This window comes from Callospermophilus lateralis, chromosome 2, assembly GCF_048772815.1.
Source record: "Callospermophilus lateralis isolate mCalLat2 chromosome 2, mCalLat2.hap1, whole genome shotgun sequence".
Taxonomy (NCBI): domain Eukaryota; kingdom Metazoa; phylum Chordata; class Mammalia; order Rodentia; family Sciuridae; genus Callospermophilus; species Callospermophilus lateralis.
Window position 1 is genome coordinate 155,905,324 of NC_135306.1, and position 72,089 is coordinate 155,977,412.

The window sequence follows — 72,089 nt, forward strand, 5'->3', positions numbered from 1 at the left end:
TGGCTACTGATGATACCTTCAGTGGAGACCTATGCCGAATGGACTGACATCATCATGGATCTGTGGTGGTAAGAAACCTTTTTTGATCTAGTTCCTGAAGTTATAACTGTCCTCTCTCCCCTCCTGTGGGGGTTCCTTACTTCCCTCCTCTCTGATTCTCCCACATCGCCCCATCTCAGTAGGAAACAGCTAGAATGAGTAGATGGCCACTCTCATTTAATAACAAAGAAGGGGGAATGTTGGGAGTCGCCCCAGCTCCAAAGACTAACTTCCCCATCCCCCGAGAAGAGCCATCCAATGGTGAGCCCTGCTGGCTCACATGATCCTGACCCACCAATCAGAAAGCACCCCATTCCAACTGTCAAACCATTCAACCATTAAACTGTCATAACCGTCAAACCACCCCTGGCTCTATAAATAAGCAGAGCTGTTCCTCAATAAATGGGCATTTTCTCTGACAACGAGCCTTGTTCGTTCTTTCAGGTGGTAATGGCATAAGTTGGTTCACAACCTAATTTTTTAACAACTGATAATCAGTTATTAAAACAGTTGATTTAGTCACAAAATTACACTTCTTGAAGTCTTTATTTTCAAATGTGATTTCCCAAGGAGTCCATGTTGAATATGATTGTCAATGAACCTCTGATGAGACTATTTCACCTATTAGCATGTTTCTAGTAAAATTTTATTCAAAAACAAAAGAATGAGGAATTTGCAGTAGGCATCATAACATAATAACTGAGTGTAATTACTCCATGGGTGGCGTTGTATTCCATGCCTTCATTTATTAATGAGAATTATTTTATAGCCATTTATTTGTTAATGAGAATCCCATCATTGCAGTATTAGGGTACTTGATGACACAAAGGCTAGATTACAGTTCCAAGGTCCTACAGGCACTGCTACTACAGTGATAATACTATTGGTAGTCATCACAATACTATGATTGATATAATATAATATAATGTGTTAGAATACAATTTAATACTCTTAATTTTTTACATTTCATACTCATATAATTCATATACAACAATACCAAAGTAAAAGGTTGACTAGTTGTTTAGAATTTACTGAAGAGTTGGAATGGAGACAATAATCATTCTGAGGTAAAGAGAAAATGACAATTGTACATTTTACATTCCTTTTTCCAGTGGCCAAAAGAGAAATCACCTAAAAAGGGAAGAGGGAGGTCAATTTACAGACATATCCATTCCCTGGAGGTTATTAGATTCATGTTGTCTGCCTCAAAGAAAAAGAGATCTTCAAAACCTCTCACAGCAATTTTTCATCTTTTTTTAAGTAATTCATAATTTTATTTTATTTGGTCATCTTTTATACTTATTTATAGATAATAATTATACATAATCATGGGGTAAAAAGTGATGCTTTTATGCACACATGCATTGAGTAATGGGAAAATTAGGCAAATTAACATATCCATAACTTTATATACTTATCTATTTTTTCTGGTGGTAGCACCTAAAATTCAACTTGTAATTTGGATTGTACAATACATTGTGTTTTATTGTTTTATTTCTAATTTATTTTAAAATTATTTTTCAAGAAAGTAAAATACAGATAGAGAAAATAGCAACACAGACACTTATGTGATTACTACTTGGATTAAAAGAGAGAGCTTGGACTTGCTTCTTTATCTACTTACAAGTCAGCACAGTGTAGACACAACCACAATTCAATATGTTAGCAATACTAATAATGTCAATATCTAGCCTAGATACTTATCACCTGGCTGTGCAGTAGATCTCCAGAACTTATTCCTCTTGTTTACCTGAAACTTTACCTTTTAACAAATCTTTCTCCTTTCCCTCACCTTCCCCTCAGTCTATGGTATCTCCATGCTACTCTGTGAGTATCTCCATGCTATCTGTGAGTTCTAATTTTTAGAGTCCAATTTAAGTGAGTAACTCACACCTTGATTATGTAATTTGATATTCCCCTAAGATCATTGCCATTCTAGCCCCATGGCCTTGTGATTCCTTTCCCACTCTACTTGGCATTTCTGTCTTAACTGACTGGAACATCCCTAAATCTTCTAACATGTTGATCCCCAATTCTTGTTTCTCTGCTCCCCAACTCAGTTACTGAGGCTCATTGTGCTGCCCATGAGAGTCCTACCCTTACTAACTTCGTAGCTCTTAACAGCTCTAATTTTGTGACCTCTAGTCAGATCCAGTGTTCTCCATCTTGATAATCTCATTCCCACTCACTCCTTTTCTCTGTTCTGTTCAAGTCTCTCACCAGTGACATGCAAACCATTAATATTGTCATCTCTTCCAATTCTGGCCCCAACTTCATTGATTTTCCTAATTCTATCACAGAAAACACCATCTGAACATAGTCATCTTCTTTCTATCCTAATTTACCTCTTCCCAATATTTTTTGTCTTCTTTCTAGGTTGGCCTCTGGATCTCATTTAAGAATCACACTTCTTAAATACCTCAGGAGTTTATTAAAAACCTTTTCAGTTATACCACATATTTTTGGCTTGTAAATCAAAAGTAATATATGATACTTCTTACATAAATGCTTTATGAATTTGTTGAATATAAGAAACATTCAGCAAATATTATTTGAGCACTGCTCAATTTATTTGAAAATTAATTTGAAAGCTTGCAGTGATGAGAGTGACAGGCACTGTGCTGTGCAGGGCTTCTGTTCCCTTTGCTACTTCAGTTGATTTCACTAAGAGACCCTCCCAATTCCCACCATGAGTATTTTTTCAGAGAAAAAAGAGAAAATCATCCTGTTCAAGTACACCTATATCCTTTATAATTTTTCTTTTTCAAGACTTCTGAAAGCTAGCATGGTAACAAATAATCTTTATTACCAGCTACTTGGGACACTGAGGCCGGAGTATCACAAATTTCATCTTAATGAAACCCCACCTCAGAAAAAAAAATAAAAAGGTATAGTTCATAAATAGTGTGCTTCTTGACATGCAAAGCCAGGGTTTAATCCACAGGCTTACAACAAACCAACAGAAAGCTTGTGGAGATCATAGTCTGTTGATCTGAAAATGATAATATATGTGTAGCTCTATGGCAGACAGAGGAGACTAAGTCAGCATGCCTATCTCTCATCTCTGAAGATCCAAGTTGTTTAGTTGCTGTCCCTTGGGCTGTTTTAACTTCCCTTGAAAAGGTAGAGACTGTACCTGCAAACGGAAACCAAACATTTCTTTTATGTATAAAATGAGGAAATTTTCTTCTTTGCATCAGAATTCCTTTAGGTCATCAGCTTTGAGAACTGAGCCATAAGGTATAAGGGCAATTCCCTTAGTAATGCCATAGTATAAAGAGCCACAAATCTGTCTGAATTGAAGATAAGCACTCCTTTATATTTTTGAATATGAAAAAATGAATTTTTATTGAAATATTAAAACTCAATTAAGGTTAATTATTATTAGATTTTTAAAAAGTACATATTTTTAAATTTTTTTTCTTTAAAAGATAGTATTTGTAATCATTAATGGCTTAATTAAATTTGACCTTGTCCACAGACTGGTCACATTTACATGGTTATAATACATTTTGTTTCAGTTTTAATCTCTCTCAAAATCATACAGGCTTTGAAGACCTAAACTTTGTGAATACCTCAAAGTTTTGTAACATGAACAGAGAAGTTCCAAGAAACCAGGAAGAAGAAAGTGTTTGTGTATGTTCTGGTTACTGGTGTGATCAAAATTGGTCACTCAGCTACCTCAGTTGTGGCGGGTAGAGACGCGGAGTGAACACATAGACACCGGGAGTTGGTGAGAGCTGGCAGGTTTAATGCAGAAGTGATTACAATTGATATAGAATGCATCTTCCAATCATACATAAGCAAGCAGGTTATACAACATCTAGAAACCAATCATCTTATGATTAATGTAGCCACACTATGAGGAAGATCTAAATATTGCTATGCGCTGGAAGGCAGACTGGAAGGATCATTGTCCCTAGGGGAGGGGGCCTTATGAGTCTGGGATTTCATGCCCTGAAGCACCTAACTCTCAGTTTTCTGGCCTTGTAGCTTGGCAATGCTGACCTCAAGCACTGAGAATGTGGTTTCACTGATGGCTCGCCAGAGCAGAGCACCCTGTCCTACAGGTGTTATTGTCAGGTCTGTACAAACAAGGGTTTTCCCAGCACTCTGAGCTGCTCATAGCTGCAAGGTGTAAACTGAAAGTTATTCCAACATTTCCTCCCTTTTTATTCAATTTTTTGCCAAAGAAGAACCATGCTGAGAGAAGAAAGGAAAAGAGAAAAGCACAGAAAAAGGGAAATAACTAAGGAAGAGAAAGGAGAAACACCTAGATATAGCCTTTTCTTGTAGCTGCAGTTGTTTCCTGCTGTGGTGAGTGGGCAGCCACTGTTGAGTAGGTCTCTGTCTCTTGGGTCCTGATCGGAGCTGGGCATCGGGAGCAAAGCAGCCATAGGGGCAGGAGACCCCTCTCAGATGGGGTAAAGACTTAGGTCTTTGCACAGTTGGTAAGGGGTGAGGTTCTGTGATTCACCTCTGTTGGTCCCCAAGTTTTCTCCTGATGGCCCCTCTGTGGCTGTGCCTGTCTTAGGTTTTTCCTCCCTTGAGGAATCTTACCCGTCATTGACTAACCAGCCATCTTCCAGGGCCAAATAGGGTGATGTGAAGTGTGCAAGGCGTTGCCCCAGAGAGGGTTCTCTGTCTCCTGGATAGAAAATGCCCCCGTGGCCTCCATGCTAGCATTTACCTTAGGATCAGGAAACTCAGATTTCTTCTCCATGGAGGGCCCAGCTCATAGCACTGGGCTGGTGAGGCTGCATTCAGGAAGAAAGGAGAAAGGTCATAGACAAACAGTAATATTGTGACCGAACTGAGAGAAGTAGATAGATGAAAAGGAGAGCAGTGCTAAGACTCAGGGCATGATCCCTCATAGAAATCTGAACCCTAGTTGGAACTACTTAGATCCGATCCATAGCTGCCATTCATATGGATGCCAGGGAATCATCATTTTCTTTTTGACTTTCCTTACATGCATGAACCTTGTTTTATCTCTACTTTGTTGAGCCTTTTTTGGAACCATCTTAAAAGAGCATATAGTAAAACAAGAAAAACTATGCCAATACCAGCAAGGATCCAATTAGCAGGGTCAATTAAAGCTGACAATTTATCCCATAACCATTGTAAGATTGAGGGGTTCAGAATTAGCTTTGCTCTGGTTTCATTTAGGCTGAGAATGTGAGCATGCAGCGTCATAGTGAAATTTCTAAAAGTCATATCCCAAGGTCCCTTAAGTCTATTTGCTAGTTCAAGCAGAGCTTCTGTGACATTTTTTATTGAGACAGGGGTTTAAAAAATATACAGAAATTGAGGACTGCAGGGTACTCTAACATTCAATTGAAGCATATAAATTTTCTCATCAATAAGGTCAATCTGTTGTTGTAACATTAAGAGACATGGAGTCAACACACAGACACCTGGAGCTCATAAGAACTGGCAGGTAACAAACTTAGTTGACCTCCAGGCAAGCTCGTTTAATACAGAAGTGATTACAATTAATATAGAATGCATCTTCCAATCATACGTAAGCAAGCAGGTTATTCAATTGCAGGTTTAGTCACTCCTGGGTGGTCAGGGATTTGATGGAGCACTACCTGATTAATGGTTGCAGCATTTGCTGTGGACTGGGTCAAGGCTACATCAGCAGCAGTAGCTGCTACAACTGCAGAGAGGGAGGCAGCTATAATGGCAGCAGTAATCCCCAAATCTCGCTTACCTCTGGGAAGGGAAATATCTTTTGTAAAATGAACCTTTTGAATGGAGGAGTCATCCTCTGTTGGAAACCATAACATGGGGGGTGTTCTCATTACCACTACTGTCTTAACTGAGGAATTCCAGCAATCAGTTAACTCACATTGGGAATCATTACAATAAAGATGATCCTTTTGTGGTTCTGAGTGGAGGCTACAAAGAAGAAGGGTGGCTTAACACATACGTGGCCTTTAGTAGCATGTTTAGCTGAGGGTTTTTCCAAAAGAGACGTTAAACCTAATGGCATTAATGGTGGCAATAAGACTGATATCTATACATTTGTAAGCACCACATAACAATTGTTTGCCTAATTGCAAAAAGTCTCCTGTCTGTCTTTCTTTTGTATTTTGAGCATTGGTTATCCAATCTGTATGATATTTAAATATTAATGTATTTGTTTCTATTGAAAATTCCATTCTCCGTCCACCTTTTGTATAAGGTCTGGACCAACTAATAAGCTCATCAGAAATGAGATAGGGTCTAGAAAGGGAGAGACAGTCTCTCCAAGATATAGCTCTTAGAGGTATACTTCACTGATATCTTTAAATGTTCTCCATGGACATTGCTGCAGAAAGGGTTGGGGCCAATAATGTGAGTCTTTAGCATGAGGGGGCATGCCAGTAGACAGATCACTAAGAGAGACTACTTTTGCTTCTCCTTCTAAGGAGAGTAGCCGAAAACCTATAATGCTTCCTATTCCTGGTTCCCAAAGAATATCATTATAAAGGCAAATTGTAGACTGACATAACCTCTGTGCCCTAGACACATTTTTTAATATAGTAAAGGCCCATGACTGATCAAGTGAGAGTGACATATTCCAAGGGTGCCTTGCATTGGGTCAGATGTAACAGGGCATCACAAGGAAATATCAGTAGCAAACAAGAAAGGCAATACAGCATCATCCAAACCAACAGGTAAAAGAATCCCGGGAGATGGAGCCCCTACCCACCAAGCATGTATTTGCAGGCTGAATGACAGAATGATGAACAATAGCATAAAGGGGGTCCTTTTCTGCATTGATGCAAAAGAAGGGGAAAGTCCAATTAAACTCCCAGCAACAGCATAAGTTATTTCCAATCAGTTGGGTATGGTCCTTTTGGTGGGGTACAGGAGAGCAGTAAGAGTGGAAGTTGCAATTGTGGCTGTGAGGACTGCAAGCCTTATGATGATGTTGATCCAGAGGGCTCCCATTGTCCTCCTGAGTTTTGTCCTTGGGATGCATTCTGCAAGATTTGAGAGAGAAGTATGTAAAACATCCTGATCATAATTTATTGAGTATGGATTGCTCTCATGGTTTTTTAATTGCAGTGGTAAGAGTATTTTACTCACTGAAGGGTTTTTGCCACTAGATAATACTAGAGGCTCTCCACTAGAGGATAACTGTCCCACAGACTCTCCACTAGAGAACTGTCCCACAGACAGCCATTCATGTGTTATAGCTGACTGCAAAGTAATTCTTCCCACACGGGCCATGCTTTGAAGTGTGTTCATTTTGCTCTGACAGGCCAGCATGGGGCCTTGAGTTATTAGGCTGTTAGGCAGAGGCCTTTCTTCTTTCATACTTACCTGTTGTGCACTTACCTGTAAGTTGCAAGTTATAATTGCACACATAAGCAAGAAGTGTTCTGGTCTCCGGGAGGTGACATGGCCTGAGCTTGATCTGATAGGACTTTGATATAAACTCAGGTTATCTTGTATGCCATCAGGTGGGGAGTCATGTTGATCTCTTCTTCTTTTTTTGGCTCAGTTTCCGAGGCCTGGCTGTCGGTGACTGATGTGGTCAATTGGTCACTCGGCTACCTCAGTCGCAGGGTTAGAGACACGGAGTCAACACACAGACACCAGGAGCTGGTGAGAGCTGGCAGGTGACAACCGCAGTGAACTCCAGGCAAGCACGTTTAATGCAGAAGTAATTACAATTGATATAGAATGCATCATCCAATCACACATAAGCAAGCAGGTTATACAACATCTAGAAACCCATCATCTTATGATTAATGTAGTCACACTATGAGGAAGCTCTAAATATTGCTATGCAGTGGAAGGCAGACTGGAAGGATCATTGTCCCTAGGGGAGGGGGCCTTATGAGTCTGGGATTTCATGCCCTGAAGCACCTAACTCTCAGTTTTCTGGCCTTGTAGCTTGGCAACGCTGACCTCAAGCACTGAGAATGTGGTTTCACGGATGGCTCGCCAGAGCAGAGCACCCTGTCCTACAGGTGTTATTGTCAGGTCTGTACAAACAAGGGTTTTCCTAGCTCTCTGAGCTGCTCATAGCAGCTTCCAACAAACTGAAATTTATTCCAACAAGTGTTGATTAAATGAAGCAAACAATTATTTGATTTCTATTTCCAATATTTACTTGATAAGGTTTCCTGAGTTGATGAAGACTCTATCCTGGTCAATTCTCTGGTTTGTTCTTTGCTAGAATAAAATATGCTTAAATGACATTTTATGTGGGAATCACAAAATTTTCATAGATGCTTTTGTATTTAAGGGTGGGTAAATTTTCTTCATGAGTTGAAAGGTTGAAAACATTCATGAAAGGAGAGAAAGTTTCAAGATCTGTATATTTGTTCAACTGCATGATGCAGTCACTCTACAGGACTTTGAGCATCATGCAATGGCTCTAAATTTCTTGTATGAAGATGACTTTTTGGAGGTATTATTTATCTTTAAAGAGTACTCAGAAAAATACTTCAAATTAGGAAGTAGATTTTCTATATAGTGTATTTGATTTTGTCATATGGTCATATTTTAGTAATTTCTTTCTAATCCAGACAGAATTGAGGAAGAAAGATATTAAATACTTTTTCAGGAACTCTTAAATGGTTGAAGTGATAAAGGATCTCTTTTTACACATTTCACTCACAAAGTGGAATATTTAAAGTTCTAGTTGTAAGGAGGATGTGTTTTAAGGTTGATATATACTGTGACATTGTTCAGATGCTAAGGATCTTATGTGGTCATTGAGGATTATTGTTTATTCAAATCATTGAGCACATCCTGCTTTGTGATTTTTGCCCATTCATCAGGGATTTTACCAATGTTAGTAAATTTTTTCTCGTAATTTTCTTCTAGTTTTGATCTGAAGTGAGAGACAAACCATTTCCAGTATGGTTGTGTGGATGAATCTGGGGTGATGCTCCATGTGGCAAAATCCCCTCCTGCCTGCCGATATTTCTTATATAAAAATATCTGATCATCTCTCAAAATAAATGAAGAATCACTTGCTACTAAACTAGTACAACAATCAATGACAAAGTGCTCTGATTTATATTGATGCCATCCATTGATAGCCTGAGGACGATGAAATGAAACTCTGTGGTCTCCATCATGTTCAGGAATTGTGTTTGTACAAATTGTTTTACAGAAGGGACACTGTTTCCAGCAACCACAGAGATGTTCAGAGAGGGTTTTCTCAATTTCAGGAACCATTTCATCTATATTCCTACTTGAAAAAATTTCTTCTACTTTTATCATTGCAGGACCCAAAGCTGCACTCATGGCTTCTTTGAGAAATTCCATATCTTTTATTTCCTGGTGTTCAATGCTTATCAAGTCTCTTCGTGGGAAGATCAGCTTGTTAACCAGGTAGTCACAGAACAAATCCAGCCACCCAGACACAATGCTGCTTTTATCTTTAGCTACTGCTGTGGATTCATGAATGGCAGACAGGATGGCAGATTTGATGTCCTCCAAACTTGTTTTAAAAAATGTCTTTATATTTTTACCTCCGTTGACTGAACAGTACTTTGTGGTATTGTTTCTAATGTAAGTCCTAAAAAATGATTCTGGATTATGAATGTATTGCCAATAATTATCAAAATTTTCTTCTTCTGCTAGAGAGATGAGAATGTGTTTCTCCAGGTTAGCCCTGTTTCCATTGAATGCAGGGCAGGTAGCTTGTATGTCCCTAGCTATTTTCAGGGTCATATTCTTCCATATGGTGGCAGATATAGCAGGAGTGAGCTTCTGCCATAGAAAATCAACAAAAGACGTGATGGAGGTTGCACCTTGGCAGAAGATCTTGAAACTCATGAAAAAATCATCTTTCTTGTTTTCTAGATACTTTACAGGATCATTTGCTATTTTGAATGCTCTGTGCATTTCCTTAAAATATTTTGATGCTCTACAAAATAAACACCAACATAATTCAATTTTGTATTCACTGGTAAGTATATATCTGTCCTTAGTGAGTGCAGAATTCACTTCATTTTCTACTACTCTCAGGATTTCATGGAAATCATTTTGATGATAATCACGTTGGTGACTCCAAATGCTGTTAATATATTCATCAAATCTTGAAAAAATGCGTTCAGTAGTCATATTAATGGGCACTTTATCACAGGCCTCTAAGTTCTTTGAGAAAGTACAATATTCTGGACAAATCTTGACATGTTTTACAAAATCTATTTGAAAATCCTCTCTAGTATTTCTCTTTATTTTTTCTACTATGTTTTTCTCCTTTTTGAAATAATCTAAAAGGATGTTTTCAGCATCCACATCAATGTTAGGCTCTATGGCTTGAGGGACATTTGAGGACACTTCACAGACCCATTTTCCCCAAATTTGGTTGAATTTCTCACGTAAATCTACATCACTCAATTTTTCACCTTTTAAACTTAAAGCCAATTTTTGGCTCCTCTCCAGTAATTCATTTTGATACACATTCTTTTTCTGTTCCAGTCGTTCTTGACTTTCTTTGAGACTAATAAGTTCATTGGCTTTTCTTCTGGTGTCTGAAATAAGGGACTCTTTAAGGACTAGCAGCCTATTTTCAAAATGGGCTTTCCATTGGATGAGTATATAGTTCTCTGTGTCTTCAGTAAAATATTTTTCAAATTCTTGCTTGATAGTTTCATATTTCTTTGTAACTGGATCCTCAATCATGCTTGCTGTAAGTGTCAGAATTTTTCTATTGTGAATCTGATTGTGAAGCTGGTTCTGCAAGTCCAACATATTACTCCTGAGCTCCCAGGTCCAGTGGTTATACATGGTTTCCAGTTTGCTCATGGCCATGACCTCTCGAGTATTTCTGAAACTGAAAATGAAGTTCTCACTTATCAGGGCTCTCCACAAATCTTGAACTCTGAATTTTACGTCTGATATCTTCATGATGCTTCCCCTGGATTCCTGTTTGGCAGTTAAAAGGATTGTACATTTTAGTTCCTGGACATTGTGGCTATAACGAGGATTGGGAGGGGCCATGGGAGGATTGCCATCCCAAAGGTGAGCAAAGTAGTACACGTGAGTATTGACATCAAACTTGATGACATCACTGAAGTGAGTAACATCTGAGCACTCTTCTTGTTTAGCAGCCAGTGCTGCCATTTCATCTAGCCTCTGCTCTAACCATCTTCGTTCTTCTGTAGTTTGGTCTTTAGCTGTAACTTCTCCTACATTCTGATGGATAAATATGCACCTGGGGGAAATTTTCACTTGTTTCATCCTCAGAAAAGCTTGGACAGCTATCTGTAGGATATCTTGCATTTCTGATGGATTCTCCCCAAATATATTGATCAGAGTCAAGTTTGCAAGCCCAATGACAAAAGTGGCTAACTCGTTGTCCCAGTTCTGGGATTTGTTGCTTAGTTTTGGAGCCCGAAGTCCTTCTGTGTCTACAACCAGCACAAAGTCAAAGCCAAGTTCCTCTGTGGATGTCTCGTCTACCTTTAGGAGCTCCATGTAGGCCCCCTTGGTACACCTGCCTGCACTTACACTGAACTGCAGCCCAAAAAGAGCATTCAGTAGGGTAGACTTCCCAGAGCTCTGCAGGCCAAGGACAGAGAGGACAAAGAGCCGTTTGTCTCCAAGTTTCTCAGAGAGCTTGTCAAAAACAGCTGCCACCCACTTTAGGGGCACATAGGAAGCATCTCCATCCATCAGCTCTATGGGGACACCAGCTATCATCAGGTCTGCAGCAATTTGGGGAAGGAAGAGAAAAACTATATCATTTGTGGAGGAAGTTTCTTCCAGAGCTTCATAGATCTGGCCAACCTCTCTGAGAAATTGCTCAATTCCTAAGGTATAGTCACTAATCTTCTTTTGGCAGAGTTCCAAAGAGTTGATGCTTTGGGAGCTTTGCTTTTCTGTTTTCACAATTGACCACAAATGATTTAGCTTTTCATGTAGGTTCTCCAAATGCTCTGCAGTCAACCTATCTAAAAACACACTCATCCATTGCAAGAAGTAGAGTGTGGTGTGAGTTTCTGAATAGCTGTGGGGAATTTGAAGCACAGAGCACATAACATCATTGAGAGGAAAAGCTCTTTGTACCTGTTGTTGCCGAATTATTTGTTTTTCTGTCTCAAGCTCACTCTTGTGTTGTTCAATGCTTCGATTTCCCTTCTCTCTCAGATGGTAAAGTTCTTTGTCCTTTCTACACCAAAGTTGCCACAGTTGTCCCTGAAGGGGTAGAAAGGTTTCCTTCACCTCAGACAACTCTGTTTCTCTTAAAAGAGCCATTATACTCTGTGCCTTTTCTTTGCCCTCCTTACAATCTCTCTGGTCTTCATCAATAAGAAATCCTTGCTGGCGAGCAATTTGAGAACAGTCCTCTAGGCTGAGAGCTGTGTCAGAGAGCTCTAGCAAATGTTTGATGGTAGTTGTGAGCTCCTCTGTCAATTCTGCCTCATTTCTATTTCTGAGGCCAATTTTTACTCTTGTACCACAGCTACTGGGTTTGGATTTTTCTTTGTCGTCTAGCAAGCAGATCAATGATCTTGATGACTGACATAGGTCACGGACAATTTTTTGGTTTTGTTTGTTGTCATCAGAAGTTGACATGAGGACCACAATGAGAGAAGAGACCTCCTGCAGGAAAGCGAGCTGCCTTTTATGTTCCTTTGCATCTCCATGAAGATTCATGAAGGTCACACAGTTGTCAAACCTGTCCTCCACTTCCCCTCCAGGCCAAAACCAGCAGATTTCTACCAGGCCTCCCATCAAGAGGCAGTCCTTGCTGCTTTCCCTGCAGTGTCGGTGGAAAAACACATCATGTTTGTGCTCACTGAGAAGACAGTTCATGATCTGAGATTTGGAAGCAGACAGGCCATTGCCCACCCTAATGAAGGACACAATGGGAGTGGAGACACAACACATCTGCTGACACTTATGACTGTTATTCCCACGTGGTGATTTCTTTTCTTGCTGCCAACTTCTCCTAACTTTTCTGAGAGACCAGAGAGAGAATTCAATTTCAGAAGTACAAGGATTTGGCACCAGGAGAGGCAGGGCAAATTGACAAGTAGAAAGTTTGGTCAAAATATATTGTCTGGCAATATCATCTGCACAGTGAAAAATGGTCATCTGGATATCCATGGGGTGAATGTGGGGCCTTGACTCAGTAGTCAAAGGATCAGTGAGAGTATCATTATCTTCAACAGAGTCTTCATATGGATCAAAACCCTCATATTCCTGATTGGAGGCACTTGGAGAAACCTTAGATTCTATATTTCCATAGTCTTTAAAGACAAGGTATCTCAGTCCATAATCCAGCAACATTAGCTTCTGAAGGAAATAAAAGGGAAGTTCCTTTTCAGAATTGGGCTGGGTGTTGTAAAGAGAAGTCTTGTAGATCAGATGAAATTTAGCTTTACTCATTTTTTTAGGGTAGTAATGTTGTAGGCCTAGACGCTGGAGTAAGTCTAGGAAGGCTTCATTTTCTATTACTTCATTTGTGTTATTTTCATTAATATCTGGTTCACAGGGCAGTTTCTTTTCATGGAAAAGGCTTAGTAGCTCTCTTTCAACGTCATCTCTTTTCAAAGAAGAGATGGTGGCTTTATAATCTCCATCAATGAGTAATCTCAAGTTTCTTTCTAGGTTTTCCCAATCATGATCTTCTTCAAATTTAGTGAGGACATGTACAACTTCTTTAGAAAATAATTGTCCCATGTGTTTTATTATAAATTCCATGCGTTTTGTCTTCTCTTCTTTAGGTAGAACTCTTAATTCAGCTGTGGCTGTCAGACCTGTGAGCACCAGGAATGCATGGGCCCTATAGCTGGAAATACTTTTGAGCTGCTGGTATTTATTAAAGGCAGTTTGCATTTTATCCAGTAGGAAGTTTAACTCACCAGGCCCCAGGAGAGGCTTAAAAATATTGCTTCCCACCTGATATCCTGCACCAGCTGCAATGGAAAGTAGCAAGAGCTGAGTGTCTGGCTGCTCTGTTGCTTGCAAGTGGCTCAAGAAGTTGTTGAGAGCCAAGCAGACCTCATATGTGGCCTTTCTTTGAGCTTCTTCCACTGTTTCTTGGACCTTCACTTCCAAGAATTCATTGTGTGTTTTTGTTAAGTTTTTTATGAATTCAGAAAATTGGGAGATGTGGACTTGCTCTTGCTCTGAATCTGACTGTTTGATCCAGTGCATAATGGAGTGAGTCTGAGGAAAATTTTCCACTTTGTAGATGTGAGGATCTAGAAGGCTGCACAACTGAGTTTTAATATAATTTGTTTTACAATTGGTAGACATTTTGCAAAAATTGACGGTATTGACTAGAAAAGTCTGCAGATCCTTATCTGTGAGGCATAGGTTAATCCAAGTGTCATTTCCTTCTGCTTTTTGATTCAGTGTTTGCTTAAAATTTATCAACTTTTGAAGCTGTTCTTCAGGATCAGAGACTTCCCTGGACTTCACAGGATCTAGGAAAACTCTAACCTCTTGCCTAACACTCAGTATCTCCTCTGCCTCTTGGAACTGGGAAGCAAGGCCAGTCAGAGCAGTGTAGTTGTCTCTCAGACACTTAGCTACCTTACATGGATCCTTAAAATCACTTCTGTGGCTGGAGAGGATGATGTCCCAAATAGGCACCAGCTGGAATCCCCGGTCAATGACATACCAGGTTTGATTGCTGGCAACAAGGCCAGCTTGCCATTGAGCAAGGTCATCTGCTTCTGGTGGTCCACCTGTCTTGGACACAGATAACTGGAATTTGGTTTGGAGGTTTTGAAAAGTCTTGTTCTGAATAGCTGCTTTTGAATGTGAGTCTGACACATTCATACCTGTAGCAACATTCATTCCAAAGCCATGGTAGCCACCACTTATGTAAAAATCCAGGGCCTCTATTGCCTGCTGCTTTATATCAATTAGGTGATAATTTTGGAACCCCTCTGAGACAGCCTTCCACCAATAGATGCCTCCCAGGTGCAGAGGGCCTTGGTTAGCATGAGAGCCAAACCTGTGGAAGAATGTTTCACTCCAGTGTTTCAGCACCTGGGATTCCTGAGGGTCTGTAGTCTGAACCAGAAGGTCTTCAAGGCATTTCAATTCCTGAAGAGCAGCCTTGGACAACTGGAGCTGATCAATGGGGAAGTGGCAGGATGCCATGGGAGTGTATCTGAACTTGGTTGAGCAGAAATAAGAGCACTCAGAATTTGTTAGGTGGGTTTGCTTGGATTCTGAATGTTTGCTTTCATCCAGTTCAATTTCTAAACTAAATCCCCAACCTCCACCCTTGGCTGAAGTAGTTAAACTGAAGCCTAAATTCTCCATAGACTGGGTGAACATGACTTCTGCTTGAGAAGATGTAAATTCTTCAGATTTCATCAATGTGCCCTGCTGAGGGCCAAGGAGTGAGAACTCCTTGGGGACACTGAGCAGCTCCTCTCTCCTCTGTATCAGGTCCTTGTGGTGGCAGGTTTTGTATATTCCCTGCAGGGCCAGCCCTCCAGATGCCCATCTTACCAGATCCCTATCTGGGAGGTTTGTCCTGTGGGATGGCCTCTGCTCTGTGGGACTGAATGTTCTCTTCAGGATTCCCATGAGTTCCCTTAGGGGCTTTGGAGGCTTCAGCCTGTTCTCTTCAGGGAACTCCATGGCTTGCCTCAGCTCTGCTTCCTTTCTCTTCACTGCCTCTTCTTGTCTATGTCTTCCTTCTGACAGCAAGTTCCTCTGCTCTTTCATTGCTTGTTCTGCCTGCTTCTCCTTTTTCCTCTCCACTGGTGACCCCTGTAACTCCGCAAGACTATTTGAGTGGGACAGGTCAAGCAGTTTCTTCAAGGCCCCTTTCTCCCATGGATATTGTATCTGGGATTTCAGCTTCTGGAGGTCTTTTCCTTTTAATGATTGTAATGCCTGGGCACAGGTCACACCCAGGACTTCCTTCAGCCTGAGCATCCAGTATTCAACTTCCAGTCCCACTTCTCTGAGCATCTCTGGAAGATCTTGCCTCCATTTGGCTCTGTGGGTAGGCTTATCAGGAGTCTGCTCTGTTGTGTCCATGGCTGTGTGAAAAACAGACAGTCAGTTAGTCTTGACTGTGTCCTGACCTTAGAAAGTGTCAGCCACATGATGAAAAGCATGAATGTATTAGTAAAGCTAGTCTCCAAGGCTTTCTCTCCCTTGCTTTAATTATTCTAAAATTTATTTTTCATCAAAATCTTTCTGTACATTTTCTAGACATCATTGACTGTGTTTTCAACATAGGCTTTTTTTTTTTTAATTGCTATGGTGAATTGAAACTTAATGGCCTAATTTGAACACTTTACACACAAACAATTTCACTGAAACTATGAAGCTGAGGCATAGAGTTTGAGAATATCCATGAGTTTCTCGGATTAATGTTCATTTTTTTAAACTAGAGCAATACCAATACTTAGTTATCTTTCTACTAATTTTTTTTCTTTGAATTACTTCATTCCTATCACTCTTCTTACGATATTTAATGCCTATTTGTTCTCTTGTCCTTTAAAATGAACTTCTAACATGTTTTTACACTTCTAAATCACTACTTTGTTTCATCTTTACTGAGTTAATACTGTCTATCCATTACATGAACAATTATTTATATATGGATGTTATTCAAATATATGTATATAGATCCCCAGACTCTCCTCAATCTGGATTTTATTAGTGTTCCGCACCCACTCTATCTTCAGTATATATCCTTTGATTGTAGATGAGATATAGTTTCATTTCTTTCAAGTTTATCCATTATTCATGTTTTTCTTCTATTCTACCTGTCCCATCAATGGCACTAGCATCCCTGCTCAATGGGTATCCTATATATTTGTCTTCCTATAAATGCAAATTTATTACACCATGTCTTTTTAACCTACCACCTTAAGTCTCTCTTTTTAGTTGAATTTTTTATTGGTTTTATTTTTTAAATACATGACAGCAGAATGCATCACAATTCTTATTACACATATATAACAATTTCTCATACCTCTATTTGTGTATAGAGGGATAATGATGTCTATCACATTCCACCATCTTGCTAATCCCTACCCCTCCCTTTCCCTCCCACCTCTCTTCCCTATCTAGAATTCATCTATTCCTCCCATGCTGTCCTTCCCTACCCCACTATGACTCAGCTTCCTTATAGCAGAGAAAACATTCAGCATTTGTTTTTTGGGGATTGGCTAACTTCACTTAGCATTATCTTCTCAAATGCCATCCATTTTGATTTTTAAATTTTTATTGGTACATTATAATTATATATAATAGTTGAGAGTAGTCATTATGCTTATTCAAACATGCACATAATTTGAACAATCTCATTCATTGATACCTTCCTTTCCCACAGATCCTCCACTGATCTACTTACTCTACTCTATTGATCTCTCCTCTATTATTATTTTGATTGTTGTTATTATTATTTTAATTAGTGTAATATAAAAGGTTCAGATTCTTTGTTGTGGTATAGTCATGCCTGGGTAGCATAATCTGATAGATTTTGTTCTCCAGTACTACCCTATGCCGTCTCCTCTTCCTTTCCTCTTTCTCCCCTCTATCTATTCTATTTTTATGAGATCCTTTATTTAAGATTCATTACTTTTTTTCTCTCTGGCTTTCTCTAGTCAGAGACAACATTCAATCTTTGCCTTTCTGGGGCTGGCTTATTTCACTTAGCATAATGTTCTCAATTCCATTCATTGACCATAAAATGACATAATTTTACTTTTCTTTATGGTAGAATAAAAGTCAATTGTGTATATACTGCATTTTCTTTATATATTTTCCTGTCAACAGACACCTAGGCTGACTCAATAACTTGGTTATTGTACTGTGAATTTCACTCCTCTAAACATTGGCAAACATGTATCACTCTAGTATGCTGATTTTAGTTATTTTGAATAAATAGGTGTGATACACAGGAGTCATATAGTTATTCCATTCCTAATCTTTGAAAGATTCTCCATACTACATCTTTAAGTGTATGTACTAATTTACCATTTCAACAATAAGATATAAATGCATATTTATAAATGTATTATTTTTTCCTCACATCCTCATCAGCTATTATTGTTATTTGTATTCTTCATGTTAAAACTCCTTTTGTATATATTTCTTTTTATTCCCTACATATAGTCTTTTAGATTTTTCTTTTACTTGGGATAAATTTGCTATGCCTTGGCCTATGCCTTAGCAAATTGGTAAGTCCTATGTGTGTATGCAAAGACCCTTGAATTTATACATCTGGTTCTCCTTCATTGAAACATCTGGTATTTCTTTGCAGGGACATATGTGAGTCTCAGGTGCAGAAATTATAATTCAGTGGTAGTAGGGAAACTATGTAATTTGTCCTCATCTAGTTGGTCTGTTTTAAAGGTTAAAAGTTAGCCTTGATTTTGGGAATCCCCTTTATGGGCTGGATATAAGATATCCTCCAAAATATCATATGTGAAAGAATGCAAGAAAGTTAGAAGTGAAATGATTGGGTTATGTAAGCCTTAACTCAATCAGTGACAGAATTCATTGATTGAGATTAACTGGGTGGTAACTGAAGGCATGTAGGGTATGGCTAAAAGAGGTGGGTCATTGGGGATGTGACTTTGGGATATATATTTTGTCACTGGAGAGTGGTGTCTCTCTCTCTCTGCTTCTTGTTGTTCTGTTCTCTACCATAAGCTTTGATCCTGGTATTCTGTTTCACTGCAGGACACAAGGAATAAAGTAGGTTGTCTACATACTTAGAGTTCTTAAATTGTGAGGCCCCAAATAAAATTTTCTTCCTCTAAATTGTCCTTGCTAGGTCTTTTTGTCCTAGCAATGATAAGGCTGACTAAATCACCCTCCTTGTCTGTATATGTGCTTTTGTTATATCTGTTACTGGCCCTTGAAGATATGAGCAACACCATGTCCATTTTTGCTAGTAGTCTCTAGGAAAGAAGTTTGGCTGAATGGGTCACATAAAGCTTTAAAACTTTGACTAAGAAAAAGATGCTATGTTACTTTAACACAGTCTGAAAGATGCATGATTTGGAAAATGAGAAAAGATTGCTGTTGAATATTATTCTGAATTATTATAAAATATTGCACTTGTAGTTGCTCTGTCAGAAGTCAGGAAAAGGAAGGACATTTTGTATATGCAGGCATTCATATTTATGTAATTACATGATAAATAGTCTGAATGACTTGGAACTAAGATAATGGTAAAAAACAAAACCAAACAAAAAACCTACAGTCTTCAGTGCAAAAAATATAGCAGAACACCAAAAGGAAAAATTAAGAAAGCAATAAATCATTTTAACTCAATTGCAACTGGCTGGCACTTCATCTTGACCTGCTTCTAGCACTGGCCCTACATCCAGGCAGTTTTGGGTTATCCCTACTGCAAAACACTGTTTGGAGATGCTGGCCTCAGACTAGAGGAAGAAGCTGGGGAAGCTGAGTAGAATGGGGAGAAATAATTTTTGAGTAGAGGAAGTGGAACTCCCAAGGGCTGAGCTTCTGTCCTAACTTCAAGTCTGCCCTGCCTCAGGCAGACACTCTTCTGCCTGCTGGTTGAAGAGAATGTGGCAACAGTAGGACCCAGGCTGCTGGCACCTAGAGGTTATGACCTGGGGATGGGAATGGTTTCCCTTTTTAAAAACTAATTAGGGTACTTCATTTGGCCAAACATCCAACATTGGGGCAGGACAATGCTGGCTATGGCAGTACCCATTTTTATAAATGTGCAAGGGGATGGCCAATATAAACAATAGCCCAGGAGTGCCGCAGTCCGGCTAGGCACAAATAACTGAGCTGCCACAAAGCCTTGTAGGTTCAAACAGCAACTCTTTATTCCCGAACTCTAACCCACACTCTATACACACTTCCCAGGAACAGACTCCCTCCACCGGGCTCTGAACGCCAATTCTCTTGGAACCCCGGGAGAACTCAACGGGTACTCCAAAGTAGCAGGCGCCTGAGGCAGCAGGATCCGCCCTTGGTGAAGGTGATCCCCCACTCACTGTCTTGACAGGGTCACAGTGAGAAAAAGTGTTGGCAAAGCCGCTCTCCCACTGTCTTGACAGGGTCACAGTGAGGATGAATGCTGGCAAAGCCACGCTGGTTTGTGGGCAACCGAAACCATTTGACCCTTTTTTATGTAATTGGGACTTTTCATTTTCATGCTTATGTTTCTCACAGGAGGCATGAGTATGTTAAATGCCAAACAAATTAAATTTCAGATGGCTAGAACATAACAGGTAGTTCATGCCTTGGAGGCTGTTCTACTACCCCTCAGCATATCAAGGACAAAGTAGAAGGCTGTTCTTCTATCTCAGTACATTGTGGACAAACCTGATAATGGACAACAATCATCCTTTGAAAGGTCATGAGAATTTTAGGCACCACATTGATTATATCAACTAGAACCCAAGCCCATATTTCCGGCCTCTTGGAAAACCTAATCAGTATGCTTATTTCACAAAGTTCACCACATGCAGTTTCGTTGTTGATTAAGGAAAGTTATATTATACACTTAGGAAAGTTAAAACATGTAAAAATATATTCTTTTTTATAAACCCTTTCTTACTTTACATAGGCATATATGATGAGCATAGTTAATATTAGTGGAAAGTGGATTGATGTTTAGAACTTACTTTCTACTGAGAAAGATTATAAAGATATGAGAACTACTGCACTTTGAGAAACAAAGAAACTCTTTGAGAAAGCAGCTCAACCAGTTTTATGAGAATAAATTTAGGAATTAATTAAAATAGCTTTATAAGATACAGTTTTAGAATAATGTTAGAAATATTATTTTATTTAGATTCTTAAGTTTAGAAATTCTTAAGTTTTTAGTTGTATAGGTTTCTGATATGTTTTAAGAATGATTCATAAACTTTAGGATATTTTAAATATAAGATTTAAAGGGACTTTTTTAGATGGGAATTTTAAATTAGAAATAAAGTACAAGTGTACTTTAGGTTAATGATTGGTTAGGAGACTTAGAGTCTGGTTACGTAGTTTGGCATTAGTTAATAAGAAAATAACATATCTTGGGAAAAATAGTAAATCTTGGGAAAATCTGAAAAATGTAAATTAGTGACCTATTTTATTAATGATTCTGTACTTTTAATAATTATATAACTGAAGGACATATCCTGGAAAAATGTAAATTAATGTTACATTTTTTGTACCCCCAATCATGGTTAAGGAAATGTCATGTCTTGGCAAAGTTTTAAATTATATAATCAATGATGTATTCTGAATCTATAACGATGAGAAAAATTGTAATAAAAGATGACCCAGAGAAAGCTTCATTAGCTCGCTCTCTGGAGATTGCTCCAACAGAACGACTCCTGTCTCATCTTTTCGCTGACGCCACTCATCCTTCAGGACTCCCTAGACCCCGCTAGGGCAGGACCCCAGCATGCCCTAATCCTGGAGCCTGGTCAACTTTCAACCATTCCCTCTGGCAAAATGCCAGGCATCATTCCGACTTAACTGTGGCTCTCAACACAGGAGGAATACAGACACCCAGATATTGTTCAAGAACTGATGTCTAAAATATAAAAATTGTAGGTTTTTTTTCTATCAGACTTAGAGATCTAGAGTGAAAGGCAGGGACAAACATATAAAACAAACAGTTCTAGGGCCCTGCTTCAGCTGCATGTGGAGCAGCAGGGACCGTGCCTCTATGGGGGGGGGGCGGGAAGGAGGAGCCTCAATTGGGGGAGCCCACATAAGGCTAGACCAATAATGGCTCAAAAGTTAAAGATCCAGGGGGAATCGGCTAAGGGAGATGATTCAAATCTGCTCCTTGCTACAAACAGGTATTTGTATACTACCATGAGTTCATACACCCCAGTGCAGCTGGTAGAGATGGGGTCCAACTTCAGGCAGAAAATGAAAGTATACCAGCATGAACACTGGAGTAGATGGGATAATGCTGAATGGTATCAAAGTGTATAAAAGGACTTTATTAACTCCCCACCCTGCTTACATTGGCACCTTTACTGCAGTGCTGCTGATGAATGTAGGGTCATTAATAACTTGACATCTTCTTTCTACTCAGAAATGTCAACAAATTTAGGAGATATAATAAAAGAAGAATGCATGACTCCCTTGATAAGTCTTTGAACACTTGTTTGTGGGAGAATTAGGTGGTAAAGGTCAGTATTCAAGGGTTTGAGCCATGTTTCTGCACTAGAGGCTTTATATAGAATTGGCAATACACTGGTCTCCAAAAAAATATTTGGAGAGTAACAGCCTTTGTGTACATAGGATCTAAATTTATGTGGATATATGGTAAGGTTAAAAAATTCTCACATAGGTTAACTGCTAGTGATGAATACAGTGAGAGTTTGAGCCATAGCCATGATGCTATGGCTTAAAAATCTGTTGCTCACTCTCTTCCTGGTGCTCACACTTCCCATTCCTGAATGTAGGGTAATGTTGAATGGTATAATGTTATTAGTATTGATGTAGGGTAAATGCCTTCAAATTTTCTTAGGTGAGTTCTGTCTGTATTGTTGGGAGATTAAGCCCATGTTAGCTGGAATGCCATTATTAAAGGGGGATGCAACACATCCTCCCATTGGTTGGGTAGTTGCCACCAAATGATACTTGGCTAATGTAAACATAATTTGCCCAACTGACAATCCTTTTAATTTCCATATGTGCCTGGTAAGAAATACAGATGGAATTTGGTGCATTGTAGTAGATTACAATAAGATAATCTCTCCACTTTATGTAACTGCTCCCAACATAGCTACAGATTATTCAAGAGTTTTAAATATTTAATTAAATGAAAGGACAGAAATGAAGCAATAGGCCCATATATTGCAACAAAAAAATATGCTCACACACAGAAGTCCTGGTGACTGAGTAGGTTTTTTCATTCTCACTGGCAGGGAGGGATAAATGGGGATTTTGCTTAAAGCATTGCTGAACATGAAAGTCTCCTCTTTTTAGGTAAATCTGTGAATGTTTCCTGCTTCTAGCCTGATCATAATTCATATTATTAATTCCAAAACCCGATATGTTGCCAGGCACGGTGGCACATGCCTATAATCTCAGTGGCTCAGGAAGCTGAGGCAGGAGTTTAAAGTGAGCCTCATCAATAGCAAGGTACTAAACAACTCAGTGAGATCGTCTCTAAATAAAATACAAAAAAAGGGCTGGGGATGTGACTCAGTGGTTGAGTCCCAGTATGTCTGCATAGACTGGCACTACAGTTCAGAGAGCCTGAGATTAACAGGAAAGAAGCTATGCACATACTTGGATCTGTCCTTTTTGTCTATAGAAACAGCATTTTTCTCAGTCTCACTGGGTCAATTGGGGAGCTCCATCACTGCACTAGCCACCTTCTGTGCTTCAGCATAAACCCCAATAAAACCTTTTTTGGATGATTTTATATTGTGTTTTTGATATTTCTATAAATAGTGTGGAATGCTGAGCTGGTTGCACTAAAAGCTGGTAATACCAAAGTTGCTAATGCTGAGAATATCATGCAGCCAGATAGATTGAAGAGCTTCAGAGAAAGATCAACATCTCTGAAAGCTGTTAGCTCTGGCTTCAGAATTGTCACTAGGGATGATTAGCTCTGGCTGAGGAGCACTGTGAGGAGTTTTTGAATAAAGTTGCTGAGAGCAACTAGGATAGCTGCCAACACTAATGGCCAAGAGCCCCGGCACCCATGGCTCATAGCTGATATCACCAAAAGAGTCGCAAATTTGTCTTTTCCAAATTTCTGTACATATTTATCAAAAGAATCCTTAGCCCATTGGTAAAGAGAATTGCTTGAATGATTCTTCTGCTCAGGGTCTCACAATCCTGCAATGCAGGTTTGAACTGAAGTATTTTCTCATGTGTAGGATTAACTGGAATAAAACAGTATCTAAACTTATACCGGCAGGCAGAATTCATTTCTTTAAAGTTATAGGACTGGGCTTCCCATTTTCTTTCTGGCTGCCATCTGCACGGATCTCAGCTCCTGGAGACTGCCCACAGTTCCTTCTCACAACATGGCATCTTACTTATTCTAGCTACCAAGAGAGAAAAGTATTTGCCTAGTCTCTCTTGTAAGGACCCAGTCTCTCTTTTAAGGGATTTTTTTCCCAGATGAAGTTCATCTCAACCTAGATGATCTTTATTTTGAATATTTCAAAATTGATTATAGAGGGAGAAAAAAATGGCAGATTAGAGAGAGAGTAGCGTTTCTGGTTGCTCAATGGTGTGAAGCCATGAATTTAGACTCTGCAATGTGAGAGGGGAAACCTTTTGGGGAATTAACTCTGGATAATCAAAACAGATTGCAGAATCAGGCCTTTGGATATAACAAAATTTTTTTAAAATCCCCAATGCTGCTGCAGTCACCAGTTGTGGCTGCAGGTGCCATACCACCCCTCCCCCAGTTCTAAAATAGTGGTGCCATATGTCAATTAAAGGAACCCCCAAATTTAGGAGGTCTGTGTTATGTATGGATACAAAGAGAACAGAGATCAAAGACATTGCATGACTAACCTTAAAGATGCTTTACACAACAGTATTATGCCAGTCAGATAGAAAAAAAGAAATTAACTCTTTCCTGGTGACCAGGGGACTCAGGGGAAGAGTCCATTTTGCAAGGGGGAACAGCAGCCAGGGCATCTGAATAATTATAAGTGTGCCTAAACTGAAAAACAGTTTTGGAAACCCACAACACATGGCATAGTGTGTGTCTAAGAGACCAGAAGAAAATCCAAAGTGGAACACATTTAAATAGGGGAAAACCAGTCAGGAAAACACACCTGGATTCTTCCCTCCTCCTCTTCCAGAAAGGCAGCTTATAAGATAGGCTGCTTGTAGGCTGGGCTGGGAAAGTCACACCAGGCCAAGAATTTTAAAGGGTGAGGGGGAAATTGAGTGAGTTCAGAGACTGAAAGTGAGATGTCTAAAAACAGCACATGTCTGAGGGGACCAAGAATTGGCAACTCTACCACAAGAGTGAAAACCAGGGTTTTTTCCTGGAGGAAAGTATTCCAGCATGGCCAAGAAACTGCCCCAAACTAGGAGGTACACTGTTTTAACATCTTCAGATCAATCTAAGGAACAGCTTGGAGACTATCTAAGCCCAAACCCTGCCCCTAGGAATCCTGCATATGGGATCTCCCATCACTCCTGCAACTCTACCTGACACAACTGAGAAGACTATTTGGAAGTACAATGGAAATAGTTCCCTAACTTTTCATTAAGATCCTGTGCTTTATTTTAAGGTTTGTTTTGTTTTGCTTATTTTTCTCACTCACTATTCAATTGTAACCTGAATGATTCATGGACATTTATTTATACATTCTCATACCTAGTTTTGTTTGATTATTTATCATTCCTCTGAATTTTTAAGGCTGTTATTTTTCATTGATCAATATTTTGAGAACTACAGTGTTTGATTAGAATATATCAGTTTTATACTTGTACTCTTTTATTATTATTTTTATTTTTACTATTAATCTCTGAATTTCTATTCTATATACTTTTTTCTCTCACTTATCTCTCTAGAGTCTCTGTCTCTTTTTCTCTGCTAACAGGCAAACATTATTGTTCTGTCTTTCCTTCATCCTCCATTTTCTACTTCTATTTTCTCTCATTTACCCACACAAATATTACATCCTACACTGTTTCTTTTCAATTTTTGTTTACAATTTAAAATTATAAATCCATTTGTAAAATTACTGTTTTGACCATAGGCAATAACTGATCATATCATCTGCATTTATTGGGACAATTAACATCTTAGATGATAAAGCAGAACTATTTGGTTTGATACTATAAACTGTTTGCCTTGTTTTATTTGTCTGTTTGTTTGCTTTTGCATTGGTTCTTATTAGTGTCTGTCTCCATCTACACTGTGAGGTACTGGGAACCTTCTAAGTCCCTATAAATACACAGGGTAAAGTCTCTACTGCCTCAAAACCATACTGTCAAATGGGCAGACATATAAACAACATGAAAAATCAAGGAAACAAACTGCCTCCAACAAGCCAACATAACTCAATAATAGAATCCATCAACATTATAGTTAAAGAAATGACAGAGAAGGAGTTTAGAATGTTCATACTTAAGTTGATAAGTGAGGTAAAAGACGATGTAAGGGAGAAAATACAGGAAGTGAATATCACTTCAACAAAGGGATAGAGACATTGAAAAAAAGAAGAAATTCTCAAAATGAAGGAATCAATAAACCAAATTAAAAATTAATTGAAAGTCACTACCAGCATACTAGAACAATTGGAAGACAGAGTTTCAGGCAATAAAGGCAAAACATATACTTTAGAAAATAAAGTTGACCATGGAGAAAGGATGTTAAGAGAACATGAACAAAACTTCCAAGAAATATGGAATAACATGAAAAGACCAAACTTAAGATTTACTGAAATAGAAGAAGACTCAGGAATAGAAATCAAAGGAATGTATAATCTTTACAATAAAATAATATCTAAAACTTTCCCAAATCTTAAGAATGAAGTGGAAAAATCAAATACAGGAGGCATGCAGGAACCCAAATATACAAAATTAAATAGACCCATATCAAGGCACATTAGTATGAAAGTGGCCAACATTTGGAATAAGGACATAATTTTAAAGGCTGCCAGAGAAAAATGTCAGATTACTTTTAGCAGGAAACCAATCCAGATCTCAGCTGATTTCTCAACCCCACCCTTAAAGTTAGGGGGTTATTAAAAAAACATATGCAAGCTCTGCAAAAAGTGGATACCAACCAAGAGTACTATACCCTGAAAAGTTAAGTTTCAGGTTTTATGATTAAGTAAAAACCTTGCATGATAAACAAAAGTTAAAAGAATTCACAACTAGAAAGCCTTTATTAACTTCAGGACATTCTCAGCAGAATTATTTCATGGTTAAGAAATGAAAAATAAAAGAGAAAACCAGCAAAGGGAGGAGGAACTACACTAAAAGAACAATAAATTAAAGGAGAGACTAATTCAAATAAAAAAACAGAAACAAACCAAAATGACAAGGAATAAAATCATCTCTCAATACTGTTGAAAGTAAATGACATAAAATCATCAATAAGAAGATATGGACTGGAAGACTGGATTAAAAAACAAAACCAACAATATGCTGTCTCTAAAAGACTCACCTCATACACAAAGACCTCTACAGAATGAAGGTCAAAGGATGTGAAAAAAAAACTTATTATTCACATGGATCTCATAAACAAGCAGAAGTTTCTATTCTCAAAAAAAATTGGACTTCAAGTCAAAATTAATCAGAAGAGAGAAAGAAGGATATTTCATACTGGTGAAGGTGAGTATAAACCAAGAAGATACAAAAGTCTTAAATATTTATGCCCCAAACAATGGAGCATCTATGTACATAAAACAAACTCTTCACAAATTCAAAAATCAAATAGAACACAACAAAATAATACTGGATGACTTTAATACATCTCTCTCACCCCCAAATAGATCTTTGAAACAAAACCTAAATAAATAAGCAACAGAATTAAAAGTACAATTAATAATTTAAACTTAAAAGACATAGACTATTTCATACATCAAAGACTAAATACACTTTCTTTTGGCAGCACATGAATTCTTCTCTAAAATAAGCCATATATTAAACTACAAGTAACTCTAAGCAAATACAAAAAAAAATAGAGATAATACCTTGCATTTTATTATAACATAATGGAATAAAATTTAAAATCAATAATAAAAAAAAATAGATTCTACTCTAACACCTGGAAACTAAATAATACAATATTGAGTAACCAATGGGTAGTGGAAGAAGTCAGGGATTAAATTAAAAAATACTTAGAGGTAAATGAGAATAGTAACAGAATTTATCAAAATCTCGGGGACGCTGTGAAGTTAGTTCTAAGTGGAAAGTTCATTGCATTGAACTCATTCATTAAAGGAATATAAAGTCACCAATTATATTACCTAAAATTGAATTTCAAACCCTAGAAAAAAGAAGAAGAAATCAACATCAAAAGCAGCAAAAAGTATAATCAGAGCTGAAATTAATAAATTTGAAACAAAAATTCAAAAACTTTCTTTTTTAATTTGACTCTTTGAAAAAATAAATAATATTATCAAATCCTTAGCCAGGTGACAAAGGGAGAGAGAGATAAACATTAAGTTTCTAAAATTCATAATGATGAAGAAATTATCCCCATGGACACCAGTGAAATACAGATGAAAATCAAAAACTACTTTGAAAATATATACTCCAAAAATTGAAAATCATGAAGACATCGACAAATTTCTAGAGATATAAAACCTACCCAAATTGAATCAGGAGGACGTAGAAAATTTAAACAAATCAATTTCAAGCAATGAAACTGAAAAAAATAATCAAAGCCTACCAACAAAGAAAAGCCCAGGACCAAATGGCTTCTCAGTTGAGTTCTAAAAGACCTTCAAAAGGAGAAGTTACACCAGTACTCCTCAAATTATTCCATAAAATAGAAAAGGAGGAAATCCTTCCAAACTCATTCTATATCAAAACCAGCAAAGATACATCAAGAAAAGAAAACTTCAGGCTAATATTTTTGAAGAACATACATGCAAAAATTCTTAATAAAATCCTGACAAACCATATACAAAAACATGTGTGCCATGAGCAAGTGGTGTTCATTCCACAGATTCAAGTCTGGTTTAACATACTGAAATCAATAAATGTAATTCTTCACATAAATTGACTTAAAGACAAAATTCAAATGATTATCTCAATAGATGCAGAAAAAGCATTTGACAAAATTCAGCATCCATTCATGGTTAAAATACTAGAAAATCTAGGAATACTAGGGATATTCCTCAACATTGTAAAAGCTATATATACTAAATCCAAGGCCACCATCCTTCTAAATGGAGAAAAAATGAAAGCATTCCCTTTGAAACCTTGAATGAAACAGGGTAACACACTTTTATCACTCCTATTTAGCATAGTCTTTGAAAACCTAGCCAGAAAAATTAGACAAAAGAATGAAATTAAAGGTAATAAGTAGGAAAAGAAGAACTCAAATTATCCCTATTTTCCAACAACATGGATCTGTATTTAGGAGACCTAAAAATCTCCACCTAAAGACCTTCTGGAACTCAGAAATGAATTCAACAATGTAGCAGGATATAAAATTAACATTCATAAGTCAATTGCGTTCCTAAACACCAATGATGAATCAACAGAAAGAGAAATCAGGAAAATCAAAATAGCCTCAAAAAATTGGGGAATCAGTCTAACAAAAGAGGTTAAACATCTCTACAACCAAATCTACAGAACACTAAAAACAGGAATTGAGGAAGGCCTTAGAAAATGAAAGGACCTCCCATGTTCTAGGAAGAATTAATATTGCTAAAATGGTCATAACGTGATCCCTATTGAAATTCCAATGATACTATTCATAGAAACAGAAAAGGCAGTCATGAAATTTATTTGGAAAAATATAAGGCCAAGAAGGGCCAAAGGAATCCTTAGCGAGAAAAGTGACACAGTAGGCATCATGATATCAGACCTTGAATTATACTACAGAGCTATCATAATAAAACATCATGGTATTGGCACAAAAACAGATGTGATGACCAATAAAACAGAATAGAAGACACAGACCCATAACAACATAAGTACAGTTATTTCATATTAGAAAAAAGCACCATAAACATACAGAGAGAAAAAAATGAGCTCTTCAAAAAATGGTGCTGGGAGAACTGGAAAATAGTGTATATTGAAATTGAACTGCTCCCTCTCACCTTGTACAAAACTCAACTTAAAGTAGATCAGGGATGTAGATTTAAAGCAGGGAAGGAGATGTTCATAGACTAAAGACTATGTCCAAATCTCTACCATGTCATCTTAGGAACCAACTTCCTAAATAAGACTCATAAAAGCAAAAGAAGTAAAATGAAGAATCAATAAATAGGATAGTATCAAACTAAAAATCTTCTTTACCACATAGGAAACAATCAAGAATGTGAAGAGAGAGCCACAGAATGAGAGACAATCTTTATCACCTGCACCTCAGAGCATTAACCTGCTGGATATACAAAGAACTCAAAAACTTAACAAAAAAAAATAAAATAAAATAAGCAATCAATAAATGGGCTATGAAACTGAACAGGCACATCACAGCAGAAGAAATACAAATGGTCAAAAAATATATGAAGAAAATATTCAACATCTCCAGCAATTAGAGAAATAAAAATCAAAACTACACTGAAATTTCATCTCATCCCAGCCAGGATGGCAATTATCAAGAATAAAAGTGACAATAAATATTGTGAAGGATATAGGAAAGAATGTTCACTTATACATTGCTGGTGGGACTGCAAATTGGTACAACCACTATGGAAAGCAGTATGAGGATTCCTTGAGACTGAGCAGAGAAAGAACAATATAGCCATTAATGCTTATGTTTAGCTCTTGTTAAAGACTGAGTCCTTGGACTTTATGGAGCTTCCAAAGATCTCTAATGAGGATTATGTAAGGCATTTACTAGGTACTTCCAGAACACAGGTTAGTATATTTCTCAGAAGTTAGTTACCTTTATTGATAAGAAATGTACAAGGAACCCCTTTCCCTTGGCTAGAGTGTTTGGAAGGAAATCCTTTGTAATGACATAAAAAGCCAACTTTGTCAATTCTAAGAAAACTCTAATAACAAGGCACAGATTTACATTCTTGTTCAAGACCATATTTTTTTCACTGACCTGTCATCTAATTAACATACATATAAATTACTGTGTACATTTAAGAACTGTGTATGAGACACTCATCCAGAAAGTTTCTAAAGGTATAGTAAGTCATTCTTTACAGCCCTGTATGCCTCTGGTGCTGGGTTGTAGAAATCCAGATGAAGTAGAGACAGAAGTAATAGTAACATGGAAGAGAAGGAAAATGTTGTCAATACTACTGTTGTCCATAATGAGGGACTTATAAGCTGGAAGTAGACTGTTTTTCCCATATTTTTAAAGCTAGAAAAATTAAGACAATGTTTTAAACAAAGGTTTTTCCTCTTAGCTTTCCATCACACTTTGTTCTGCTATGGATATAGATTTAGAGCAGGGAAGGAGAGGTTCAGTCATGGAAAGGCTAAAATTTCAGCAATGTAGGAGAGGTGTTTAGAATTCTAATGCTCCCATAGCTGTGACTGATTCAACTAGTGCATTCATATATTAGAAAGTTGGGCTTGGTTTTAAGCCAATTTAGTGTTAAAAGACTAAGTTAATATTTCAGTGCAGTTGTTCTCAATCTTAATTTTTGCAAAATAAGCACCTGGACTTTTAAAAAATTTGGATTCCTAGCTCTATTTATGATTTATCTTGTTTTCTTTTTTGGTTTCTTTTCTTTTTCTTTTTTTTCTTTTCTTTCTTTTTTTTTTTTTTTTTTTTTTTTTTTTTGTACAGGGAATTGAACTCAGGTGCACTCAACCACTGAGCCACATCTCTAGTCCTATTTGTATTTTCTTTAGAGACAGGGTCTCACTGAGAGGCTTAACACCTCACTATTGCTGAGGCTGGCTTTGAAGTCTTTATCCTCCTGACTCAGCCTCCAGAGCCTCTGGAATTACAGGTGTGCACCATCGTGCCCAGCTTTTACCTATAGTTCTGACAGGAGATATCTAGCTATTGTTCAGGAGCTATAATTTTTGTAAACATCTCAAATCAGATTTGATAAAGGTTGCCAAATTGTCATTCTCATTTTGAAGGTGGTTATCATAAGGAGACATTTTTGATGGAGAAAATATGATAGTATAAAAAATAAAATTGCCATTCTGGATGAAGTGGGCTTGAAAACAACTCATTTGAGGCTAATTGCTGAAATATTTGCTGCCTGAACATGTGCATAAATACACATGAAGCTTCAAGTAGAATGCTAGAAGTTTAGCTGAGGGTTGTTCCAGAATTTAACATCAAAGGACAAAGAAACAGAAAGGGTGAAGTGTAAAGAGACATAAAACAGCACTTTTCCAAAAACATTGCCAAATTTGATTGACTGATTGTGAGGAGAGATCACTAAGAATATGGGTGAAAATAATCAAAGACACAAGGAATTGTTCCCAAACTTTTGTTGTTGTTGTTGTTGTTGAAGATACACACCAAATGTTGCACAGTATTAATAATAATTATTATTCTGCTTGAATAAGTGCTGGGAAAATTTTTATACTTTTATAATAAAGAGTAAAATAAATAAATTATGTTATTTATAGATAAGCATAAGGCAAACTGATATCTGCTTCTCCACAGCAACATTGAATATGTGATAGTAAAGCATTGCCTTTACAGTGCCTAAGGAATTTGATTTGGAGCCTAAGAGCACATACCAAACAAATTAATAAAGAAATAAAAAACTATTAGCATGAAAAATTTGTATGTAATATAAACATTGGAATAGAGTGTATTTAAAATTGCTGCTAGTTCAGTACAGGAGATGATATTTGATGAATGAGTACAATGTGTTTGGTGCTGGTGGTGGTGAGAGTAACTATGTGAATAGTTGATAATTATTTTTTAATGTATCAGATAACAATGGAAGGTAGCCATGACACAAAACAGGGAGATAATGACCTAAATAATGGGATGACAAAATAAAAATAAATCTCAGTCCCAAGAAGATAGGAAAGAAGAACAAATGCAAATAAAACAGTAAATCATGGAAACACAAAATAAAATAGCAGAAATAAGCCAGGAATTCCACCTCTAGTTATATTTCAAAATATACACATGGATCTCAAGACATATCCATGAGAATGTTTATGTAACACTCTGGAAACAACTCAAATGCCCAACAATATCCAAATGAGTCAAGAATTTATAATATATTCATACAATGAGATAGTATAGAAAAATGAAAATAAACATCACTGCTATACACAGAAATATAGATTAACCTCACAATATTAAGTTGCGAGGAAGAAGTCCAATATAAAAGAATATCTACGTAAATTGATAAAAAGTGGATAAAAATAACCTATAAAATTCCAATCTTCTCAGTGTCTCAGGCCCTAAAGAGAATCATTATTTAGCTTTTTCATCCTTCACACCTCACAATCAGATGTCACTTATTCATTAGTTTACATGTAATTTACATGCACATGATCCCTTCCTCATTTCCAGGCACTTTGCTAGACAATGGGGTTGGAGAAATAAGTAAGAAGTTGTCCAAGAGGGTTGTTAGAACTTACAGTGCACAGCATAGAGAGGAGGCTAGGGCATTAGGAAGGAACACAAAGCATTCATTGAGGCTTCTCTCACTTTAGCTTACCTCACTTTGTAAATACAGACAATATCTAAGATTTCTGGTCAGGCCTTTCTCCCCTTCAAATATTTCCACCTTAAAATGTAGGACTGTAATTAAGATTCATCTTTGTGTTCTTCCCTCTGGTACCCATGGAAGAAGTGTCTTTAACCTCCTGCTCCTAACCATCTCCCCTTGTGCCTTATTTTCTGTGTCTTAAGTCCAAGATATCTTGAGCATTGTACTTTCTTGGTTGCTTCAATTTGAACGAGAGAACATACTTAAATATTTTCATTCCACTTCAATGCAAATTCCTCCCTGGCTATAATTTTTTACCTTCTTCATGTTTATATATATATATATATATATATATATATATATATATATATATATATATATATATGCTGGAAATGAGAATGTCTCTCTCAACAAATGCTTGTTGGTGTAATGAAAGGATAAATGTATCACATCCACTGATTATTTAATCTTACTCCTGACCAGAGATTTAGCAAAGAGATACTAAAAAATTCAGGAATCTATTTCACACATACTTATCGAGGGCTTCCATATACTGGTAGATGTTCTTAGTGTTGTGGGTTAATTGATAAATAAGACAGACTAGATCCCTATCCTTAGAGAGTTTATATATTAACAGGGGGTAAGTAGACCCTTTTAATATATAAAATAATTGTTTAATCATGAGTAAACACATGAATAAACAAAATAATTTCAGAATGTTTTAAGTGTAAGCAAGGAATAAGTATGTTATGGGCTATAAATAGCTTGAGGCTGCTTTAGATTATGTGATCAGGGAACACGGCTTTGAAGAGTTCTCTTCTCTTGCTAATTATGTGGTGCTTTATGCTCTCCTGCCTTTTGTAGTTTCTATTAAATTTTATCTTGCTTCTTGTTGTCTAATCCTTTCTGAATTCTTATCATTTCTCTGGATTAGTAGTGTCTCTCAGGACTTATCTGTATAGAATAATTTATTCTAGAAACTCATCCTAAATTTCCAGCTGTCATTCTTTAGACAAATTTTTTTTCTAGAAATATTCCCAACTTCCAAGTGATCATATTTTTAGACTCTCCATGTGTGCAAGATAATACATTATTTATTTATCTGTGCATGGCCAGTTCTATCCATCATCCACAAAAGACTGAGTTTCATTCATTTTTATGAATTATTCCATTGTATATACATATCATCTGTTCTTTGTCTATTATTCCCTGATGAGCACTTAACAAAGAGTTAAAGGAAATTGGGATAATTATGTCTCCTAAAATAGTGAATACCTATAAAGAGGTATAAAATTATATAAAGGCCCACAACAGAAATTCCAGAGCTTCACATGCAATAAAATAAATGAAAGATTTACAAAGACTTTCAAAAGTAAACTTAAGCTGACAGAAGAAAAATCAGAGAATTTTACTAGAGGTTAATTGAACTTATCCAGTCTGAGGACAACTAGATAATAAAGAATAAGGATCAATAAAGAGAGACTATAAGATCTGTGGGGCACCATCAATCATACCATTGAATATATATTGGAAGCTTCAGAAGGAGAGAAGTGTGTGGGGGAGAGAAAGGAGCTTTCATGGTTTGGAAAGAGTTTAGGTGTCACCAGGTGTCCATGGGATTGGAAGGATAGTATTTCAGGTGGTAGTAATGGGAGGTGCTATTGAACTTTAAAGGAGCAGAGTCTAGTGGAATGTTCTTAGGTCATTATGGGCAAATCTTCAAAATGGACCATGGTAGTTTCCATGAAACCCTGTTTAATTCTCTTAAGAGTCACAAATGCTTATGGTTGTTCCCTTCTCTCTCTGCTCTCTGGTTCAAGATGGAACTCCTTGCTCCTTCACACAGTCCTGACATCTGCCTCCACCAGCATACAGATGCCTCCAAAATTGTGACTTAAATCAACAACTCACTTCTTTATGAAGTTCACTAATGCAGGTGTTTTATTAGGGTAAGAAAATGTGGACTGGGGTTGGGGTTGTGGCTCAGCGGTAGAGTGCTTGCCTTGCATGTGTGAGGCACTGAGTTCGATCCTCAGCACTACATAAGTAAATAAAATAAAAATCTATTTTAAAAAAAGAAAAAGAAAATGTGGACTAATATAAAAATTGGTATTGAAAAAATGGGAAACCAAATGGTCAAATATACAGAAAAATATCAAAATGACTGAAATAAGCCTTTGACCATTGATTAAAATAAAAAAGATTAACTCTTCCATCAAAAGGCAGAGATTGACAAAATGGACAAAATATTTCAAAATATTAGAACATAATTATACACTGTCTTTGGGAGACTCATTTAGATTCAAACACAAATAAATCAAAAAAGCCAAAACACAAAAGAAAAGATATTCCAAGCCAATGGTATCCAAATGAGAGCTGCAATGACTATCCCCAAATCAGAAAAAAACAGATAGTAAATAAAAATTGTTTCTAGAGACAAATAAGGACACTAAATAGTGTTAAAATGTCAATCCATTAATAAGATAAAATAATTATACATGTCTAATTAGAGATCTCTAAAATACATGGAGCAAAAATTGAGAGTATAGAAGGGAGAAATAGTTCTATAATAATAAGACAAGGTTTTAATATTCCATTTTTAATTGTTTTTCGTTTTTAGTGCTTTATAATTATACACAGCAGTGGACTTCATCATTAGAAATTTTTACATGCAAGTAACACAGTTTGGTCAATTTCATTCCCCAGTCCTTCTGCTTTCCCTTCAATGTTCCACTTTTGATAATAGATACAGCTAGATATTAGATTAAAAATACAGAGCTTGTACAACACTATAAACTCACTAGACCTTGACAGGAGCTGCCACATAGGAACCCAGAGCCCCTTAGTCTTGAGCAATGAGAATGTGGAGATGTGGCAAGCCAGCCATGGGCTGTGTGTGTGTGTGAACTATGCACTGAGCATACAAGGTGGACTGAACCCACATTGTCCCCTGGGCAGATGACTCTGTGCATCTTTTTTCTCACTCTGCCTATGATTCCCACTCAGCACGTGAAATGGGCATGGCCTTCCTAGATGTCAGTCAATCTGCTGACAGCAAGACATCACAAAGCTAGACTCAACCCCCTGAAGCCTGACCCCTTGCTTCATTTGAATGGTTTCTTCCCAATAAAAGGGTTCAGCATGTGCCCCTTGCTCTCTTTTCTTCTCTGCCTTAGACCCCTTGTGGGAACTGCAGCTAAGGAGCAGTCACTGAACCTAAAGAAAAGGTACCTTCTGTCTCGGTGTCTTTATTTATTCCCCAAATTAACTTGGAATGACCCTGACTGGTTTAACTGTGTGACACAGTAAGACGTGACATTTATATACAGAACATTCCATCCAACTACATCAGAACACACATTCTTCTTTCGTATACACATTCTACTGATGGAACATTTTCCATAATAGACTATTTGGTAAGCCATAAAACAAGTGTCAATAAAAATAAGAAGGTTGAAGTCATAAACTGTATCTGCTCTGACTACAGTGGAATGAAACTATAAATCAGAAACCAAAAGAAAGCTAGAATACAAAATATGTGGCAGTTTAATAATACCTCCTTAAATTAGAATTACTGTCAAAATGACCATACTATCCAAAGTGTTATATAGAGTTAATGCAATGCCCACCAATGATTTTCCTCATAAAACTTGAGAAATATCAATGATTTTCCTCACAAAACTAGAAAAAAAGGGCCTAAAATTAATCTGGAAGAAATAGGAGACCCAGAGTAGCTAAAGCAATCCTGGGCAGGAGAGTGATGCTGAAGGGAACACAATGCCAGATCTCACATTACACTACACAGCTAGAGTGCCAAAACCAGCATGCAATTGGCACCAAATCAGATATGAATACCAATGGATTAGAAGACATACAGACAAAACCATGTAGATATAGTCATCTGACACTCAACAAAGGTGCCAAAAACATACATTGGAGAGAAGATAGACTTTTTAACAAATGGTACTGGAAAACTGGATATCCATATATAGGAGAAGGAAACTAGGTCCCTGTCTTTCACGCTGCACAAAAATCAACTCAAAGTGGATCAAAGACCAAGGAATTAAACCAGAAACTTTGCAAATGCTAGAAGAAAACAGAATTAAAACTTGAACATATTTGTTATAGGCACCAACTTCCTTAATGAAACTTCTGAAGCATAAAAAATAAAACCAAGAATCAATTTCAGGAATGGCATTATATCACAGCAAAGGAAATAAATAAGAATATGAACTAAGAGCCTACAGAATGAGAAATTTTTGCCAGCTATTCCTCCAACAGGGTATTCATATCCAGAATATACAGATAACTCAAAAAGCTTAACACCAAAAAACCCCACAAATAATATAATTAACAAATGAACAAAAGAACTAAACCAATATTTCTCAAAACTGGCAACAAATATATGAAAAAAAATGTTCATCATCCCTATCAATCAGGAAAACACAAATCAGAATTACACTGACACTTACTTCAGTCAGAATGGCAATTATCAAGAATAAAAATAATAATAAATTCTGGTAAAAATATGGAGAAAATGATACATTCATATATTGTTGATGGGACTGCAAGTTAGCACAGAAACTCTGAAAAGTACTATGAAAAGCCCTCAAAAACTCAGGAATGGTTGCTGTCATATGTACCTAATTTAAATAAATTAATTAATAATTAAAAACAACACTATTCTAGAAAAGCAAACCATAACGGATTTATTTGAAAAACTTAGCTGCCTTCAAAGTACCACTGTTGTAGGAAGCACAGGAAGCCAGATTTCTAAGGCAAACATTCCTCCTTCCTTTCTTGGCTAATGCTCTTCCAGGATCCAACAAGTAAAAGCAAAGATCGCAGCAATGGAGAAAGTGGAATCTGTTTACTGCCTAGAAATAAGACAAGAACAAGTTAATTCTGTCTTTAAAAATGAAATAGGCCTGAAATGTAACTCAGAGGTACAGCACTTGCCTAATTCGTAAGACCCTGGGTTTGATCTCCAGTACTGCAAACAAACAGAAAATGAAATCATGTGCATTTAAAAAAAATATTTGCACTGTGAGCCATTGTTCAGATCTCCCACCAATCTAAATAAACTATTATTATTATAAACTTAAAAAAATAAATAAGAAAAAATCCATGAAGTTGTGATCTTCTTTGTTTCATATCTTCTTATTCATATAATCAAATACTCTTAAATTGGTAGTAGAATAACAAATTTATAGTTTAATAAATAAATAAATTCATTAATAATTAAAAAAAAAAAACTCAGGAATGGAAACACCATATGACCCAGTTATCCTACTCCTTGGTATTTCTCCAAAAGAACTAAAGTAAGCATATAATAGTGATGCAGCCACATGAGTGGTTATAGCAGAACAATTCATCATAGCTAAATATGGAACCAGCCAGGGTGTCCATCAACAGATGAATAGATAAAAACAATGTGGTACAAATATACTATGTATATTCACTCAATCATAAAGAAGAATGAAATTATGGCATTTTCTAGTAAATGGATGAAACTGGAGAACATCCTGCTGAGGAAAATAAGCCAGACTCAGATAGTAAAGGGTGGAATGTTTTCTCTGTTGACAGAATCTACACTAAATAAGGAAAAGAGTGGGGAAACCCCAAGAAAAATAGAAGGAAGTGCAGTGAAGTAGAGGAAGAAGATTTTAGGGGAGATAGGAGAGAAGAAAAAAGGAATTACAGAAAAAATAATTGTCCAAATTATGCTACTTACATACATGAATATACCACAGTGAATTTCACCTTTATGTATAATAACAAAGCAATAATTTAAGAACACGATAAATAAATCGAATAAAGATCCATAGAGTAGAGAAAAAGGCAAAGGGGGAGAGATAAGGGGAGGAAAAAGAGAAGTACTAGGATGGAAAATTATATTCCATGCTTCTGTATTTAAATCAAAATGAATCCCAATATTATGTGAAACTATAATGCACTAGTCAAAAAAGAAATATTTTTTAAAGTGCAAATTACATTGAAATTGAGACAATCCTTTGGGATGATTATAAATTAAAATGCAACAGTCAAATTTTAGGAGATGGAGTGAAATCAATGCTCAGCGGGGATTTTGGAGCTATGAATTTCTAAATCATAAAAAAGGAAAGATTTCAATCAATAACATATTTTCATACCTTAAGGAAATAGAAACAGAAACAGAAACTGAACTCAAAGACTGCAGAAAGAAGAAAATAATAAAGATTAATGTGGAGATAAATGAAATAGAGAATAGAAAGACAATGGAGCAAACTGGCACAGTCAAAATTTAGCTTTATGTAAGGACAACTGGATATTCACATGCCAAAGAATAAAGTCAGAGCCCCACCTCACATGACATACGAAAATTAATCCAAGTGGATCAAAGACATCAATGTAAGAGATAAAAACATAAAACCCTTTTAAGAAAATGGGTAAATCTTTATGACCTTAGATTCAACACTGGATTCTTACATGGCACCAAAAGCCAAGGGGGTTGGGGATAGAAAGAGGACTTATCAAAATTAAAAACCTTGTGTGTCAAACACATGATCAAGAAAATGGAAGTCAATCCAAAGGATGGAAGAACATATTTGCCTGATATATATATATATATATATATATATCAGGCAAATATGTTCTATATATATATATATATATATATATATATATATATATATATATTGATTTAATGCATAGAATATCGAATGAACTCTTACAACTCATAACTATAAAGATAACTATAAAAACAGGCATATGATTGCAGAGATATTTCTCCTAAAAAATATACGAATAGCCAAAAGCCCATTAAATGATGTATAATGTCATTAGTCATTTGGAAAATGCAAATTAATTACACACTGAATATTTTACATCCACTAGGATAGGTATAACAACAGAGGAAGACTAACAAACGCTGGAAAGGGCCTGCAGAAAGTGAATCATTATTGGTGGGAAGGTGCAATGGCACAGCTATCATAAAAAGCAGTTTTGCAATTTCTTAGAAAAGATTAATAGTGAATTATTATATGGCCTAGGAATTCTAATGAGAAGTGTACCCCAAAAATTGAAAATAAAGGTTAAAAATATGTATACACAAGTGTTCGTAGTGGTAGTAGCCAAAAGGATGAAGATAACCCAAATGTCCGCTAATGAATGCATTAATAAGATGTGGCACATTCATGCAATGGAACATAATAAACCTTGAAAGGATATTCTGATACAGTCACAGTGTGGATGAACTTTGAAAACATTATGCTAAGTGAAAGGAACCATACAGAAAAAGTGAAATATTGTGTCATTCCCTTATAAGAATATTCAAAATACATAAATTCATAGATTTGAAGGCAGATTGGTGGCTGCCAAGATCTATGGGAGGTAGAAATGGGAAGAAATTGCTTAATGGGCTTGGGGTTGTCTTTGAGGATAATGAAATTAGCTTGAAACTTGAAAGAGGAGCTTGTTCTATAACACTGTGAATGTACTAAATGCTAATGGACAATATAATTTAAAATGGTTATCTTGATATTATGAGAAATTCACCTTAATAAAAAAGAAATCATGTACATTTCAAATTAAATAAAGTGTATTAAAATAAAAAAAGTACAACTGAGAAACTGACCAGTTTCTAAATTATTGTATTAAATTGTACTATTATTCATGCTCGAGAGCCCACTTTTGTCCATCTTATATGTACAGGGTACATACTACATAATGATGAGTTACTATGCATCTCTTCCCAACTTTCTGTTGGATTAGGTAACTTTCAATTGGCCACATAGGATATATTTATATAATGGAAATTGGAAAATACTGTAACCAGGAATTATGGGCTGGTAGTACAGCTCAGTGGTACTTACCTAGCATGCCCTGGGTTTGATCCCCACAAATGACAAAATTCCAAACCAGGAGTTTTCCTCTTCTGAGAGTTGTTAAACATTTGCTACACACCATGGATTGTAACTTTCATGGTCTTGTCTGCTTTCCTTAGACCATTAACTGTGATCTCAGAGATCATAGATTATTCAGCTTTCAGTTTGGAGGACAGAAAGCAGTTTCTGGCCAAGATTGGGCATGTTCAAGAATCATAGAATGTGCTCTGTAAACTTTTCTGTCTCTTCATTCCCCGTTTTCTTTTTTTTCCTTTTGTCTTTTATTCAGCGTTATTATTTTGAAATTTATCTGTACTATTGTTTACATCAGTAGTTTAGTAAGCTACTCATTTCCTGTTTTCTAGTTGAAGTTCCTTTGAAAGAATTCTATCTGTATTCTGAATAAATTAAGGGAATTTGTCTACACATTTTTTTTCTAGGAGAAGAACAATGACCAATGATTCAAGAAGCCATCCCCAGCTTGGACTAAAAGACATTTAGAACTGTGGATCAGAGAGGGAATGATAGCTGTGATGACTGCTCTCTTCCCTCAGGAGGTTCTCTCAGATTTTTCTTAAAGTTAATAATCAACTATGGAGGAATAATTTCTTTCTAGGCCCCTTCTAAAAACCAACTTTCTTCCTGCGCTACATAGGAAATATAGAAAATATTTCATGAACACTTATTTTATTATCATTATAAAATAATTCTGCTCAAACTTTTACTTCATTTTTTACTAGTAAATTATAAGCATTAATAAGGCCTGATTTTTTATGCTGTATAATAAAATCACAGTGTTGTATTAAAAATGTATGTCTTAAAGAAAAATCTCTAGATATAGATTCTTAGAAAAATGGAGATTTCCTCTTTCCTTATATTTACAGAGAAATTTGTCTGACTAGAAATATGTCAGGAATAACAACAATGAATATTATTCTTATTCCTATGATCCAATCTGTGAATATTTGTAAGTATTAACTTTCTGGTTTCTGTTAATATAAACTGTAAAGCAGGAAATCTGGCAATATTGAAAAGAGAAGGCAAAAATATTCTTTGTCATTTGTCTCAAAACCATGACTTATCTAGTTGGATTGGCAACTGAGATTTTTGTAACAGGTATGATATGACAATATTTTGCTAAAACCTCAAAAATATCAAAATATCAGAGTAATCTGGTATACAACGAACTCTTTCAAGAGACTAAGAGTTTGGCACGGAGCTATCAATCAAACCAGATGGTCCCACAGGAAGTTTTAGGATACCATCCTTCACAAAAACTCCCTCAAGGCCAACGTATAGGAGAATTTATGTTAAAACCGCCTATGGATGTGGTTTGTGTCTCATGGAGTGGGGCTCCAGTGAAATATAACAGAAGTACTTGAGAATATTAGTGTAAGGGGACAGATAGATGAGAATGGTGGGACACCAGTTAGGAGAATAATTGAATAAAATGGGCCCATGGTGCTGACCGCACCCAGCACAAGCTTTCTTAGCCAAAAATCAAACTGCCTGCAGCTTCACCTGGCCTGAGTGGACAGGATATGACACATTCCTCAGCAAACCGAGACAGGGGATGAAGATCAGGCAATCAGTGTAGTTAATGAATGGTAGGGGTCCAGAGAGGGTGAGGATTGGTTATTAAACAGAGGACAATGGATTGTCAGCCTCTATGATTAAGCTCGTGGGCAGTCTGCATTGCTAACAACTAACCCCCAATTGCCTGTTCCCAGGCACTTACACTGTAAGGGTTCTGTGTTTGGGATTGCGGTCTCTGATGACTTCATGGCAGCTCCTGAAAATAAAGAAACTCTCTTGTTGGACAACCACAATGTTTCACCAAGCTCCACTGCACCTGAACCTGTCCACAGATCAGTAGCTTTAAACAATGAATTTTCTTGTGAGCTACACAAAGCTCCTAACATTGCACATTGCAACTATAGCATGTAACTCAGGAATTAACTGCATAATGTTGCTAACTCTGTAACCTGCCTAATGACACAATGAACAATAATGTACTACTGAGCCAGTGACCCCTATGTAGCCTATTGATATAAATAAAGCTGGCAGCTTGGGCAAGGGGCCATTCTGTCATTCTGCCTCTGCAACTTGCTTCTGTCTCCTTTTGATTTCTTTAGAGCTTTTAAATTCTTTACATTATACGGAGAAAAGAGAGAAGGCAATGATTTAAAGGGAGATTCTGAGGTCTATGAAAGAGCAACACATGTCCAGCTCTGGGGCACTTCTCTTAGAAGTATGTCTCTATCCCTTTATAAAATAAAACTTTCTTTCTACACTTGTCTTGGCATTTCTTAGGTGTTTAATCTTCAACACCAAGGAACAGGGACATTTTTCTGATCTCCAAGACCCAAATCATCAGTACAACAGATAGCCTGCCAGCTTGAATGACACAGTGAGTACAAAATAAAAGGAGGCTGTTATATTCCCTCACCCCCATCCCCAAATTCTATCTGTAGGAAGCAACCTGATAAAACTGCTCAACTCTGAACTTTTACTATGCTTCACGAGAAAGGAAGGATGACTCAGAGGGCAGAACCAAGAATGCAGGAAGCAGAAGCAAAAAGCATTATCACCCTTGAATCTGGAAACCTAATCAAGAACTCCAACTGCCATTTCCCATCTGAATATTAGAACCATCATGGTCTGTTGTTACATCTCTCTGTCCACCCTGTTTCTCAACTTCTTGTTCACCTACTTGTGTCCTTAAGGCCAAAAGCCTGTCTTCACGTTGCTCCAGAGAAAAGTGCACAGCCAAGAGCAGCTTCCTTCACACAGGGTGGGACCGCAGAGCATTCATAGCTGCAGGCAGTTCTGGTTTCTTAGTGTGAGACCGGTTTGAATTTAACCTCAGATCAGGGCACCTCCCCTTCTCTTTCCTGTTGTGTGTGGTTCTCTCATAGCCTTTGTTTATTTCTTTTGTTCTGGAAAAGAACTTGAAACATATGAATGTTCAAGCAATGTGTGATGATTGTACAAGGAAACTAGTGTATCTGACTGTGGGAGTTCTGTGTTTGGGATTGGGGTCTCCAACAAACTTCATGATTGTGACATGCTTGGTAACTAAGAAGTTTCTGTGCAAAGACATAGAATGCCTGGCTGCTAGGATGTACCTGGCTACTGGGAAACTTCTGTGCAAAAGCATGGGATGCCCAACTGCCATAGCAATGTTCTTCACAAGTTTCCCTGTTTCCCAGCCTTGGAATGCGCATTAGTTTTTCCTTCTTCTGGCTACTAGGATAACTATGCAGGTGCACTGTCTGGCCTCCTTAGCAAGTCCTTGGAGAGAAGGGGCTCTGTGTTTGTACTAACCTGGACCTTATCTCAGTTAGCTAACACTCAGGGTTAAAAGGATGTAGTCATGGTAACAGTGGTAGGTAACTTAATTTTTGAGTTAATAAACTCGGCAGGGGGAAGGGGCAGACACTTTTCACTTCACTTTTACACTTCTTTACTTCTTCTCACCACCGTACTCCACCTTTTCTGCCTGCTTCTATCAGGTCTATGTCTGTTCTTTTGTTCATCTCTTGACAGGTTTTCTTGACAGGTATTCTTTACATCTGACCTGGTTTTCACATGTGTCTTTGGGGATGACAAAGGCTATTCTAATGAATTGCTGTAAAGAACACAAGGGGCATAAGTCTTTGACTCAGTGTATTACCAGTAAGACTGATCTTTCTCTGAGTGGGAGCATAGGCATTATCTAATGAGCAAGAGTTTTAGGATTAGTCAAAGTCTGATCCTGGTGATACTGTAAGTTATCGAGTTCTGCTCCCTCACATTTTGAAATGTAACCTTAGAGAAGCACGCCAAAGCAAGCATATAAAGCAGAGTTTATTTAAAAAGGGGGGACTGCTTCCAGTGGGGAGAAGGAGGCCATAGCTGGTATCCTGGTATGCCATTTCTGGTATGTCCTAGGCTTCCTTTGTTTCCCTGCTCTCTTCCCTTATCTTTTTCTTTCCTGTGTACATGATTAGGTCCAGGAGATACTTGGTGGGATGGCCAAAAGGTGAGAAGCAGATGGGCTGGAGGGGCCAATTTGGCATGATCTGGGCAAGAAGGGGACATAATTAACAACTCCTTGTAGGGAGGGACAATCCCTGGGACAGGTTACCTTAGCAACAGGTTAGAGCAGGGGCTGTTTATCTTGATCAGGGTGGAGGAAGGGACCTGAAGGAATTAACATTTCAATCCCTCCTTTCTTTTTTTTTTTTTAATTAATTTTTATTGTAGGTTGTTCAAAACATTACATAGTTCTTGATATATCATATTTCACACTTTGATTCTCTGGATCCCACCCTTGCCTATCTGTCTACTTCTGGCTTCACTAGGATTCAACAGCTACTAACTAGTGAGGGAGTTCAAAATATCTCACACCAAATATATTTCTGCTTAAGTTGGTGATTCAGAGAGACTACCAACCTCTTAGACAAAAGAAGACTCTGGAAAGATTTCTTTTGTAAAAAGAAATATGTATCTGTATACACTAGTAAAGTACACAGTGCATGCTATAGAAGCTTTCTACTTGATATCCTTTACCTACCTAAGAAAGGTATTTTCATAGGAAGAAGACATTGAGAGATTACCCCAGGTGGCTGCTATCTAGGAAATTTCACTTGCATGAAAAGATAACACTGGGCTCCTCCTTTCTTGTCCTTCTAATGTCTGTGCCAGCCTCCCTCCCAGAAATCCAGCACCTATACCTTTGTTTAGAAATTTCATGCATTTGTCCTCTTTTGGTCTCCTACTTTGGTAGGAGCTTAAGCACATTAATAATTCATAGGCATTTTTCCCCTCACGGTATGTTCATTGTGAGTTTGTTTTGGTGACTAAACTTATTAAAACCTTTGGAGGAACAAGAGTAATTTAAATCTTCCTTACACTACCTCTTTGTAGGAGAAGGGCAACCTAAGTAATGAGAAGCAGCTAAATGGTGGATGAATTTGTTAGTGGTGGTACTATTACCAATGTTAATAACTGTTGTGAGGACAAAAGAAGATGACATAGGTGACTCTCCCCTAATGATTTGCATAAAGTAGTGTTCAAATGTGAATTCTTTTCTCCCCAGCATATAATCAACTTTGAGGATCAAATGTGTCACAAGAGGAGGTATTGGAGGGAATCTCTCCAGTTCTAATATTTTATGAGTTTAATTTGAACCTCTGAGACTTTCCCTGTGAGTGACTGCCAGCATCTTAGAGTTTGGAGGCTTAGGAAAAGTCTTTCCCAAAAGATGGTTTATTTGGGTCTGCTGAACAAGGTGATGTAAAGGGAGAAGCTCTCTCTGGAATTCTTTTTATCTGCATGAAAATCAGACTGCAAAGGGGAACAATTGCCTTTATCACCACCCTGAATTCCCCTTGTCAATCTCAAAGAGGACTGAGATATGAAACTACATTTGCATGAATTTCCCCTACAAGATTCTATTCCTTGGGCTTAATCAAAATTCAAAGTGATCATCCTAGAGATCAACTTTTCCACTAATAATAATGTATAAAAATACAGAAAAAGGGATATGTATGTTTGTGCATAATGTTACACATGTGGGTAATCCTACTCCTGTGATTGTCTCCCAAATTGTGGTTTTCCTAATTTGCATCATAGTAAATCCATATCCCTTTTCTTCTATTTGATCCTTATCTGTTTCTTTCCAGTTGTCCTTGAGAGGTCAGAGGAGCATTTTTCCCATTGCCCATACACAGTTCTTGGGGGATTGCCTTGTCCTTTTGTGCTGAGGCTTGTATTGGAGCCTGTGTTCTCTGTTGATGTGCTAGGAGTCCACAGGTGGTATTCCATATCTGATCCCCTCTGAGATTTTTTCACAGTGAGAGCACAATGCCTGTACATGATAGGATCTCAAAAAGTGTTGTTTCAGTTGATGAAGTTGGTAAAGTCCTCCATTCTGTAGTTTGGCTGTGTCCTATAATTCTGGCCCACTGCCAATACTGAAAACAGACTTTCAGTTTCATTTACTTTTCTCATCTCAATTCTCAGAAATGACTGTTTAAAAAAAAAGCATGCAGTTATGTTTAAGCTGTTTTCTCTAGGTGTTCCTGGGTCACTGTTTTTACTTGCTTCTTTTTTTCTTTTTTTCTTTCTTGCCAGTTGCCTAACTAAAGTTCCACTTGAAAAATTCTCACATTTATATGATACACTGAAGGAAAGGAAATTAACTGAGACTTCTCCAGGGAACTTCAAAAGAGTCCTGTGTCCCAGAAACACGCAGGGTAGGACTAGGGTGAGGTAAGAGACATTCTTGGGGGCTAGGGAAACTGAGAGCATTAGCTCAACTCTCTATCCTAGGGGTCTCATTTCCTTACCCTATTTCCAGGCCTCACCTGGCTCTGACTGAAAGCTTTGTGGATTGGCCAGTACATTCCCAATCCACTGGTTAAAGAGGGAAAGGCTTCTAAGATTGGTGGCACTTTCTTGCTTGGATTTTACCACTAGACTTTTCCTTAAAGCAGGCTCAAAGTTTGTTTAAGAGGTTATTTTATAAGGGACTCTCTTATGCACTTGAAATCTGTGAGCAACACTTGACAACAAAGAAAAAAATGGAGACAAGGAAGAAAAGTGAGTCAGCCCAAGGAAAGACAGGGAGGCATCAGTTTCTGTCTCCTGTGGGCTTCTCTTGCCACCACTCAGGGCAGTGCCAGCTGCAGAGGAAGTGTAGAGGAACAGAATATCCCTTGCTATGTATATTTGGAATATTTTCTATTTAAGAAGTCTAAAAATATTCCCAACATGCTCACTTTAGAAAACATGGATTTCTCAGCAAATTCATCAAGATAAGGCTTCTTCACTTACACTGTGCAGTTCCCAGTGAAGGGTGAGTGTTTTAACATATTTGAGCTACCTCCAAATTCCTGAAAAACAACTCCAGCAACTGGTACCATTTCAACCTATATATCAGAGATGTCATCTAGAGTAAGGCTAATGGGATTTTTTTTTCTTTTCTGTGTAACATTGAAAAATTGATAACCTTGTATCAACTGGTTAATGGAGAAAATCAGCTGAAGCTAGAGGGTTTATTCAGGTTTATGCAGCTTTCTTTGCAGAGAGTTCAGGGAGACTGTCCACATGACTGAGCTCTAGAGTGGTTACCATGGAAATCAGGGATAATGATGGGCCTAGAGGCAGCAGTTCCCTAAAGGATGCAACTCAATTTATTATATTTTTAGGGGCCTGAAGCCAATGCCCTTAGTTTCTGACTCAGGTTGATAAGAGGAAAAGAGAGAGATGGGTAGAGGCCCAGTGCTTCAAGAAAGTAAACTCTGTCTTGAACAATGTCCCTGTTTTCTTTTAAATAAACTCTTTGGCTTTTATTTGTATGTGATTGGAAAAAGTTTTCTTTTCTTCATCTGAATCTTTTATTATGATCTTGATGGTATGGAGTAGCCTCCTGTTGTTTTTATGTCATAAATTGTTGCTGGAAAAAAAAAATTGTGAGTGGCCTCTTTATGCACTGGCATTGCAAGCAGTCACTTCCTTTTCCAGTGTGTTCCAGCTGACCTCTGAGTGGTTGAAGAGTGAGAAACAAAATCTGAAGAGAGGAATCGGTGTAAGTGGTGCTTGTCCTAGCAGCAATCATTCTTGGCAGCAGCCACTGGGATTCATTCAATCTTACACAATTCAACAAATTGATAGCTTCATCATGACTCCAGTTCATCTATCCACTGAATCCCAGTGTCTTATCCAACTGTTACTAAGGAGAAATTACTGCTCCCTTGGTGTCTGGTGGCCTGTATCTCTTGAGATTCATCTTGACCACTCTGGCTTAGAGCCTGGACTGCCAATAACCACTACTAAGAACTCATGCTTCTGAAATGGGACACCTGTCTTTTTTTTCCCATTTGTTTTAATTAGTTATACATGACAGTAGAATGCATTTATGCACTTTGATATATCATACATAGATGGGATATAATTTCTCATTTTTCTGAGTGTACATGTTGAAGAATCATATTGGTCATGTAGTCACAAATATACATACAGTAATAATGTCTGTTTCATTCTACTGTCTTTCCTATCCCCACATCCCCTTCTCCTCCTATCACTTCCCTCTACCCAATCTAAAGTAATGCTATCCTTCTCTAGTGCCCCCTTCCTTATTGTGAATTAGCATTCATATATTTGTGAAAATATTCAGAGTTTGGTTGTATGGGATTGGCTTATTTCACTTAGCATGATATTCTCCAACTCCAACCATTTACTGGAAAATGCCATAATTTCACTCTTCTTTAAAGCTAGTAATATTCCATGAGTATATATACCTCATTTGCTTTATCCATTCATCCACTGAGATATACCTAGATTGGTTCCATAGTCTAGCTATTGTAAATTGAGTTGCTATAAATATTGATGTGGCTGTATCACTAGAGTATGCTGATTTTAAGTCCTTTGGGTATAAACCAAGGAGTGGATAGTTGGGTCAAATGGTGGTTCCATTCCCAATTTTCTGAGGACTCTCCATACTACTTTCTATAGTGGTTGTACCAATTTGCAGTCCCACCAGCAATGTATGAGTGTACCTTTTCATCACATGCTCGCCAACATTTATTGTTGCCTGTATTCTTGATGATTGACATTCTGACAGGAGTGAGAAGAAATCTTAAAGTAGTTTTGATTTGAATTTCTCTAATTACTAGAGATAATGAACACTTTTTCATATATTTTTTGATCAATCATATTTTTTTTCTTCTGTTCATTTCCTTAGCCCATTTATTGATTGGGTTATTTGTTTATTTAGTGTTAAGATTTTTGCATTCATTATATATCCTAGTAATTAATGCTCTATCAGAGGTGCACATGGTAAAGATTCTCTCCCAATCTGTAGGCTCTCTGCTGAGAAAAAGCTTTTAAGTTTGAATCCATCTCATATATTGATTCTTGATTTTACTTCTTGTGCTTTAGGAGTCTTGTTCAGGAAGTCAGATCCTAGGCCGATTGCTGAAGAATTGGGCCTAATTTTACTTTTATTAGCCACAGGGTCTCTGTTCCAGTGCCTAAGTCTTTGATCTACTTTGAGTTGAGAGACAGAGGTTTAATTTCATGTTGCTACATATGGATTTCCAGTTTTGCCAGCACCATTTGTTGAAGAGGCTATCTTTTCTCCAGTGAATGTTTTTGGCATCCATGACACAACTATGTGTCTCTATGCCCTCTGTTCTGTACCATTGGTCTACAAGTCCATTTTTGTGCCAATACCATGCTGTTTTTGCTGCTATAGTTCTGTAATATAGTTTAAGGCCTGGTATTGTGATGTCTCCTGCTTCACTTTTCTTGCTAAGGATTGCTTTAGCTATTCTGGGTCTCTTATTTTTCCAAATAAATTTCTATGAAGAATTAGGGGCAGTGTACTATCAAATAGTGTCCCTCTGTGGCTCAGGCCCTGAGGGAAACAGATTCTTTTTATCTCTGGTTCTGCCCTCCTTTGTCTTCAGGATTGTCCAGCAGCTCAGAGAGCTATCTATACCTATCATAATTTCAGGAAAATCTAAAATGCAGTGCTAGATGACAGCAGTATGCAGCTATATGAAGTGGCACAAACACTAGCAAGCACTAAGAAAGGAACACTTTGGAGACAACAAAATGGGACCCTATATATTCCTTACTGCATGTCTTCCCTAGAAAGAAGTCATATTTATCCTGAAGAAACATATTTTGCTCTCTCATAAACTGGATATGAAAATTTTTAAAACTTCTCACATTCAGTTCAAAGATACATAGCTACAAAAGCAATGGCAAGAAAAAGTTTTTATTATTTTCCAAATGGGTTATTGTGGTTCCATAAAGAGAAGTATTTCAAGTTTGTATTTTCATTTCTTGTAAGATCCTTTTTATTACTTATTTCAAATTTTATTCATAAATCCAGAACTTCTAAAATTCTTGTACTCACAGTCTATTTCCAATTCTATATACTCTGAAAGATTCTCACTTCCCATTATAAATACCCTAAAAATCTCTCTCCCTCTATATTCCTACCCATATCCAAGCCAAAATCAGTAGATGTTTCCCTTGGAAGGATCTCTTTTGAGCCTCTTCAGCTCTGAGATGGTCGCCCATCATTCTGCTTTATTCATTTCTTTTTCCATGCTGTTGAGACTTTAACCTGTCCCTTAAACCATCTTATTTTGAGATTCTCATGAACAATATCAGGGTAGAGGACAAGAGGCCTGAGTAGAGGTGTCTAGTATTCATTTCTCCTTCACATAGAAAAACCAGAGTATCAGGTGTATAGCTGCATTTAGAGGCGAGTGACCATGGGAGAACACTGTAATTCAGCAAGAAAGAGAATGGAGTCTTGGAAGTTTCTGAGACCTAAGACAATAGCATAATAAGAAAAACAAAATATTTGGCATCTGCCATACTATTTCTATAGCTAAGAGAGGAAGAATCTCTCTTCACAAGGGCAAGGGTGAAAGAGAGTCCCAGCAAACTTTATTGGTATGGACACTGGTAGTCCTAGCTACTGTTTCACAGTCCTCATAGGTTTGCAGACCACTCAAATAAGTAACTTGAAATCTGCACAGTAGAATTACTTTGGTAAAGAATCACATATAGTCTCTCAGTGATCTCCCAGGGAGCTTAGCCAGAAATCACATTGAGAAGGGGGTTATAGTCTACATTTGGACTGTTTTAGAGATCAGACCTGCATATTCCCACCTCTGGGATGCTGCAGACATTCCACTGCATTAGCTTGGTGGGGTTTAGCTCCTCATTGTACCCAGCAGAGTTACTCTGACTCAATTCCACTGGATTCCCTGCACTGTAAGGGTATTCTGACATGGAGGGGAACACTACTTTCCTCAAGAACTAGATCAGGGAGCTTGTCCTCTGAGACCAATGGCACTGTCAAAAACTTGTACACAATGTGCCTGTGTCAGGAATGAAGACAGGTACCCATGTGGTTCCTGCTGCCTCTCTTTCCTGTGCCTTGATGAGGCACATATTTTGACAAAGCAAAGAAATAACAACACAGTTCCTAGTGCTGCCCTGAGCAACTCTGTGGCTACAACTATTGTCGCACCCACAGTTGTGCATGGCTGGTGTGGGGGAGGCTATATGCAACTTTGCCTGACTGTAGCCAAGGATTGCTCCCAGTGGATACTACCATAGTAGCAGCAGAGTAGAACACCACAGTCCCTGCTGCCACACTAACCACAAGTTCCTGCTGCCAGCTGCTCTGCACCTTCTCTGACCATATACTTCAGTAAAGACCAGGTGTGAGCACCAGAGACAGGAGGTGATGAAAATACTGCTTTTGTCCCTCCCATGTAGCATCTGGGCCTGCACCACTGATTTCATAGGGCACAATTCTTCAGACTCCTCAGCACTGTTGGTGCTGCCAGTCTCAGAGGGGGGTTTTCTAGTAGTAAAGCTAACACCAAGAGTGCCTAAAGAAATCTCCATCAGGGCTGGGGTTGTAGCTCAGTGGTAGAGTGCTCACCTAGCATGCATGAGCACTGGGTTTGATCCTCAGCACCACATTAATTAATTAATTAATTTTTTAAAATTGTGTCCTCCTAAAACTAAAATATGTTTAAAAAAAAAAGGAAAAAAGAAATCTCCATTGCCTGATATTGACCACCATTATCATCATAGGAATAAGCACACCGTGAGGACTCCACATCTACTGCAGTCTACACCACACGTTTCTGGAATAGTCTATAGGACAATGGATCTTTCCAATTCTGACATGGTACATACTTTTCCCAAGCTCACTAATCAGAGCCAAAGAAACTACAGAGAGACAATGTTATGCTGTCCATGTAGAATCAAAGCAACACTGCATAACAAACTGACATTCTAAGACACATATATCTTCATGAGAAAATTACTTACTAAGAAGTCCATTCCAAACAAGTGATAGGAATATTGGATCCATAACAGGCAAAACTCTCATAAATGAACACAAGAAATATGAGAAATCAAGATATTATTATGTCTCCAAAAGAACACAATAACTCTTTACCAACAGATTCCAAAGATATTGAAACAAATAAAATGTCTGATTAAAAACTTAAGTTGAATGATTACTAAAACGCTCAATGAGATCCAAGAGAATACAGATAAGCAGGTAAATGAAACAGGAGGACAACATAGTATATAATCAAGACATTCAGAAGAGAAAGAAATTTTGATAAAGATCTGAACAGAAATCTTGGAAGTAAAGAACTCTAAAAGTCAAATAAATAAATGGTGTTAGGAAAACTGGATATCCATATGTAGAAGAATATATTTAAATTCCTGTCTTTTACTCTGCACAAAAGTCAAATCAAAATGGATCAAAGGTTTATAAATCAGACTAGAAAACTTGTAACTTCTATAAGAAAAACTAGTCAACCCTCCATCATATAGGTGCAAGAACTGACTTCCTCAACAAGACCACTGAAACTCAAGAAATAAAACCAAGAATCAATAAATGGGATGTCATCAAATTTAAAACCTTCTGCAAAGCAAAGTAAATGACTAAAAAAGTGAAGAGAGAGCCTGAGGAATAGGAGAAAATCTTTATGAGCTACTCCTCTAATGGGAAATAATTAATATCTAGAATATATAAAGAAGTAAAAAAATATATGCCAACAGAAAATAACCCAGTGGACAAAAGAACTAAACAAAAATTTCTCAAAAGAAGAAACATAAATGGCCAAAAACAATATGAAAAAAAAATGTTCAACATCTCTAGAAATCAGGGAAAAGCAAATCAAAACTACGCTAAGATTTCATTTCACTCTAATGGCAATCTTCAAGAATACAAATAATAAATGCTGAAGAGTATATGGGTAAAAAGGAATAATTTTACACTGTTGGTGGGATCATAAATTAGTACAACTACTATGAAAATCTGTATGGAAGTTCTTCAAAGCCTAGGCATGGAACCACCATATGACCCAGCTGTACAACTTCTCAGCATTTATCCTATTTATTCTAAAAAAATAAAATCACCACACCCCATTGATACATACATAGCCATGTTTCTAGCAACACAATTCACAATATCTAAACTATAGAATGAGCCTAGACACCTATGAATGGGTGAATGAATAAAGAAAATAGTATATATACACAATGGAGTTTTATTCAGCCATCAGGAAAAATGAAATTATGTAATTTGTAGGAACATGGATAGAACTTGAGACCATTTTGTTAAGCCAAACTCAGAAGATCAAGGGCCATATGCTTTCTTTTACATGTGGAAGCTGGAAAGCTAGAAACATGTGGAAAAAGAAAACAAAAGAGGTAGAAGGTAGGAATCTTCTGAAAACCAAAGGGAGATTAGTAGAGGAAAGGAACCAAGGAGTGGCAGGAAGGGAGGGAGGGCAGAAGTGCTGGGGAGTGATATTGCCAAGTTATACTTTAGATTTTGTGCATGTATGAATATGTAGCCAATGTTATTATTATGTACAACTATAATGCACTAATTAAAAAATGTGGAAGAAAAAAATGTAATCCTTAAGGTGTCAGGAACATTGGGCACATTTGTCACTTACACATAAGAGCATAATCAGGTAAATGGGCCAGAGGATGACCCAGGCTTGATCTAATCTATAGCTTAAATGAATTATTTTAAGAGTCCATGTTCTGGGTCCTCAGAGCACAGACAAATGCTATGTGGCCAGGTGATGAGGAAATAAAGCCCCCTCCCTTCTCCTCAACAAGGGAACTGTATAAGAAAGTGTGACAAGCAGGAGGCCTTGGTTTACTGTTCTGTCATCGTTGTCATTTCTGAATCTCTCTCTCTCACTCTTTGTTTACCTGTTTTCAGCTTGTGTCTTGTAGTTGTCCAGGTCTGATTCTGCTCACTTCATCTCGTTCCTCCGCTTTCTTTTTCATTCAATGTACATAATATCTAAATTTACCCTCTACCCTTCTCTGTGTTAAATCTTTCTCAATATTTTTTTGGGGTACCCATCTCATAACATGTGTAATAAAAGAATGAAACCTGATTTGGAAAAAAAAAAAAAATGTGTGAATAACTAAAAAAAAAAAAAAAAAAAAAAAAAAAACTATACCTAGATCAACCTATTTGTATTTTCAACAAGAGTTTTCTTACAACCAACCAATCCTCACATTTTGAAAATTTACCAATATGAAAAGAATGAAAATTATTCAGTCAGAGCACCTGAAGGTATTTTTGGTGCAGGGAGGTTACTATGAATGCACATCAGCTCAATTTGGTGGATTGTCTTGGAGCAACTTTGTTCAAGTTATTCTTTTTTTTTTTTTTTTTTTAAGAGAGAGTGAGAGAGAGAGAATTTTTTTTCTTTTTTTTTTAAAGAGAGAGGGGGAGAGAGAGAGAGAATTTTCATATTTACTTTTTAGTTATCAGTGGACACAACATCTTTGTTTGTATGTGGTGCTGAGGATCGAACCCAGGCCTCACGCATGCCAGGCGAGCGTGCTACCGCTTGAGCCACATCCCCAGCCCCTGTTCAAGTTATTCTTGACGTTTATGTTTAAAGGCAAATGACTTTTCACCTCCCATCTCCCTGAAACCTCTTTTTTTTTTCTCTCCAGGGTTTTGCTTGTTTGTTAGTTTCATGATCTTTCCACTGGAGAAACAGTAAGGCTGATTCAGGAGGAGGACAGACACCACAGGCCCAGTTAGAGATAGCAATAGGTGTTTATAATTAGAAAGCACAGATTCAGGAAAGAGGTTAAATGGGGAAATAATTTGATATTGAGTGTCAAAAATTAAAATACTCCTCGTAGTAATTTTTTTTTAAAACCAATGGCTTTATAGAGTTCAAGAAATACTAATTAATGGATTAAATGTAAGTGTGTTTATAAGATACTTGTACATAATGGGTAGATTCATTTTTTCAATTTTGTACATGCACACAACATAGCAATATAAATGGGCCAATATCATTCCCCAGTATTTCCCCTTTCCCTCCCGTATTTTGTTCTTCTATGCATTGCTTCTTTTTTGTTGTTGTTCGTTTTTCTATTTTCTTTCTTTTAATTTCTTTACTTTTTTTGGAGACTTAAAATTCTTAGGAATCTGTTTTTTAAAATTTTATTCTCTTAAGTTGACTAAAAATTCTAATCAAAACCAATTTCATCCTAACCAACACCTAACAAGGGAAAACAGAAAACATTCTTCTTTGTTTGATAATTGATTTTTATTCTGAAATGCAGGAACAAGGGATTCAAGGGAGCCAACACTCACCTGCTTCTCTGAGATTTGGAATGAGAACAGAAAGAGCAGCTCCTCATCAAGGTGGGTGACTGAGATGATGCTGAGGCTCAGCAGAGGACAGACTTGGAGAAGCCCAGGCACCCTAGAGAGTGGAACAGAGTGAGAAAACGTGCCCTGCAGGAAGCACACATCAGTGTGGGGGAAGCAGCAGCAACTCTAGGGCAGGAGTAACAGAGAGGAAGGGAGAGACTCAGTGGATGGAACCAGAACAGAAATTGAAACAGTGCAGAAAGACATTCCAAACCCAGATGATCTGGAACCTGCAGAGCAGTTTGGCACTGGACAGGTTCTCTCAACTTCTCTTGCACACTATGAGGACTGTAATGAGAAGCCATCTTCAGATGGCTGAATCTCAGCTTATTGCTTTGGGGGGTGGGTGGGAAATGCCTCCTCAATGGGTACATAACTTGACTTGGCCCCAGGAGAAGGGAGCACCACTGAAACAAATCCACTAAAATCTTCTTCCAGTGGGAAATCAGTTAGTGACATGGGACACAGCCGAACCTGTTTCCCCTTTAAGACTGTCAGCTGTTCAGGTAGCCAGCTGATGAGGCTCAGGGATTTGAGCAGACACAGGCATGAGTACACCAGGAACCTGGGCTTGGAAGGCCAGAGTCCTGGGTGTGGATTGTGTGAGACCTACTGACCTCACTTTGCAGATTGTTCCCATACCAACCCACTGGGCTTTCCACAGGAAACCAGTGACCCAAACAGGCCACAGTGCTGGGCGTCAGACCAATCTTTGACCTGCATTGAACTAATAATTCCATTGAAGATTTCTGCCCAGGGAACATCACAGTCCATGCTAGCTCCTACTGTTCAACAGGGCAGTTGAGAGCTAATCCAACTGGCTACAACCCCAAAACAATCTTGTCAGTTATCTGGAAAGTAACACAAAAGTTAAGAGAAAGAGACAAATAACCCTCATCCTGTGCTGTCTCCAAGGATTGCACAAAACAAGGAAGGAAAAGCCAATCCTCATGGGGAAAAAACATCCACACTTGTCTGCAGGGCTGAATACCTCAGCAGAGCCAAGATTAGAATGCTTTGCATTTGTTGTGTGGTATACACACACACACACACACACACACACACACACACACACAATTCTATACATGTAAACATATGTCTTGAGCCTTGGCTTGACCCTAGAGGCAGAGAGTGTCACATATGCATACACATGCAAAGTTTTTATTTTTTGTTACTCTCTCCTTGTAAGATTTAATATTTTTTTTTCTTCTTTGTTTTCAAATATGGCTTTCCTTTTCTACCTGTACCTGCTTTCTTTCTTTTTCCTATTGGTATTTTCTAATTTTTATGTTGATTTTCTTTTCTGTTTTTCTCTGATAATTAATTTTATTTTAATTATTTATTAATAGGAAACTGTGCTAAATTCATTCTGTGAGAAACCCAAACCAGAAAAAGACAACAGAATAAGAATCCTATAGACCAATATGCCATGAACACAGGTGCAAAAATAAATCTTAACAAAAAAATAGCAAATAGAATTTAACTGCATATCTCAAAGATCATTCACCAAGATCAAACCAACTTTCATCCCAGCCATGTAAGAATAGTTCAATGTATACAAACCAATAAACACAACATCACATCAATAAAATGAACAACAAAAATCATAGGACCATCTCAATAGTTGCAGAAAATTCATTTGATAATTCACATGATAATTATCTCTGAACAAATCTGGTATATACCTAATACATACATAAGAAAGGCTATGTATGACAAACCCATATCCAACCTCATAATAAATGGGAGAAAACTTAAATAATTTCCTTTAAGGTCAGAAACAAGAATGTCTACACTTATGTTCTTATTCAATACAATACTTAAAGTTTTAGCCGGAACAATTAGGCAAAAGAAAGAAACACAGCATACAATTAGGAAGGGAGAAAATCCAATTGTCCTCACTTGTAGATAATGTGAGAGACTGCACCCCAAAAAATTAGAAACAATAGGCTCAGTAGTGAGATACAAAATGAATATACAATATGAGTAGCTTTTCTATACATCAATAATGAACTTGATGGATACAGGAAAAAACACAATGAGTTACAACCTCACTCCAATTAGCATGGTAAATATAAAAAATAAATAAGCAACCAATAATAAGATGTAAGAGAGGATGTAGAGAAAGAGGAATTCCATACAGTGTTGGTGGAAATGTAAATTAGCACAGCCATTATGGAGAACAATATAAAGGTTCTTTAAAATTTAAAAATATCCAGGTACAGTGACAGATGCCTGTAATCCCAGCAACTGAGGAGACTGAGGCAGGAGGATTGCAAGTTTGAGGATAGCCTCAGCAGCTTAGTGAAGACTTAAGCAACTTAGTGAGAACCTGTCTCAAAATAAAAAACAAAATGGGCTGAGGATGTAGTTCAGTAATAAAATGCCTCTGGGTTCAATGCCCAGTATCAGTAAGTAAGTAAATAAATAAATAAACAAACAAACAAACAAATAAGTACATGCATATATACATACATACATACATACCCTACAGCTAGAAATAAAACTACCATATAATCCAGCCATCCTATTTCTAGGTATAAAGGAGATGAAATCAGCATAGAGAGAGATATCAATATGACCACTTTTATTGTGGCTCTATTCATAATAGCTAAACTTATCAATGCATATGCTTAATTCTGGTCTTTTTCTTCCTTTCCAGCCCAGAGTTAATGCACTAAACTAGAAGGAGCACAGGCTTTAGCGTCAGCACCTTGAGTCTGTGTTTCAGAAATAAATCTGAGAGGACTGGCAAACATGAAGCTCATAATCACCTCTATTTATGAGATTTATGAAACATTTAAAAGGATAAGTGAATTATAAGAACAAAAGATATCTCTGAGTTAGTTTGGCTGTCTAGCCTGCCCCTTAGGCTACACATGGGAATGTGTGCAAGGTAGTAAAGATGACTGGTGGTCAGAGTCAACTCTCCCAGTCCCAGTTGCTCTTCAGAAACTGTGCAACAGACAGATGACATCATGAGATCCCTGTGACAAAGATATGAACCTCTTAATTGCAGTAGGCCACAGGTTCTTGTGGAACATGTGTTTTGTCAAGAAGCACAAGAAGGGCCTTGGAAAAAGCAAACACACAGTGTTAAGGCCATAAGTGCATATGCTATAGGGTTCTGGTAAAGCTAATGGAGATTAAGTCCTGCCTCAAATGAGATACTGCTGAGCATTTGGTGGTGCAGTTATGCACAAAGACTTTGAGTCTTAAAATGACATTTGTTTATTGTGGGAGCTGGGGAGCCTGCAAAGCTACAGACTGCTTTGCTCACAGCATGTTTTATAGAGCAGTGAGAGGTTAAATCTTTTTTCTTTTATTCGTCCTAACTAGTTATACACGACAATACAATGCCCTTTGACACATCATACTTAAATGGTGTATAAATTTTTATTTTTCTGGTTGTACATGATGTAGAATCACAAAGATCATGCAGTCATACATGTCCATAGGGTAATAATGTCCAATTCATTCCACTCTCTTCCCTTCCCTCATCCCCACTCCCCTCCCTTCACTCTCCTCTGCCTAATCCAAAGTAACCATATTCTTCCCTAAGTCCCCCACCCTAATTGTGAATTAGCATCCACATATCAGAGAAAATATTCCACCCCCCTTGATTTGGGGGGATTTGCTTATTTTGCTTAGCATGATATTCTCCATCTTCATCCATTTACCTGCAAATGCCAGCATTTTATTCTTCTTTAAGGCTGAGTAATAGTCCATTGTGTATATATACCACATTTTTGTTACCCATTCATCTATGGAAGGACACCTAGTTTGGTTCCATAATTTAGCTACTGTGAGTTAGCATATTGAAGCAGTTGATTTGTTTTCTTGTATTAAGAAAACATTTTCCCTAGAGACAAAAAAGGATATGTTCTCATAATATGACAGGAAACATACACCTAAAATATGTAGCAGGTGATTCAGTTGAAGCCTTATTTTTCTCCTTAAACAGGGTCATTGTGCCCCACAAGAATTAGCCTAAGGTGAGGAGTTATTGCTGTTCTGCCTTGTGTAGTATTCTAGCCTCCTTGGCTTTGGATCATAAACAGGAACTCCACATGCAGAGTCTTCAGGGTGCACTTTCCATGACCTCAGGAGATCAGACCCCAACAAAGTCCAGGATCCCAAAAGATATCACCCACAAGATCCTTTGACCTGATTGCATTCCCCACCCCAAGCCTGGAAAGCTTGCTCAAGCCAGCATTGCCAAGGATCTCAGGCTCTGCTAGCGAAAGGTGAAGGCTCAAACAAAACCCAGGCCAGGATGCCACTCCAGCTTCACGTTAAGCTTTGGTTGAGGTTCCCAGAGGTGCTCAGGTCCTTACTTAAAAGAGTTCAGGCTCCACAGTAAAGGCTTCTGTCTGCCAATGTGAGGACAGAAGGACTGGTGTGACCACTGGGCTGCCTTCTTCATGAAGCTGGTCTCCTCCTATGAAAATAAAATACTTTTCCAGGTATAAAACACACCCAAGAAAGCATGTACAAAGTTACTTTTGACACTTAGCAACTGCTGGTGTCAATCATTGCCTGAAACAATTTCCTGATAGATGAAAGACAGTATTTTTGTCATACAGTAAGTTACATCATTCAGGTCCAAATACCTAAAGTTATTGCTACCCCATACTTCTCCAATATTTTCCTACCATCTACACCATAGATAAATGAACATCACCTCACTTTGCATTTGCATTATAACTGCTTGGTATTTTCCTTTTAGGTCAATTTTAAGTTTAGTTAGGCTCTTTGCCTAGGCAACATTGGGTACAGCTTACCACTGCTTGAAAGAGCGTTGGATTTTTGCTGTGCAGTTTATTAGGGCATTGGGTGATGATGAGTTTGGAGTGGAATTTAGAAATGAGAACCACCTAAGTCTTAGAGTCCAAGTGACCAGAATGTCTCTCCTCAGGACAGCTCTCTTCACATCTCCCTCCCAGGTCTTTCCCCCAGCTTCTTAGACTAGTCATCTGGACAAGAAAGGAGAAGGCAATTACTATAGCCAGCTGCTCTCTAGAGGCAGAGATTAAGGTCAGGGTTGTGGAAATGAACTTTCACTTCCCCTAAAGTTATTCCCTCTGTTTTTCTCTTATCACTACCTGGACATTCATCCCATCTCTGTACCATTTTGTCCTTGGGCCTCCAGGCCTCAAATGCTGAGATAACTTGGGTATTCCAGTCCTCCTTGTTCCAGCATCCTCTTGCTTCTTTTCTTTCTCTTTTCTCTTCAAAAGACACTTCCACATAGAGAGGGGGTGTTTAGCATAAATAGCTCTCTTTTCTAAAGACTTCAGCAGATCTTCACTTGGCATCTAGTAAGTATGATGCTCTGTGCTGAAGTCATAGGAAATATATGACAAATAAATTGACCATAGTTCACACTAACTCCATCTTCTAGGGCAGAGGTGAGAAGACTGATATGCAAGTAAATGATGAATTTCAAAGATGGCAAGTACAGACTTGAGGAGTGTACCCCATATAATATACTGAGAACAGAACTGCTAACTGCCTGTCTCATCTCTCCAAGGTCTGTCAAAGGCAGCTTCACTATAATAATCCCTTCATGACCAACCAGTTGTATTCCCTCTACTTTGACCAACTCTTCCACTTCATAACTTCCGTGTCACTTACTGTCACAACCTGTTGCCATTTACCTCTGGATCTTGAATTCCTTGAGAATAAGTTCATGTATTTTTCACTTTATGCATAGTTGGATTTAATTTTCTAATGTATTATTTAGAATTTTTGCATCTTGTGAGTCAGTTTGGTTTGTATTTTCTCTTCCATGTAATATTCTTGTCCAATTTTGGCAAGATTTTAAATGGCCTTATAAAGTTATTTGGTTGACTCCCCTGGCCTGATTTTCTCCCTTCTCTGAAATAGTTATGAAATGGGCCTTGTTCTTGAATATATAGTCATTCTCTAATAGTGGACTGAGGGTCTTTCAAGGAAGAAAATCTGGAAAACAAATTCTATTCCAGTGAGCTATTACTGTATTACGAAGCCTTAAATTAGTATAATATAGCACAATTTATTTAACTATCCATCTGTTGGTGGCCATCCAAGTTGTTCCCTTTGGGGGTTATTACAGATGATGTTGATAAGCACATTTGAGTGCACATCATTATGTAGACAGATATGTTTTAATTTCTTTCAGGTAAATACCCAGAATATAATGGCCATGTCATATTGTAAATGTAGATTTACCTTTCTAAAATACTGCCATCCTGTTTTCTAAAGTGACTGTTCCATTTTGCATTGACTAGCAATGTAATTGAATTTCAATTGCTCCACATACTGGTCAACGTTGGTATTGTTAGTTGTTTGGGTGCACAATAATTTCTCATTGTAGTTTTAATTTACATTGTAGTTGAATATTTTTTATGCCCTTTTTGACTATTTATATATCTTCTTTTTGAATTATCTGTCCAAATCTGCATGTTTTCTTTTGTTTTTTTTTCTAATTTTAAGTTTTTTTAATGTATTCTAGGTATTGTCTTTGGTCAGATACACGTTTTGGAAAATTTTTCCCTTGCTCTATGGATTGCTATTTCTTTCCTTAACTAAAATTTTCTAACAGTATACATTTTCATTTTAATAAATTTTATTCTATAATACTTTTCTTTTATATTTTGTGTTTTTTATTCTGTTTAATAAACTATTGCTTTAATGTCATAGAGATTTTGTGATATATTTGTCTCAAAATTTAATAATTTTAGGTAATTATATTTAGGTCTATGAACCATTTTTTGTTAATGTTTACTTTTGGTATGAGAAAAGAGTTGAGACTCACATCACCTATAAAGATAACCAGCTATCTAATAGCATTTCTTGAAAGCATTATCTTTTTCCTAGCTAAATCAGTGGGCAATTTTGTAACAAATTTACTATAAAAGTATCAGTCTATTTCTGAATTCTAATTTACAGTGAAAATTGGCAAGCAGATGTGAAAGATTTAAATAAATGGAAAAATATAACTTGTTTGTGGATTGGAAGATTCAATATTTTATAAAATGTAGATTTTATTATATATTGAATGCAATGCAAATTGAAATCCTAAAATGTTTGTAATAAATTAATGAACAGATATTCTCAGTCCTTTTTTCTTCCATATAAATTTAAAATCTGTCTTATTTCTCTATTGACTCATTCAAAAGAATTGGTTAAAAAACATTAATGCACATTTATAACAAACTAGTATTATAATTTCATTCCTCTGACCCCATAGTGTGGGGACAAGTGCATGGAGTACTGCACACATGTCATATGTTGAGGGCATGTGAATGGCAAATCCACTCCCCTGTGCTAGGCCTGTGAGGGGCAAACTGCTTACCCCATAGGCACAGCCCTGGGTGTGAGGCCCTCTGTTGCAGTCCCTGTGCTTGCTCCAGGGCTACACTCCTTGATTGGTCGCTGCAAGGACAGTTGGCCAGAAATTGTATTGGTGGCTGCCTATAATCTGCTTAGCTACTGCCTGAGTATATACATGGTAACTGCACAATAAAATCAGACCTGCTTCCTGCTTGGTCTTGATTAACGACTCTGCAGCTACACTCTCCTCTACCCTGCTCCATGGACCTCCTCATTGGACAAGAGAGAGCCCTTGTACCATAGGAACATCATTCTTCATTCTGTTTATTGTGTGTGTTTTTTTTCTTCCTTCTCCAGCCAAAGTACAATGTACAACTTTCCTACTTGGGCTACACTTCTGGCTGAATATCTGGCTCGCCACCATTTATCTAGCAACTGTAAACTATGCTTGGAATTTAAACTTTTCCTCTGAACATTAATCAAATATAGTAGTCTATTTTTTTTTTGGGGGGGGGGGTTATGAAGTCCTAAAAAGAATAAAATACAGGGACCAAAGGCATGGAAGCCACCTGTTCATGTGTGCAATGGGCATCCCTGGTTAGTTTCTGTCATTGTTTGTTCTTAAATATACAAATACCAATTAGTGACAGGACTCTTCAATGCATTTTCTGCCTTGTTGGAATTGCGATCTGTCATTACCTAGAATATATATATATATATATATATATATATATATATATATATATATATATATATATTCAGATGTCAGGATATTTCACGGTCACAATAGAAGAAGTTAAGAAGTAAAAGACTAATAGTCCTTTCAAGTGGAGAAATGCTCTGGATGGCAGTCATGGCCTTCTGCCAAAAGCTTCAGTTAGTATGGTGGCACCTAACCAATATTTCCAGTGTCATTAGCACAAGAAACCTATAAGGTTACAAAGAACCCAATTAGGTCTTGGCCCTGAAACCTCCCAGAGAGCCTGGTGTAACACAAATCTCCACTCAAATTCAGCATATTTTCTGGTAACTTTGTGAATAGAAGCTAACTCAATTTCTAGATGATTCTTTCCATAAACAAATGGGACCGAGTCTGTGCCTCTTGTTTTGATTTTGGAAATGAGAAAGATAATTCTTGACTTTTAGTTCTCAGATATCTTCACTCATCCTTGTCCAAAGTAAAACAAAAGGCGAAATTCTCCATTTTTTTTTTTTTTGGTCCCTATATGTTGGTTAGTTTAATCAGTCATTCTTTGGAGGTCATATCATAAAAACAAATATTTGTAATATTGCTATAACTTTTGTCTTCATAGTGATACATTGTCACTATATAACTAACATGATTAATATCAGTTCTTTTAATTGGATCCAAGTAACTCCCTTCTCAACACAGTGTGCCAATGAAACGGAGAATTTAGTAATTAAATAACCTTGTGGGAATATAGTAAAAAGAAGGAGGGACATTTGTTTCCCAAAAAGAGAGGGGAAGTAAGTGAATTAGTAGCAGTTATACTGAAATAGAAAAATTAAGACATTTGTGTTTGTATTACTGTGTGTTGGGTGGGTATACAGGTGTTTTAGAAGATTCTATTTTCACATGAAAATTAGGAAAATTGGTTTTCTGGTTTCTTTGTAACTATAGGATCCTCAACTGTTTCCTCTGCTCCCTACTCTCATTTGCCTCTACTTTGTCCTATGTTGTAAAACAACTTTTCTAAGTCAGTAACTACTTGAGACTAATGTTGTTATTATTGCAGCCATCTTTTATATCAGTAATACCATTGCTTTCCCAGGTCTTTGACCCCATCCTTGAATATTCTCAAAGTTAAAATAAATATGATTTCTTTTCCTAATGATGCTGGAAGTTTGACTTGGTGATGGTAGAAATAAAAACAAGTCAGAGGAGAGAGCAGGCAAAGCTATCTGTTAGGGTTTCTCTTTGAGAAGGGGGACAGAGAAGACAGGACAGTGTCAGGCTGGCTCCTGGAACAAAGGGAGGGAGTTAGTGTTATTGTTGTGAAAGGCTATTTACAAGTGGTGTGGTGGTGAGGGGATTAAGATTTAGAAATGTTGTTGTCTTTAGGTATATTTCAAATAAGTGTTTTTTTTTTTTGTTGTTGTTGTTTTGTTTTGTTTTTACTGTGAGGTCACTTGAACTCTAAAGGATGGTCAATCAATTGGTCATTCTGAATCAAAGGTTAACTTTTGATATCACTGCCTCATCCTGTATAAACATGTCTGTCTTAAAGAATCTTCCATGAATAAGGAAGAGACAATGCAAATGCCTGAAACAAATTCCAGGTTTGTGTTTTGAGTGCTATGATAAAGGCCAGTGTGACTGGAGCAAAACTGAAAATCAGGAGCGGGAAAATGGAAGTCAAAAAGTTGTGATTCATATAGTATCGCCTTTAGATCTGGTAAGGAGTTGGTTCTTTGTTCTATGTGTACTGGGAAGCAACTAGAATATTTTAAACATCAGAAGGACATTATTTTGTTGAGCTTTGTAAAGATCCTTCTGTCTGCTGGATGGAGATGACAAAGAGTGGTTACCAAGGAAGAGGCAGTGGCAGCTATGAAGAGGCTGTTTCAGTGATTAAATGAAGATGATGACATTATCAAGGACAATAATGAGGAATGGTTATATTGTAAAGGTCGGGCGAGCATCGGAGGAAGAGACCACCAAGAGACTGTCTCATGCAACAGCAAAGGGTTTATTGGGGGTCCAGCATGCTGGGGCTCAGAGCTCACTTGAATAGAGCAGAGACAGCCCCAGGAACAGCTTAAGCAGAGCTTATATACTTTCCTTGGAGAGGGCAGGGACTTCACATACAGCATAGCCAATCATTGCACGGTTTCTGGGAGGGTTTGTTTTCGTAGAGCAACCAGATGATCAGGGGAGATTTCAACATACATTTAGTGGGCATTTCCGGGAGTTGTTCTCAACTTCTACATGAGTTTCAGGTTCCAGGAAAACAGAACTTAATTCTTACATTCTTAACCTTTTCAATATACAGATTTTTTTATACATATACCCACTGAAATAATTGGTGGTTTGATTATATGCTATAAAGAAAAGTGGAAATTCAAAGAGAATGTAATAGGCAAGAGTCTAAGGTATTCCCCAAGATTCTAACCCTGTGATGTACATATTCAATATAATCCTTTTTTCTTTAGTATGAATGAAACTTTAAATATGATCAGATATCACTGCTGTGATTGTGTTACCTTGTATGACAAAAGGCAAGTTGTATGCATTGGGTCACTTTTTTAATAAGTTTACCTGTTAAAAGAGACAAGAAGCAGCAGCAGGAGGACTCCTCTTCATCTGGAAGAGAGCATGTTATAACCTACTGGCATGGGCCACATGTTAAGGAACCACAACAGCCTCTAGGGGTTGAGAGTGATCTCAGGCTAACAGCCATCAAGAAAGTGGGTATCTCAGTCCTATAGGTGCAAGAAACTGAAATCTATGAGCTCCTGATGAGAACTGTAATATGGACAACACTTTAATGCACTTTAAAAAGCTTAATTAGAGAACCAAGTTAATCCAAACACAGACACCTGACCCATGGAAACTGCAAAACATAAATTAGTATTTTAAGGTACTATGTTGTTTGGAAATTTATTATGCAGTGAATAAAAACAAATACAGGTAATTTCTAGGATGCTGACCCAAGCAAACAGATTGATGATGGTGCCATGTTTTGAGATAGTCGTGGTTTGTTACATGAGCAGATTGGGGTCTTATTGAATTTGAAATACCCATATGAAGACAGGTAGAGATAGTAATTAGGCTTACACGGGACATATCTTTTAAGAGATGGGTCCCATTTGGAGGTATGTTTTAGAGAGTCATCAGTATTTGAAGGCAGCATTTGAAAGTAGGTAACTGGTAACATTACTAGGGAAGAAAGTATGAAAGGAGAAGGAAAATAGAACCCAGAAGTGAGTTGCATAACAATGTTTAGAGGAAAGTAAAGGAGACTAAACAGAAGCTTCTAGGGAAGAGGAGTCAGAGAATGAGACACAGAAGGGATCACTGGAGCCTGTGTCTTGGGGACTTCTCTTCCTTGAGGATACAAGACATATTTTTGCTCTCTATATAGTTTCAGTAGTTTTCTCTTCCTCATTGGTAGATGATCAAGAGAAAGTTTAGTAGTATTATGATGCAGGTGGGTGATTATTTATTCTGTCCTTTCCTCCTTTTCATCCAATAGCTTTAGTGAAGACCAGACTCATGAAAGTGGGTCAGGAGTCAGTGCTCCTAAGAGGCATGCAGCAAAAGGTTTTTGAGAGACCTAGGGCTGAACTGCAGCAAGAAGAAGCCACAAGCTGCTGGGAACAAGCTTGATCCAGAGGTATGCCTTTTGGTTTAAATAGTTCTGAGCATTGTATCAGAAACACAAAATGGCCTAAGTTCAAAAACAGCAACTCAACTTCAGCATCTCAACTTCAATATGTTCTGAAAAGTCATAAACACTCAATGTAAATCCTTGGGCAAGCATATTGACAGAGGTTTTGTTCACACATTTATAGAAGTTAGAAAGACAACAAATGCAACATTTGAAGACAACAAAACTTAAAATATAGGAAGTAAAATTATCAATCATAGTTTACTGTTGAAACCAGGGCATCTGATCATCTTGAAACCTCCAACTTTGATTAACAGAAATACTTGGTGAGTAAGGTCACTCTGGTTGTTCTAAAGATGATCCAACAATTTTACCTCTGGTAAAGCAATGAAAATAGTCCCTGTCAATCCTCTTAATCATGGCCACAGTTTAAAAATAATAAAATAGAACTAAAAGGGCATCAGAGACCTGTTATTGCTCCATCTTGGGTGGCTTAATAATGACACTTCCTTCTAAGATGTTGGAGACATCACCTGCTCAGGAATTGCATAACTAGTTAATATACCAGAGTCTTGATTGCTGCCAGAATTAGTGAGACATATTGTTCCACCAAGAACATCTAAGACAGAGACTCAGAGAAAAAAAAAATCAGTGCCCAGGAATAAGAAGGCCTTCTTGCATACTATAGAAGAAGCTTTGAGCCCCAGACCTCTCTCAGGCACACAGCTTCCCTTTTACCTCTGGAGAAAAGGGAACTCTAACCTCACTGTGACCCCCTGGGAGAATAGGATAATCACTCAAATAAATCCTGAGTCTTCTTCCAGTTCAGTCACACCAGGGGAGGGAAGGTTGTCCTTTACACTAAAAATTTACCTGTTTTTCTGTAAATTGGTTATTTTAAAAAGCTAAATTTTTATAAGTGAAACTGAAAAATGAATGATGGGGTGATACCAGCTCACAGATGCTACCAGCCCAAACTTTCTTATAATCTACTGACAAGAAGGTAGGACACAGTTAGAAGTTTTATCTAATCCCTGCTTTAAAATGTTGTCAATTCTACCTCATTACTTATTGATTCAAGTCCAATGTTGGAATTAATATCTTCCCCATCTAGCTAGTGGTAAGAACATGGACTGATTCACACTAATTCATACTGAAAGTCCAACGTGATCAGTTGCTACCTGTACTGAATTATTCAACTATCAAATTCTCTGTCTCCTCATTTTGAAAGGAGAATAACAGTGCTGAACTTTTAGGGTTGCTTTGAAAATTAAGTAAAATTATTATATGAACCATTTAACATAGTGATTGTCTCTTAATGAGTACCTAATAAAGTTAGTGATTATTTTTCACTAAAGGGATTCCCCATTGTGTTAAACTTATTTTTTTTGTTTGTTTTGTTTTGTTTTGTTTTATAATGTCTTCTTTAGGGAGAGAGATATTAGAAGATTCCTTGGTATTGTTCGTTCTAACCTTTGAATAATGAGCAGCACCCATTATATTCAGAGGAAAAATGTCACTGTGGTTTTGAGAATTTAAAAGAAAATCTTTCCTATCTTTTACCTGAAGCTTAAAAGAAAAGACTGTGTCATCCCTTGGGTAGTCATGGATCTGTTTCCCTGAGGCAGCAGACACCAGAAGCAGACCAAGGCCAACAACCCTAAGCAGTAACTGCGTATATTAACTAATAAAGATGATCACTAGAAGTGTAAAATCTAAGGTTCTGACCAGTAAGGAGTGGTGACACTGTCCTACCCACCAGCTCTGAAAGGGCCTTATCCCAGAAGCTGCTGCTTTTGCCTGCCCAGCAAAGAGGGCCTCACTGTCCTGAGGAGAATTCCATCTCCTTGAAGACTGAGAGACTCAACTGCTGCCCTGGCCTGCAGGACTCCTCTCCTTCCTGCTGTGTTCTGCAGCCTTTTGTATTCCTCTATTCAGTATTCAGGGAGCAAAAATCATCTTACTAAAGACTTTTTCCATCATCCAAACATATTATGAAAGTATAGCAGAGATGAATATCCCTGGAATCCTGGACATTTCTCTTTGGGAAACTGTGGGACTGATAGTGGAGTCACACTTTGCCTTTCCTCTAATGCATTAGCATTGTATAAAATTTAGCAACAGTGGCAACTTGTGTGCACCAAAGTTAAATTTGTTCTTCCAGTTCATCCGATTTAAGGCTTGAAGTCAGAACTTATGTAGAATATAGAAAAATAAAAAATGTTTGACTCATGCCTCCCTGAGTGGAACTGCCCATTTGTGTATCAAACTGTTGTGTAACCCATAGAAAGTCCACGTCTATTTATTGGAAAGATCTTTCAAAAATGAAAGATTCCCTGCTTAACAATTGTTTTCCAATATCTCCAAAGTAGTTAATACAAGATCTTTCATGATCTGACTACTATAGTTCCTGAACTTCCACCAATCATCAGTGCATCCTCCTTCAGTACAAAGGTACTTCCCGCAGTTCTTTAGTTTGTGTTTTAAAGCTTTATATATTTGACTTTCTCTTTTCTAAATTGTTCTTTTCCCTTTCTTCACATGGAAAATTCACTTAGAACTCAGCCAAACAACACCTTTCTCGGTTGCACTCCCTGACTCCATTCTGACTGTGTTGGGTACATCTGGGATCTGCCAAAGCACACAGAGTGTGTCTAACAAAGAGCTTATCACATTGCACAGTGATTGCTCATTTAAGTGTCTTTTTTAGAAATCACTAGATTACAGTTTCTTCAAGGGTAAGCACATTATCCTATTCATTATAGTATTTCTAGCATATAAATATCTTACTTTTAACAGGCAATTTGTATGTGTTGATTGAATCATTATAGGATTATATTTAAGATATTTTGTCTATTTTGACTGATGCCTCAAGCAATAAGTGTCATGTTTGAGGGGCACAATCACCTTATAAGTCATACAAAGAAGGTGGAAACAAAAAGCCAAATGGTCCTGTGATTGTTAATGAGCCCATAACCCCTTATTTACACCAAAGGTATAAAACGGTCAGAAGTTGAAAGTGAGAAGAGGATACTTTGAAGAAAATTGTTGATAAACTTTGCAAAAGGACTACACAGAAAGATTGATGTTATGTATGCTGAGATTGGAGATGGAAAAAACCTCACAAAATGGACTGGAAAGTCAACCTTTCCTTGGGTACTTTCCCATTTTAGATAGCAAACCTAATGCAGACCTGAACCGAGAAATGCAAAGGGAAGTATTAATCAGAAAAATACATATATAAATACTATAATTGCATTGGGCTATGAATATTAACTATGGAATGAGGGCTGGGGTTGTGGCTCAGTGGCAGCACACTTACCTGGCATGCGTGAGGCACTGGGTTCGATTCTCAGCACCACATACAAATAAATTAAAAAAGGTCCATCCACAACTAAAAAAAAAATATATTTAAAAAATATATTAACCATGGGATGAAAACTATTCTTGACTGAAGAATGGTAATGCGGTATATATGCAACAAGTAGTAGAGATCAACAGAATGCTTATTCTAATAATTATATTCATGCAGAGTGGATTTGAAGAGACAGAGGAATTCTTATTCTGATTATTCTCCACAGCAATTCCCATTTATTGTAATAAAATACAAGGAAATGTGACCAAAATTTCAATAATATAATGAATAAGGAAAAGTCACCAAAAGTTGTATAATATAATCAAATCATCATTATCATCATCATCATTCTCATCATCCTCATCATCATCTTATACTCCTTCATTCTGAATTTGAGAGAATCCATTTTAGCTTGTACTCCCTGTTCTTATTTTTGTGAATGAGGTTTACCAGGGTCCATGGAACACCTCCTCTGGAGACTTCCATTAGGAAACTCTTCCTGCCCAGTTTTCTCATTTTCCCAAGCCTAATTTGGCTCCTATTCAGAAGGTCAGAAAGCCTGGGTGTTGCAGTTCATAGAGGGCATCTTCCTATAGCTCAGAGAGCAGAAGAGACAGGCTGAGAGTAGATGTGGAGGGACAGAGAAAACCAAATAACAGATATTTTCTGGCCACATGAGAGAGTGAAGGGAGCAGAGCCTCCTTGCTATATAGAAGGAGAACAAACCAGTTTGGGATAGAACAGAAC

General features: G+C 37.3%; 1 protein-coding gene across 4 annotated transcripts; it reads right to left on the bottom strand.

The window, feature by feature from the left end:
- Window positions 1-3,997: 3,997 nt before the first annotated feature.
- LOC143392776 (interferon-induced very large GTPase 1-like) lies at window positions 3,998-43,888 on the bottom strand. 4 transcript variants are annotated; one of them, XR_013090406.1, is made up of 4 exons: window positions 43,782-43,888; window positions 42,807-42,860; window positions 7,372-16,019; window positions 3,998-7,013 (listed from the first exon to the last, which is right to left on the bottom strand). XR_013090406.1 is itself a non-coding variant. In XM_076846800.1 (3 exons), exons 2-3 carry the CDS (start codon window positions 42,850-42,852, stop codon window positions 8,767-8,769), a joined length of 7,299 nt encoding a protein of 2,432 aa, XP_076702915.1. In that variant the 5' UTR covers window positions 42,853-42,860; window positions 43,782-43,888; the 3' UTR covers window positions 3,998-8,766. The 4 variants fall into 4 exon arrangements, 3 of the variants coding, with proteins under 3 accessions (XP_076702915.1, XP_076702916.1, XP_076702917.1); XM_076846800.1 differs by having other exon boundaries at window positions 3,998-16,019; XM_076846801.1 differs by lacking the exon at window positions 42,807-42,860 and having other exon boundaries at window positions 3,998-16,019.
- Window positions 43,889-72,089: the final 28,201 nt, after the last annotated feature.

Excerpts from the sequence above, each read along its gene's own strand:
- LOC143392776 (XM_076846800.1), bottom strand. The coding sequence starts at position 42,852 with ATGAAGTCATCAGAGACCGCAATCCCAAACACAGAACCCTTACAGT. Across the intron at positions 16,020-42,806 it reads AAACACAGAACCCTTACAGT|CCATGGACACAACAGAGCAG; the intron begins GTAAGTGCCTGG and ends TTTTTCACACAG.